General features: G+C 48.8%; 4 protein-coding genes across 5 annotated transcripts in view; 3 read left to right on the top strand and 1 right to left on the bottom strand.

The window, feature by feature from the left end:
- The first annotated feature begins 13257 nt into the window (after nucleotides 1-13257).
- STAT6 (signal transducer and activator of transcription 6) lies at nucleotides 13258-26128 on the top strand. 2 transcript variants are annotated; one of them, XM_008683823.2, is made up of 22 exons: nucleotides 13258-13430; nucleotides 16043-16182; nucleotides 16588-16726; nucleotides 17028-17111; nucleotides 17548-17686; nucleotides 17813-17865; nucleotides 18073-18221; nucleotides 18815-18946; nucleotides 19071-19259; nucleotides 19588-19675; nucleotides 19816-19938; nucleotides 20559-20651; nucleotides 21011-21217; nucleotides 22399-22493; nucleotides 22589-22725; nucleotides 23051-23197; nucleotides 23416-23479; nucleotides 23584-23694; nucleotides 23873-23956; nucleotides 24971-25036; nucleotides 25126-25254; nucleotides 25345-26128. In XM_008683823.2, the coding sequence occupies exons 2-22, from the start codon at nucleotides 16067-16069 to the stop codon at nucleotides 25532-25534; spliced, it is 2535 nt and encodes an 844-aa protein (XP_008682045.2). In that variant the 5' UTR covers nucleotides 13258-13430; nucleotides 16043-16066; the 3' UTR covers nucleotides 25535-26128. The 2 variants fall into 2 exon arrangements, with proteins under 2 accessions (XP_008682045.2, XP_008682051.2); XM_008683829.2 differs by lacking the exon at nucleotides 17028-17111 and having other exon boundaries at nucleotides 13259-13430.
- A 545-nt stretch (nucleotides 26129-26673) lies between these two features.
- Nucleotides 26674-32621, bottom strand: NAB2 (NGFI-A binding protein 2). Its single transcript, XM_040637155.1, is given in 8 exon segments — nucleotides 26674-27542; nucleotides 28539-28607; nucleotides 28610-28723; nucleotides 28929-29061; nucleotides 29156-29207; nucleotides 29544-29677; nucleotides 30111-30984; nucleotides 32400-32621. Coding segments are annotated over 8 exon segments (1569 nt in total). The 5' UTR covers nucleotides 32483-32621; the 3' UTR covers nucleotides 26674-27432.
- NEMP1 (nuclear envelope integral membrane protein 1) lies at nucleotides 32481-61886 on the top strand. Its single transcript, XM_040637806.1, has 12 exons — nucleotides 32481-32561; nucleotides 32681-33023; nucleotides 33131-33206; nucleotides 40988-41397; nucleotides 49693-49817; nucleotides 51026-51245; nucleotides 52970-53042; nucleotides 54115-54208; nucleotides 54677-54791; nucleotides 55485-55710; nucleotides 56499-56672; nucleotides 57393-61886. Exons 1-12 carry the CDS (start codon nucleotides 32481-32483, stop codon nucleotides 57568-57570), a joined length of 2115 nt encoding a protein of 704 aa, XP_040493740.1. The 3' UTR covers nucleotides 57571-61886.
- A 5578-nt stretch (nucleotides 61887-67464) lies between these two features.
- MYO1A (myosin IA) overlaps nucleotides 67465-69139 on the top strand; it is an 18462-nt gene continuing 16787 nt past the window's right edge. Inside the window, 6 exon segments of the mRNA XM_040637154.1 lie at nucleotides 67465-67804; nucleotides 67933-68048; nucleotides 68315-68409; nucleotides 68605-68709; nucleotides 68909-68955; nucleotides 69090-69139. The exon segment at nucleotides 69090-69139 is cut by the window's right edge and continues 14 nt beyond it. Coding sequence (XP_040493088.1) covers nucleotides 67691-67804; nucleotides 67933-68048; nucleotides 68315-68409; nucleotides 68605-68709; nucleotides 68909-68955; nucleotides 69090-69139 — 527 coding nt within the window. The 5' untranslated portion in view covers nucleotides 67465-67690.

The following is a 69139-nucleotide window of genomic DNA, read 5'->3' as shown; positions in this document are numbered from 1 at the left end:
GGGGCCTTTGGAGGAGGGGGGCGGGGTGGGGGAGGGGCTGCGAGGGCCCGCCCCCACCTCGCTCCTGGGCTCGGAGTAAACAGGGACACCCGCGGGGACACGCCGGAGCTTGTCTGTCCGCCCAGGGCTTGGGGATGGAGCCCACCTTAGTACCCGCCCCACCCTGCTCGCCTGGCACTGGGCGCGGGAGGGGCGAGCCCTGGTTTGGAGGGAGGTGAGTCACCAGCGGGTGGGGTTGAGGAAGGGCCACCCCTCTTCACCCCAAGAGGTCTGGGCTCATTTATGTTTTGTTTGGTGTTTTGTTTTTTTTAATACCTTCTGACTGACTTCCCACCAAGTCAGGGTTTTAGATTCCGAGCAACGGGGATTTGGAATAAGACTCGGGACTCTGGACCCTTGCTTCCAGGCCTCGGGTCTGAGGTGTCTGCTGAGTGCGGGACCTTTGTCCCGGCCCCGAGCCCGCACGGGAATGCCACTTTGAGTCGTGAAGGCGCCGGGCGGTTCCCAGAGCCCGGTGAATGTGGTTCTGGCCACTGCCCCCTTCTGGGCGGTGTTTTAAGGTTGGACCTTGGGTGTCTGACTTTCTGGTGTCTGGAAGCCAGAGTTCAGGGAGGCAGCAGGCAACGTCGGCTGCCACAGAGAAATTGACGTTAGAGATGAGAGAGGATTGCACCACCCTTCTCGCTTTTTAAATTCTACTTGAGGAATGGGAAGGGCCCCAAGTCCTCACACCAGTCTGTCCCTGGCAGAAAGCAGAGCAGCGTGGAGGACTTGGCCCACTGATGGCAATGAAAGCGAGAGGAATCCAGAGGAACTGGACCTTTTCCCCAAACCGGAGCTTCCTCTGGGCTCACTTTGCTCGGGGCCAAGGCCACCTGCTTTTATAGTCTCCTGGGCTGGACACTTAAGACATTTTGCCAATTCCTCATCAGGCCTTTCTCTTCTATATCCAATCTTGCAAGCCTATGCTTAAGGCCTATCATTTTGTCTTTGAAATATAGCTCAGATTTCCTCCATTTCCACTGCCGGAGAATTTCTCTGGGCAGGGCTGGGGTTGTGTTCATCTTTTTATCCAGCCCTCATGGGCTAACACCGTGATAGACACATCGCAAGGACTCACTAGCTGTTTTTAATGAATGTCTACTAGGTTCCTTCCTTTCCCAGGATCCGCCTCCTGATATTGTGGTCCAAGTCAAACAGACTTTGGGCAGCTCTGAAAGGAAAAAGCTATCTGGAGTGACCGTATGTATAGCCAGAGAGCTGTGACGAGCATTTCATTCCTTTTTTTCTGATATCTAATCTTTCATAAGGGAATCTTCCTGAAACTGCTTTCCCTGTGTCTCGTTCTGCTGGATATCTATAGACAACCGAATCAAATGTAAACTCTATCTGTTAGACATGGTAATACTTAGTTAAAAAACTCAAGGAGTATAGAAAGGTGCAGGAAGAATATAGGAAGATGAAAGTAAACTTGCCATGTTCCAAGATCTTATGCTTCAGTCCCACTCTCACAGTAACCACTATTAACAGTTCCTTGGGCCTCCTTCGGAAGGTGTTTAAAAAATTTTTTATTTCTAATTTTTAAAAATTTATTTGTCAGACAGAGAGAGAGAGCACAGCAGGGGGAGCAGCAGGCAGAGGAAGAGGGAGAAGCAGGCTCCCCGCTGATCAGAGAGCCTGATGTTGGGCTCGATCCCAGGATCCTGGGATCATGACCTGAGTTGAAAGCAGATGTTTAACCGACTGAGCCACCCAGGTGTCCCATTTTATTTATAATTTTTAAATTTTATTTTATTTTTTAGGGGGGGAGAGGCATAGGGAGAGAGAGAAAGAAAATCTTAAGCAGGTTCCACATCCAGCACGGAGCCTGAGGTGGGGCTTGATCTCGCAAACACAGATCATGACCTGAGCCAAAATCAAGAGTCAGACACTCAATTGACTGAGGCACACAGGTGCCCCTAAATTTTTTTTTAATGACAAATATAAATAGACATGCTTCATCCTTTATTTTCTATTTATTTATTTTTAAAAGATTTTATTTATTCACTTGCCAGATGAAGTACAAGCAGGGGGAATGGCAGGCAGAGGGAGAAGCAGGCTTTCCACCGAGCAGGGAGCCCAATGTGGGACTCGATCCCAAGACCCTGGGATCACGACCTGAGGTGAAGGCAGACACTCAGCTGACTGAGCCACCCAGGCGTCACATCCTTCATGCTTTAAAACCACGAATGAGTTCATACAATATATACTGTTCTGGAACTTGCTTTTATCAATTAACTTACCTTGATCCGTTTCCATATTAAACACACACATCTAGCCCACTCTCTATATTAGCTACTTGAAATCTTGCTTGGTTACCCCACAATCTACTGGGATCATTGGGCTCTTGGGTTATTTCCAGTATGTGAACTGCTGAGGGTGTCTTTGTAAGATGAGAGAATGTGTATTTCCACCTGAGCCTTTAATTATACTGTTCTCCCAGCTCCTCCTTACTCTCCTCAGAAAAGCTCTCCTATCCTCTTCCAAACTTGCACTCAAGATAGCCTCAATACCTAGAATTTAGCACTCAGTTTGGGAGTTCTGTGCCCATCAGGAGACCATAAACCCCTTAAGGGCAAGGGTCATATCTTTTACTTCTTTGTATCCACCCAGTATGAGGAGCTCTTGATTGGAGAAGGCTAAGAGGAGTGTTAGGACTAGGGGTGCCTGCCCTCGGAGAGGAGACAATCTAATTAATCACTGTCAAATGAGATATGACTGTGAACACCTTCTTTTCTATATTTCTCCTATAGCACTCATTATTCAGTTTTTCTCTTCCTCAGCTTATCACCCCACTTTTATTCTTTTTTAAAAAAGACTTCTTATTTTTATTTTTAAGTAATCTCTCTCTTTTTTAAAAAAAGATTTTATTTATTTATTTGACACAGAGAGAGAGGGAGCCAGCGAGAGAGGGAACACAAGCAGGGGGAGTGGGAGAGGGAGAAGCAGGCTCCCAGCAGAGGAGCCTGATGTGGGGCTCGATCCCATAACGCCAGGATCACGCACTGAGCCGAAGGCAGACACTTAATGACTGAGTCACCCAGGCGCCCCTATTTTTAAGTAATCTCTACTCCCAACATGGGGCTTGAATTTACAACCCCGAGATACAGAGTAGCATGCTCTGCTGACTGAGCCAGCCAGGCACCCCAACCCACTTTTATTCTCAGGGAGTTTCTTCCATCTTTAAATCCTTGGGTTGAATTATAACCCAAATAGTGGGATATCAAGGAGGAATGCCCTGAAATCCATATTTGGGATACCTAGAATGGTGACAGCGGGCAAAAAAGTTGTTGTAGAAAGAGGATATCTCCTTTTTGGATCTTTCAGCAAATTACTAAATATCCCCCTTAAATGTCTGAGTAGAACAGGCACTGGGATGGGGCATTAAGGCGGCCGCTCTGGAACTGTGTCAGGCCAGAGACTGACACCACCTAGTGGTCAGTTGAAGAAGTGTGACTAGGAAGGGTGTCTTGGAAGGGTCTGGTGAAAGGTGGGAAGAGAACCAAGATTTGTTTTTTTTTAAAGACTTATTTTTATAGCAAAAGAGAGAGAGAGAGAGAAAGAGTGAGAGCGCGTGATCAGGGGGAGGGGCAGAGGGAGAGAGACGGGAGGGAAGCACGGACCTGGGTGCTGGGCTAGATCCCTGAGATGACCCTGAGATGACCCTGAGATCATGACCTGAGCGGAAATCAAGAGTGGGACGCTTAACTAGTTGAGCCCAAGAACCAAGATTTATTGAGCGCTTACCATGTACCAAGCCCACGCAGTGGATTTTACATGGATTAGCTCACTTATATCTCATAACCACCTCGTGCCATAGCTGTTATTTCCAGTTTGCAAATACGGCAATAGAGGCTCAGGGAGATCAAGGAATCGGCTCCAAATCACAGTGCAGATTGAGGCCCAGTTTTCGTTCATTTCATCAACATTTATGAGGTACCTCATACGTGCCGGACACACTGCTAGGTGCGTACTAGGGACGAGAGATGGCAACACACAGTCTCAGGCTTCAAGACGCACACACTTCAGTGGGATGACTCAACCTGATGATCGATAATCACAACACAGTGCCTAAGCCTGTGATAAAGGCAAACACAGAGGGAACCAGAGCCGGATAACTATTCCAGATAAAGGGATCAAAGCAGAGCTGGGTGTGTGATGCCAAACTACATGTTGAAAGAGAGGAAGAGGATGTCAACGAATGACAGGAAGAAAGTGTGCTTTAGACTGGAGTGTAGGCAAAGGCATAGACGCACGAGGAAGTTTAAAACAAAAAATGGCAAAGATGATACGGCCGAAGTTCCATAAACTTATTGGGGAGAGTAATGGATGAAATACCAGGGAACCTGATCACAAAGGGTGATTTTGGCCACACTAAGTAGTTAGAATTTCTCTTTTCTAGAAGTAGTGCGGTGCCAGGTGAGAAATTGATGAAGTCCTACTGCATCAGCCATACAGTTGAAGAGGAAGAGGATTCCAGACTAAGGAGATGGGATCAAGTATATTGTTTTATCATGTTAGCCTAGAGGATAGTGACAGAGAAAGCTAGTACTAGAGACTTCCACTCCCATTAGAACGTTTTCAAAGTTCTCAAATTTGGGCTGCACAATAGAATCATCTGAAAAGCTCCTGAAATCCCAGTGTTAGAAGACTTATGTTACTTGACTTCAAGACTTGTAAGCTTCAGTAATCAAGACGGTGTGGTACTGGCATTAAGGGCTGACAGACAGATCCATGGAACAGAAGAAGAGGGCCCAGAAATAGACTCACACTTAAAGGTCATTTGATTTTGACAAAGGTGTCAAAGCAATCCACTGGAGAAAGGAATGTCTTTTCAACAAATGGTGCAGGAACAACTGAATATCCGTAAGGAAGAAATACGTGACCCTTGACCCCTACCTCAGACTATGTGCAAAAACTAATTCGAGATGCATCAAAGCACTAAGGCATAACAGCTAGAATTATAAACTTGTAGGTGAAAACATAGAATATCTTCATGACTTGGAGGTAAAAAAAATATCTTAAGTTAAAGAAAGCAATAACCATTAAAAAAAATCAAGATTTAAAACTTTTGTTTATCAAAAGATGCCGTTAAGAAAATGAATGAGCAAGCCAAATAAGTAAGGAAAATTTGATCTGACAAAGGACTGGTACCCAGGATATGTAAAAAAATTTTTACAACACAGTATTAGAAGACAACCCAATTTTTTTAAATGGACAAGAGATTTGAACAGATTCTTCACAAAAGAACATGGGTGAATGGCCAATAAGCACATGAAAAGTGTTCACTGTCTTTAGTTATCAAGAAAATGCAAATTAATACCATGATGGCATAATTTGCCACACTCACCAAAATGGTTAAACTTTTTAAAACTCACGATACCAAATACCGGTGAGAAGTAGAGTAACTGGAACTCACTGGAACATAGTATTGGGAATGTAAAACGTACTATCAGTTTGGAACAATATGGAACATTTCTTTTTTTTTTTTTAAGATTTTATTTATTTATTTGACAGAGAGAGACAGCGAGAGAGGGAACACAAGCAGGGGGAGTGTGAGAGGGAGAAGCAGGCTTACCGCCGAGCAGGGGCTTTATGCAGGGCTCGATCCCAGGACCCTGGGATCATGACCTGAGCCGGAGGCAGACACTTAACGGCTGAGCCACCCAGCTGCCCCAATATGGAGCAATTCTGATAAAACTAAGCATATACCTATGACCCAACAATTATACTCCTAGTTATTTATTCAAGAGAAATGAAAACAGAGATTTGAAAAAGAATGTTCATAGCAGTCTTCTACATAATAGCCAAAAACTGCTACAGCCCAGGTGTCTACCATTTAAAAAACAGATAAACTGGGGTATATGTCTACAATGGGCTATTACCTGGTAATAAAAATGGACAAACTAGGGATACATACAACAATATGGATGAGTCTCAAAACATTCATTGGTGAGTAAAAGAAGCCAAACATAAAAAGCACATCCTGTTTTACTCCATTTATATGAATTCCAGAACAAACTAATCCACCTTGGGGGAAAAAAATCAGAACAATGGCTCCCCTTGGAGGGTGGGGGTGGGGATGATCTATATCTTGATTGGGGTTTGAATGTCATACAGCAGTGGAGTGGTACAGCAGGGATTTGAACCCAGGTGCCCTGGGCCCAGAGGCCATGGTTTTAACCATCATATTACATTGCTTTGCTGCTGGGATGCTTCAGCCTGGGGTATGGATGTGATGACATGGGAAGAGAAGCCTGTGAAGACAGGAGACTGAGAAGGAGCACCGAGAGGGGTAGGAGGAAGACTAGGAGAGAGGGAGCAGGAAAGCCCGTGAAGGGAGGGTGACAGTGTGGAATACTGCTGAGAGGTCCAGCAAGAGAAAGACAGGGGCGGGCCATTGTCCTTGGCATGTAGGTGTGCACGTGTGACACGGGCCAGAACAGTTTCATTGGACTCGTGGGGGCAGCCACCCGCTGGCAGTGTCCTGAGGAGGTGAGGAAGGGAAGACAATGAATGTGAATAACTTTCCCAAGAAGCTTGGCTGCACAGGGGAAGAGAGAGAGGCAAGACAGTAATTAGAGGGCCAGTTAGAGGGCTGGAATTTCCTTGCAGAAGCTCAATCCTGACCACAGTTGACTCCGTCCAGAGATGCTTGCCCACCCACCAAGGTCGCCACTTGTCCTTCTGTGAGGTGAAGATCTGTTGGCCACAGTAAGCCTCTGACAGCCCCAGGGCTCCATTTGGAACCCTGAGATCAGCTGACCCCACCGTTGCTCACATCCTGTCATCCTTGGCAGGCCTCATCGGGCGTCCACCCTTCTCCACTCAGCCCAGTGTTTCCTCTTCCTGACCACCCGTGCACCGCTCTCTGCCCCCCTCTTTTCGGAAAGCCCTAAGCCACTCTTGGCTCAGATTGTCCTTGCCCCTCTTTGCTTGTCTGAAACCCGGCTCTTCCCTGAGGACGCTCTTCCTTTAATGAGCTGTCAGTCATGGCAGTCGGGTGTTGGGGCTCTCCATTTCCAAGAGTCAGTATGGCTCCACCCAGGTCTCAGTTAGGGATACGTCTAGCAGCAAGTAACACAAAACCCAATTAAAGTAAATTGAACATGGAGGAGTTCTAGAGTAGATCCAGGGCTGGTTGATTCATCAAGAGTTTTCTACCTCTTCACATTTTTACTCTATCCCAAGTGCCATCCATGGTCGCTACCGTTCCAGTCCTCACATGTGGACTTAGCATTGATGAAGAACAGAATCTTTCCCAAGAACCCCCTAAGGTCCTGTTGACCAGGGGAATGGAAATACTGAGACTGGCTAGACCAATAAGATTCATGCCCGGAATGCGTGGGAGGGGAACACCTGTACGAAACCCAGACTTTGCTGGCCAGGGAGAAAGGCTTGGTGCTGCGTGGGCACCATCAAGAGCTTGCCTTGATAGTCTTATAAATTCCTCTACCTTTTTTTTTTAATTTTTAAATTTTTTTATTTTTTTAAAGATTTTATTTATTTATTTGAGAGAGAGAGAGCATGAGCAGGGGGAGGAGCAGAGGGAGAGGGAGAAGCAGACTCCCTGCTGCAGGGAGCCTGATGCAGGGGTCGATCCCGGGACTCCAGAATCATGACCTGAGCCAAAGGCAGATGCCTAACCGACTGAGCCCCCCGGGCGCCCCAATTCCTCTACTTTTTAAGGGCCAGCTATTTCACCTTTCATTGAGAAGATGCATAGCATACTGCTTAAAGGGCAGCAGTGATCACATCAGACTAACTGGGTTGAAATTCCTGCTCTCTCACTGCCATATCTTTGGCTTTGGGCAAGTTACTTAACCTTTCCACATTGCAGTTTCCTCCTTTGTAAAATGAGGGCTATCAGCACTATCCAGTAGAACTTTCTGTGATGATGGTAATGACTCATGTCTGTGCTAATGTAGTAGCCATTAGCCACATGTAGCTACTGAGTGTTTGAAATGTGGCTAGTTATCTGAGGAATTGAATTTTTAAATTAAAATTGAACAGCCACAGGGCGCCTGGGTGGCTCATTCTATTAAGTGTCAGACCCTTGGTTTCAGCTCAGGTTGTGATCTCTGGGTCGTGAGACTGAGCCCTGTGTCAGGCTCCGTGCTCAGGGCAGAGTCTTCTCGAGTTTCTCTCTCCCTCTCCCTCGGCCCCTCCCCCTCCCTGAAATAAATAAATAAATATTTAAAAAAGATTAATCGGCCACATGTGGTTAGTGGTTGTCATCTTGGGCACATAGTTCTATCTCATAGTATTGTTGTCGGATAAAATGCAGTGTTTAGGTTTTCAGGTAGGAATTGAAGTGACACACAAACCCTCACTAAATGTGAACTCTTCCTGTTTCTGCTGTCATCCACTGAGGTCCTGGTCACTTGCCCACACTCCCTGAGGACTTTGGCATTTCATCCACTGTATTCCTGTCCACCCCAGGTCTTTTGCAAACCCAGATGGCTTCACTACCCATGCAGGTGGTCCAGCCAGCACTCTGGCCTCTTGGTTCCTTGGCTCCCCAACTCCAGTGACTCACTGTCATGTTGCCATAGCCCCTCACTCCCAGAGCCACGACCTAAACCACGTCCTCCCAGGAGCAGGACTGAAATCTCATCCCCTTGTCTCCAACTACAACATTCCAGCCCTCCAGCTCTTTTCTCCTTTGCTACTAGGAAGGCTGGTCTTTAAGTCTGTTGAGACTTCCAGTTCCTTGACTCTATTCTTTCCTTACCCACCAGTTCCTCATGTCTTTACTTCTCTTCCCAACCAGCCTTGATTCCACAATGCTTCACTTCTGCTCCTCCACGAAATGGTCTCTTTCTCCATTACCATGAACCTTCAGAACTGTTCTCGACGCTTCAGACTTACACTTTAAATCCATCCTCTACACTGCAGCGAGAATGATCTTTCTGCTAAACCTCATCATGTTACTCACCTGTCTAAATTTTCTAATGCTTCCCGTTGCCAAGTACCACCCACTTCCAGAAGATACCGTACTCCCCCAGTCTCCATACTTTTGCACATGCGAGATCCTCTTCCTGGTTTAACTCTCCTTTTGTTCTTTGCCAGAATAACATCTATTTTTCTTTCAAGATTTAGTTCAGGCATCCCCTCTTCTAGGAAGCCCTTCCTTTTTTTTTTTTTTTAAGATTTTATTTATTTATTTGACAGAGAGACAGCCAGCGAGAGAGGGAACACAAGCAGGGGAGTGGGAGAAGAAGAAGCAGGCTCCCAGCGGAGGAGCCTGATGTGGGGCTCGATCCCAGAACGCCGGGATCACGCCCTGAGCTGAAGGCAGATGCTTAACGACTGCGCCACCCAGGCGCCCCTAGGAAGCCCTTCCTGATCTCCCCCATCTCCTACCTAGTTTAGATGCCTCCTGTGGGCCCACATGGCACTCTGTGATTCAGTGGACTCCCAGCCCTGATTATCACATAATATCACTTTTTGCTAACTAATCTGACTTCCCCTGTCAACTGTAAGAAACTGAGAACAGACACCCAACAAATCTTTGTTAACATATATTCTGGGAGGATTGGTTTTATATGTTTGTTACCAGTTTGATTTTACTTTTTTAAAGATGGGGGGATTTGAACATGTTTATATGCTGAGAGTAAAGAGCTGTAATAATTAGAGAATGAGAGGTTGGAGATTTGGAGGGTCGAGGGGACAATGAATGGAACAGTGCCTGAGGAAGCAGAGGGAGGGGTCCCTCAGATGGAGAAACAGACCTCAGGCCAGGCAGGGACAGAGGGTCTCTTTCCTCTGAGCCTACAGGAAAGGGGCAGGTGCTGATGAATACATGTGCTGGCTGGGAGAAGGAAACTGGGGGAGTTTCCAATTTATGGCCTCCGTTTCATCTAATCTAAGTGTTGAGTTGGTATCAAGATGGATAAAAATTTGGGGGAGAATGGCAGAGGCCTGGGAGACCGAGCTGGCTAGAGGCCTATAGCAGCTTCCCATACTTCTTCTGTGACCTTTCCTTCTATCCCTCAATCCTCCACAAATCCCAGGACACTATCCAGTGCTCCTGAACATGGCACCCACTCATCTTGTCTGTGAAATGTACTGAGCTCCTGCCATCAATCCATAAATAAGTGTAGTCCTTATATGAGAGAGTGATTGTAAAACATTTAGCTTAGCTAAATGGGATGTGGGGCACGATCTCAGGACCCTGAAATCATGACCTGAGCCAAACCAAAAGTCAGACGTTTAACCAACTTAGCTACCCAGGTGCCCCTAAATTTTTTTTAAATTCATATTTTCATATGTTGAATGTCTCTCAAAAATTCATATTCACTCGAGGTTCACTCAGTACATCAGAATGTAACCTTATTTGGGGATAGGGACTTTACAGAGGTAATCAAGTTAAAGTGAGGTCATTAAGGGTGGGCCCGAAGTCAATACAACTGGTGTCCTTATGAAAAGGGGAAATCTGGAGACAGGCTCCCGCATAGTGAGAACACCATGCGAGCCTGAAGACAGCCATCTACAAGGCAAGGAATGATACCTAGAACAGATTTTCCCTCACAGCTCTCTGCAGGGCCCAACCTTGCCAACACCTAGATTCGGGACTTCTCGCCTCCTGAACTGTAAGACAATAAATTTCTGTCATTTAAGCCAACCCAACTTGTGGCGCTTTGTTACGGCAGCCCTAGCCAACTCAAACTCTCTTCCAGCTGATTTTGTGACTCACTGTTGGCTTACAAACTGCCCTTCACAGACTACAGAGTTCTTTTATCCTATGCTTTCTTTCACGTAATCTTTATGACCCTTTGGTGGGATGGCAGGGCCCGGAGGAGGGTGAGGCAAGCAAGGCCCTCACTTGCAGGGTCGTGCAAGGGAAGGTGTCATTACTAAAAGCCTAGCTGACCCTATGATTGCACAACTTGAAGATGAGTGCCTCCTTAAGTTTTGCTAAACTGTTCTCTCCATTTGAGGGGTTGACACACAGCCACAAAGCTCTTACGTGGAACCAGATCCAAGCCAGATTTGCCTCTAAATTCTGGGTCCTAAAAATAATAATAATACATTAATTAATTAATTAATTAATTCTGGGTCCTTAATTAATTAATTCTGGGTTCTTTCCATGACACCGCAGTGTCCCCATTGGTGCAATTAGAGAGGATGGCAATATATATTGTTTTCCAATCAGTCCTTGCTCCTCACCTTTTTACCCTGGAAAAGGAGCCAAAGTTAGAGACTACATGGGGCACCAGGGTGGCTCAGTCGTTAAGCGTCTGCCTTCAGCTAGGGTTGTGATCCTAGGGTCCTCGGATCGAGTCCCGCATTGGGCTCCCTGCTTGGCGGGAAGCCTGCTTCTCCCTCTGCTGCTCCCCCTGCTTGTGTTCCCTCTTTTGCGGTGTCTCTCTCTCTGTCAAACAAATAAATAAAATTTAAAAAAGAAAACAAAAAGAGAGAGAGAGACTACATTCAATCCTCCCCTTCTCTTGCCAAAATTCGGGGGAACTTGGACCTTCTGAGACCCTTATGAATTCAACCACCGTCTGTGGATGTCTGCAGCCAGAGTGGGCACCCGGGAACATGTGTCTTGAGCACCTCTGTGCGTATACTGCAATCCCAGCATTGCTGGTCATACAAACCCACGGACAGATTCCCTACCTGCCATCTCCACCCCTGCTCGACCGCCTCTTCAGTTCACTGCCTTCCAGACACAGTGAACACACAAACACACGTACCTCCGATATCTTGTCTTTGTGGCACATTTATTGCCCCCAAACCGGCGGTCCCCTATGTAGGACGGAAGTCCTGCCTTCCTCACACCTGGCTTATTCTGGCCCATAAAAATAATGCCTAACATTTACTGTGTGCCAGGCATTGTTCTAAGCCTGTACGTATATTATCGTACCTCACTCCCACATCCTTACGAGTTAAGACTATTATTTGCTTAGTTCTTTGCTGCTACCCTCCAATGCCTGGCTGGGGCGCCCATGCACACGTGCGCTCTTGCACACACATGCCCATCCGCATGGGGAGGGCGGGGGAGGAGCTGGGGTCCAGGAACCAGTTCAAGCACCAGGGGGCAGCATAGGCCTAGCTTTGGCCCCTCAGCCCAGCCCTGTTTGGAGAGAGAAGAGGGGAGTAGAAACCTCTTCCCATCTCCCACCACCTCTTAGAGACCACCCTTCTTATACACCTTGTCTCTCAGGTTTGGGGATGTAGAGGCCTCTCCAGGCCCCTTGGCCTCCTTCAGCTCCTCTACCCGCAAAAGCTGCAAAAACCATCCACTAGTTATGACGATGACTCAGAAACTGAGCAAGCCTTGTGTTTGTGAGTTTGTGTCTCATTGTGACTGCTTGTGGCTCTGAGGGCTGCCATGCCTGTGAGCCTGCCTGCACATGTGTAAGCGCCTGTGTTTGTGTGTGTGTGTGTGTGGTCTTATGGCCAGGGAAGTTGTACATGTATGTGTTTGTTTCTGGGTGTGTCTCAGTGTTTACCACAGAAGCAGGAACTTTGCCAAGGCTGCACAGCACATTCCTAGTCAAACTTGTCCCTTGGGAATCTGCAGGCAGCAACTCCAGGTTGTGTTGGCTCCCACAAGTGTCTGAAGAGTAGGAGGAGGGGGCCGAGATCGTTTTCAGTGCAAGAGACTCCTTCTGGAGTCTTCCAGAATTCTCAGCTCTGGGGTCCCCTCCCCCACTCCCTCCCATCAGTGGTCACGCGACCTCTAAGGCGCACCCCGCCAAGAAGGGAGGAGGACCTAGGAGTTCCAGACAGCATCGAGCTCCCTGGCTGCTTTTCAGGGTCCTCCACTGGAGGGAGCGCAGAGCCCAGAGGGATTTTCTTTTCCAGAGGCCCTGGGGTGCCCAGTTCCTCCTGAGCCCAAACCGCGGGCCCCTGCAAAAGTTTGAGTATGGGAGAGGCAGTTTGGAGCCGCAGGTCTCTGCTTGGTATTAGGTGACTTTCTGGAGAAAAGCTGATTGCTTTTGAGAGGACAGAGTTAAGTGGGGATCGGGCTCCCCTCTAGTCTGGCCCCAGGGTCGGGAGCCCCAGTCCTGGCTCCCTCGACCCCATGCTCCCCCACTCGGCACAGGAGGCACACACGCTCACCCCACTTTCTTCCTCTTCCTCCTCCAGCCCACTTTCTCTTCTCTGTGTCGTCAGAGCTCCAGGGAGGGACCTGGTTAGACGGAGAAGCCGGAAACAGCGGGCTGGGGCAGCCAGTGCTTACACTGAGGAGGAAGGACGGGAGAGGTTGTGTGTGTGTGTGTGGTGTGTGTGTGTGTGTGTGTGTTCTTTTTGGTGGTGGTGGTGGAGGGGGGGGGTGCCAGCAGGGCCAGCCCTGAACTCGCTGGACAGAGCTACAGACCCATGGGGCCTGGCAGTGCCCACTGAGAGAGGGAGAAGACAGCAGAGGGGTTGCCAAGGTGAGGGGATGCCTCCGAGAAGGGGGAGGGGGAGCTCTGACTTTGAGTGTGTGTTGGGGGGGTGGATTAGCGGGGGTCCTCTCGGGACCCTCCCCTGGGCGGGGTGTATGGTCGCCGGGAAATTGTTTCAGTTGGTGTTGGGAGCTGGTGGTCCCGGGTTTGGGCAGTTTGGAATTCGCAGAGGAATCTGGTATGGCTAAGGCCCCGCACTCCCACCTCCCCACGTGGGTCACTTTTTCCACACCCCCGCCCCCGCACCTCCAGCGGCAAGTAAAGGCACGGAAAGGAGGGCAAGGAGGTGCCCCTCTGCCCTGGGGGGAGGGGAGGTGGCTGCCCCTCCCTCGAAGGTTGACGCCAGGGGGAGGTGGGTCCTTGACAAGCCCCTACCCTGTCCCCCCATAAAGGTTGTTGTTCAAGGGTGTGGCTGGGGGGTGAGCGAGCCCCAGATGTAGACCTCATGGTGCCCCAGAGAAGGGGGAATTTCCCCCTCAAAAGTGCTCCACGCTTGGCTGCTGTAGACGCCGAGATTTCCCGGTGGCGGCGCAGAGTTAACCCTCCTCGTGCTGAACTGGCTCCACCTCCCCGCCCCCACCGCCACATACACATATTGGGCAACTCAGAGAAGCTCTTTTGACTTTTGATCCTGTGGTCCCGCGGTCAGAGGGTTCGAGAATGGAGGGACAGAGGTGATCGGGTTTAGGCCACGAAGCAGGCTGAGGAGGCCGGTGGACGTCCGGGCCTGCCTTCCCGGTTGGGAAGTGTTGGGGAACGCTGGCCCCGCCCCCTCGCGCCGTGGCTCCTCCCCCCCGCTGGTCTTCTGGGGGGCTTAAAGCTTCGGGTGCTGCAGTCCCGGCAGGCTCAGCTTGGTTGTCGGGTGGCCTCCTGAGCTCTGGGGATGGAGTAGGGGAGGAGGTTTGAAGTTGGGGCCTTGCCGGGAGGCTGGTCACTCAACAAGGGTTTATAGAGGAAGGGGGGTGGCCGCCTTCTGCTTAAGGATTACCTGTCTCCAGTTGGGTAGGGATAGAGGGTCAAAGGTCTGAGCACCATGAGAAACAGGAGAGGAAGAGAGAAGAGAGGAATGGAGTCCTCCCTTGAATTTGAGACACAGACCAATAGGTGCCCCACTCCAGGGTGGTGGTAGAGAAAGGCCTATTGGAAGACCCTGAGCAGGAGGGAGGAGTCTGCCTTTCAGAGAAAACAGCTAGAGGAGATAGAAGCTGCTGGGTGGTGGGGAGCAAGAGGGTTTGGGAGCAAGAGTCTCCAGAGAACGGGCCCCTCTATTCTCTCCCTTTGAGAGTCTTGGGAGAGGGGAGTGGCTAAAAGCCCAACAGGAGGGCTTGGGTTACTGGGCTGGGGGAGACTCAGGGAGTTTCCATCGCCATCCTCTCTCATGTCTAGGAGAGGAGCATTATGGGAAGCGGGGCTGAGAGACCCCGGAGAAAACACTGGTTGACCCTCCCAACCCTGCAGCCCACCCAGAAATGGGGATGCAACCCTCTCCCCTACTTCTTCCATCTCCTCCTTTCCTCTCTCCCTCTTTTCTCCTCTGCCCTTGGCCTCTAGCCCAACCTCTAGCTTCCTCTTTCCAGCTTCTAGGCTCTTCACTCCAGGCTTACTAACCCTACTTTCTCTCCAGTCTCTCCCACCTTCTCCCCAAGTTCTCTCTGCTTTCCCCTTTCCTCTATCTCCACCTCACTTCTTCAACTCTCCTCCCACAGCCCTTCCTCTTAGGATGATGGGATCTGGATGTGGAAGGGGCCCTCACAACACGGTGTTGGTTACCCCCTTGGAATCAAATCCCCAATTTCCAAACTCACTCAGTGTCCTTGGCTAGTTAGACAATCTCCTTTAGACTCAGTTTCTTCAACTATTTTAAAAATCATCGCAAAGCTCTAATGAGATAATGAGCTTCACGTAACACCTCAGACACAGTAGGTGCTCAGTAAATGGAAGCTGTTACCGCTCTCCCATCCTCTTCTTCATCATCCGGCCTGGTAGTTTTCAAATTACCTCATGGAACCCTGAGATTTTGAGGGGTGTCTCTAGTGACACCTTTGGGGTCAGGAGGTAGAGAGAGGGAAGTAGAAGCAGTAGGATTCCAGGCCTACCCCACTTGCTTTCAACAGAGAAACTCCAATTTTATACCTTTCATATAATTGGGATTCCACAGATTAAAAACTAAAATTTGTCTACTACTTTAGAAATTTTTGGAGAGTCCTGCACGTATCCAAGCCTCATATTTTATGAGATGAGCAGATCAAGGCTCACAGTGGGGAGGTTCCTTGCCCACAGAACCAGAGCCAGCTCAGTGCTGCAATCCGAGTCCTCTGCCTTCTCTCAGAGAGCTTTCTGTACTCTGCCCACCTCCCCTGTCTCCCGGCCCTCTGGCTGCAGCTCAGCTCTTCCTACCCCATCACCCCCTTTGTCTACAACTGAAGGGATTACCTTGTCTCAGGCATTGACCAAAGATGTCCCCAGTTTGAGGTGGTCTGGCTGCGAGTGGTGGTGGGGATGGTCTCTGGGATCTGGGGTCTATAGGAGGTGGCTGGCTGCCCCCAGAACATAAGCCAACTTTCTTGGGTGCCTCTCAGAGTGGCCTTGTCCCTTTCCAGAAGGCACCCTCCAAACCCCAGATCATGTCTCTGTGGGGTCTGGTCTCCAAGATGCCTCCGGAAAAACTGCAGCGGCTCTATGTCGACTTTCCCCAACACCTGCGGCATCTCCTGAGTGACTGGCTCGAGAACCAGCCCTGGTGAGTCCTAGCTGCCCCACGCTGGTCTCCTCCAGGTCCTCCCCCACCCACCTGCCCTCTCATTAGATTTTCTCTGTCCTGTTTTGGGACTCGGGCTGCGTTATTCCCTGTGTGGTGGCCTAGTGGGGAGTCTGTGGCACACCAACCAGATTTTGCACGTTGACACATGGAGTCCCCCACCCCCTGAGGAGCCCCAGCCAAAGAGGAAGGAGGTCAGGACTGGGGCAAGGGCACGTCCCATAGCAGCTGGAATATTGAAACAAAGGGCACATGGATGAGGCTGTACAGGGCCTGGATGGAGACTAGGACTGGGAAGGAGCCACTGAGCTGTTTGCTGAGGGGTGGAAGGTCAGTAGAGCTGAAGAAACCCTGACCCGAGGCCACCCCATCCCGATCTTCCCACAGGGAGTTCCTGGTCGGCTCAGACACCTTCTGCTGCAACATGGCTAGTGCCCTCCTTTCCGCCACTGTTCAGCGCCTTCAGGCTTCAGCTGGAAAGCAGGGGGAGGGGAGTGCCATCTTGCAACACATCAGCACCCTGGAGGTAGGGACAAGGCGGGGAACGGACTAGGCTGGAGTGGGGCTGGAGTGGAGCTGGGATGAGCCTTGAACACCAGAAGAAATTGTTTGGATGCTGGAGCGAATTGGTGTTCCTGTAGTTAGCTGTTTGCTAGCATGCAAATTAGGTTTTAAAAGCATGCAAATGCATGAAAACTTCTGGAGTCTACAGTTGTGCTGCCTTTCGGTGTGCTTATGAATAGAGCTGGCTGGCGTGGATTGCAGGGGGAAAACAACATGGGTGAGAGAACAGGCTAACCCAGTCTGCCACTCTTCCATTTCTCTAGAGCATATATCAAAGGGACCCCCTGAAGCTGGTGGCCACTTTTAGACAAATACTTCAAGGGGAGAAAAAAGCTGTTATGGAACAGGTATTGTTAATACCCCACCTCCCACCCCAACTCAACTCCCTGGGACTTTAGCCTGAGCCATGAGAAACTAGAAGGAATTTGAACGTCAGGAGAGGCTCAATGTTTTAGGCCCAGGATGACCAAAGGAGGTTCCTGGGGTCAGAGTGGCCCACAAGCCAAGCTCAGGGAAGCTTCAAAATGAGGGACTGAGCGTAGTGAGGCCTCAGGAGGAGAGAGCAAGGGGTAAGAAGCTGATTTCTGCCAAGAGAGAGGTCTTATCCCTGGGAGATTCCAAAAGGTCAGGAGAACCTTCAAAGCAGAAAGGGAGCCAAACAAGGGAAGTAGTTTGTTTCCTTTTGGCAAAGCACGGCAGCAGGCACCCCTTTAGGGAGTGGAAGCCTGATGTAGAGGCATGGACGGAGTATCTCACCTCTTGGCGTCTGTCCCTCCTGTGCAGTTTCGCCACCTCCCGATGCCCTTCCACTGGAAGCAGGAGGAACTGAAGTTTAACACAGCCCTGCAGAGGCTGCAGCATCGGGTTGGGGAAACTCGCCTTCTCCGAGAGGCCCTGCAGCCGGGAGCTGAGGCTGGCCAAGGTGGGAGTGTGGGTCTGGCACTCTAAGAGGGTTCTGGGGAGTGAGTGGGAGTGATGCCCTCTTGGACCTCACCCTTGACCGAACCTCAAATTTATCTGTACCCCTCATTTCTGCCCTCACGCTCAGTGTCTCTGCACAGCTTGATAGATGCTCCTGCCAATGGAACTGGGCCAAGTGAGGTAAGTGATGGATTGGGAGGTGGAGTTTGACCTCAAAGTACAGTCCTGGAGGGATCGAAACTCTGCGGAGGGACAGAGATTATGCCTCAGAGGGACACACGCTGCAGTGGGGGAGGGGAAGGCCTGAGAGGTGAGAAAGAGAGGCCTGCCCTCAGGTCCTGGGGGAGGAGAGAGGGTGGCCGTATCTCAGACCTCCCCTGCCCGCAGGCCCTGGCCAAGTTGCTGCAGGAGACTGTGGGGGAGCTGGAGGCTGCCCAGGCCCTGGTGCTGAAGAGGATCCAGATTTGGAAACGGCAGCAGCAGCTGGCAGGGAATGGTGCACCCTTTGAGGAGAGCCTGGCACCACTACAGGAGAGGTTGGGGCAAGACTGATGGGCTAGGAGGGCGGGCTGGGGTTGGGTGTCTGCTGTCCCTGCTGGAGGACCCACAGGTGTGAGAGAGAAACCAGGCAAGCAGGCCTTGGCATGGGCCGAGACTCATAGAAGCCGATTCCGGCAGGGCTGTGCACACTGTCGTCAGGTGGCGTCCTGTACAAGTGCGCCCGGCGGAGGGGAGTTCGAGCGGGAGCTCACCTGGGGGCCCATGCTTTTCTCTTCAAGCTCCTTGCCCAGAGGAATGGGAAGCCTTTTCCTATTTGGTCTGTTGGGCGGAGGCACCTTTGAATTTATGCGAAAGTACCCGACGTGCTGCAGCTGACCTGGGTCCCAGAGTCCTGGGGAAGAGGCAGCTGGGTTTCCACAGGGGTCCAGGCACAGAGAAGGAAACTCACACCCAGAGTCGAGGCAGGTCCCACATCCCCATCAGCCCAGGTGCCTTGCAGCCACACCCACTGCGCACCCCACCCCTCCACACACATTATCCTGCATTCTTTCTGGGTTTAGGGGTAGGGCGTTGGGGCAGGAGCAGGCAGCCTGAATTCTGTGTCCACTGACCACTGTCCTGGCCCCAGGTGTGAGAGCCTGGTGGACATTTATTCCCAGCTGCAGCAGGAGGTGGGGGCAGCTGGTGGGGAGCTTGAGCCCAAGGCGAGGGCAGTGCTGATTAGCCGGCTGGATGAAGTCCTGAGAACCCTCGTCACCAGGTATGCCCCCTAAGCCCTCAGCCTGGCCTAGAGCAGACCCCGAGGAAGGAAGAGGGTTAGAGCTGTGGGAAGGGTACCAGGAGGGACCCAGCCATTAACTCCCCTGTGTCTTTGCTCCTCCCAGCTCTTTCCTGGTGGAGAAGCAGCCCCCCCAAGTTCTGAAGACTCAGACCAAGTTCCAGGCTGGGGTTCGATTCTTACTGGGCCTTCGGTTCCTGGGGGCCCCAGCCAAGCCTCCGCTGGTCAGGGCCGACATGGTGACTGAGAAGCAAGCAAGGGAGCTGAGCATGCCCCAGGGGCCTGGGACTGGAGCGTAAGCTGGGGCTGGTAAAGGCCTGTTGGTTTGGTGGAGGCCAGGGGAGGCTGGGTGGCTGGCACCACAAAGAGCAAGGTGATGAGGAGGGAGGGCCGTGGGGTGTGTGGACCCTGAATGGTCACGGCAGAGGAAGGGCAGGGACCCATCAGGGCCGGAATGGGATGGGGAATCATGATTTGGCCAAGATAGGGACCCTCCTTGAGAATCCAAACAGGGAGATGGAGATTTGGGGCTGGTCGTCCATGCCATTCACCCATGGACTCAAGCTCCTCCCCACCCCGGGCCCTGCGGGGATGCATCCACTGTCTCCGACCTCCCCTGGCAGAGAAAGCACTGGGGAAATCATCAACAACACCGTGGCACTGGAGAACAGCATTCCTGCCAACTGCTGCTCTGCCCTGTTCAAGAGCCTGGTGAGGGCTCAGGGGGCCGTGGGGAAGAGTGGGGCAGGGGTCCTCAGACCGAGCGACTGTCTTGGAGAGGGTGTCGGGAAGCCAGGAGAGACCGTCTCTATCCTCACCCCTGCTCTCCCCCCTCTCCCCCCACCCTGCAGCTTCTGAAGAAAATCAAGCGCTGTGAGCGGAAGGGCACCGAGTCTGTCACCGAGGAGAAGTGTGCGGTGCTCTTCTCCACCAGCTTCACGCTCGGCCCCAACAAACTCCCCATCCAGCTCCAGGTGAACTGAGCCCCGGGCTGCCCGCGCTAGGGCCCCGGCTCCCCTCCGCACCACACGCTGGGGCCCTGGGTCCTCACTCCTCGTGTAGCTCCATGCCCGCATGTCTGGGGTTCATGTGCACTGGGGGCAGGGTGAGAGTGGGAAGAGCAAGAGTGCACATGCCCGGGAATCATGCTGTGGTGGCGACTAGCATTTCTTACACATTTCGTGTAGACCAGGGCACTGTTTTAAGTCCACACACACACACACACACACACACACACACACAGAATGTTCACAATAACATTATGAGGTAAGTACCATTATTAGCCCCATTTTACAGATGAGTCCATTGAGACACAGAGACATTGAGGAATTTGCCCAGGTCACACAGCTACAACGTGTTGCAGCTGGTATTTGAAACCCAGAGGTCTGACTCTAAAGCACTGACTCATAACCACTTCTCCACAGTGAGGCCTTAATCGAGCTTCAGAAAGCATTCGATAATACACCGGGGGCTTTTAGCTACGTAGTGTGAATCCAATAGCTTCCCTGCATTCTCAGAGCCAGCCCCCTGAGGAAGCCCCTTGCTCCAGTAAGAAGATCCCCTCTTCTCCCACCCCACCCCCCGCCCCCGCCAGGCCCTGTCTCTGCCGCTGGTGGTCATTGTCCACGGCAACCAGGACAACAATGCCAAAGCCACCATCTTGTGGGATAATGCCTTCTCTGAGATGGTGAGGAATGACCAGGAGTGGCAGTGGAGGGAGGAAGGAGGAACAGGGGCAAGGTGGGCTCTAATGTGGGGGAAAGCCGGGGGCAGACATGTTCAAATGGGAGCGGCCATAACTCCTTCTTTCATTATACTCTCTAACCTTGTGCTTTTATACTTCTGACCTCTTTTCATGCCATTCTTAGCAGCTACCACGTTGTAGCACCCTAAACTATTTTTGGAAAAGCACCATCTTTGTGAGCGAGCTTACGGGAATAATGCCTGGGAAGGGCAGCGCTGGGGAGGTGGGAAGGATGAAGGCCCCTCCTGAGGAAGAATGAGGATGATAGCCTGAAGTGCCCTGTCCTTCCCGCTTCACCCCAGGACCGAGTGCCCTTTGTGGTAGCTGAGCGGGTGCCCTGGGAGAAGATGTGTGAAACTCTCAACCTCAAGTTCATGGCTGAAGTGGGGACCAATCGAGGGTTACTCCCAGAGCACTTCCTCTTCCTAGCCCAGAAGATCTTCAATGACAACAGCCTCAGCATGGAGGCCTTCCAGCACCGTTCTGTGTCCTGGTCACAGTTCAACAAGGTCATTCCCCTGCTTTTCGGGCCTCCCACCCCTTAGGTCTTCATCCTTGAGGCACTCAGGGCCTTCCCAAGCTTTGTCCAGAGACTGACCGCTGGGATCTTCACAATGCCCCATCATGGCGATCAGGGAGGCCTCTGTCACAGCCCAGGCAGGAAAACCCTTCAGAGAGTACATTCTCTGGCATCCCTCAGGTTTTGGACTGGGGGCCCTCTGTCCTCCCTCTTTACCAGTGACTTGCATGACTCATCCAGATTGTGTGTAAACACAGCTCTGATTCAAAATGACTTTGACCCATTGGGAAAATAGTTCCTATTGCAAAAACCAAGATGAAATCCCACAGGGACCCACGCGGTAATACCAGCTACCATTCGCTGACACCTTACCGGGCACTCTGTTTAGCGCTTTGTGTGTTACCTGCTGACCCCTCCCAACATCCCTTTGAGGTAGCTACTATCTTTATCCCCATTTTACTGGTGAGGAACGTGATGCTCAGAGGGGTTAAGTAGTTTGCCCAACGCCTCACAGCAGGTGAGGCTGGGATAGAACCCCATATTTCTTGCTCTTAGCTACCATACTTCACAGCCCCCAAAACGAGGTGGCCCAGAGCTGGATCTGTTACAATAACGGGGGAAAAGATCTGGGTGTCTTGGTTGATGACCAGCTGGGTAAACGCAGTCATGTACTGCTCTCCTAGCAAAAGAGGAAGAAAAGTCTACGTGACCAAAGGATGTGTTAGCAAAGGGAGCAGGACACCCACATCTGGCAAGCTACCTTCTCTGCACTCCACTTCCACCAGGCCTAATGAAGGATGGGTGGAGCACAGTTGGTATGAGGGACCCTGGCCTGGACTTCCTGGGCTATATCCCAGCTCTGCCTCTCACCAGCTGTGTAGACCTGGGCAAGTTACTTGACCTTTCTGGGCTTTCATTTCTTCATCTGTAAGATGGGATAATTTTAGGACCTACTTCCATCAACTTGCAAAGATCAGATAAGTTCATTTATGGAAAGGGCTTGGAATACTGCCTGGCACGTGGTAAATGTGAGGATTGGCCATTGTCATTGATGAGATCTCAGATCCAGTTTGGTCCTTCAGCCCTGTGACTCTGTTGTGTGGTGCCTGTCCTAACTAGGCCCTAGCTCTGGCCCTCCTGTGTTCACACTAGCTCTCCCTTACTCCCCAGGAGATCCTGCTGGGTCGTGGCTTCACCTTTTGGCAGTGGTTTGATGGTGTCCTGGACCTCACCAAGCGCTGTCTCCGGAGCTACTGGTCAGATCGGTGAGTCCCTGCCCCGGTGGCCTGAGCAGTTGTACCCCTAGCTCCTTCTCCACAGCCAGTGCCCCTACCCCCATCCTCTCCTTCATCCTGGCCAGGCTGATCATTGGCTTCATCAGCAAACAGTACGTCACTAGCCTTCTTCTCAACGAGCCTGATGGAACATTCCTCCTTCGCTTCAGCGACTCAGAGATTGGGGGCATCACCATTGCCCATGTCATCCGGGGCCAGGATGGTGAGGTCACCCCAGCCAGTCCTCTGTTTCTGTGCCTGTGCCCTCTGGGGTTTCTTCAGGGAAGGAAATGTCTTGGCCTTCCTCCTGCCAAGCCCGATCTTCAGGAAGTTCTTCCTTAGGTCCAACTTCTCTCCTCCCTTCTGCAATCTATCTTCTCATTGTGAGCTCTGTGGGAATGGAGACTGGTGGGTCTCCCTCGCCCAAGACTCCCACCCTCACTCCTCTCCCCTTCACCTTGGTAGATTGAGAGCGGGTCCTGTGGTGGGGCTGGATGGGGGGAAGAATGTCTGGACAGAGGGGACTCAGGGTCTCATTCCTCCTGTAGGCTCTCCACAGATAGAGAACATCCAGCCATTCTCTGCCAAAGACCTATCCATTCGTTCACTGGGAGACCGAATCCGGGACCTTGCTCAGCTCAAAAACCTCTACCCCAAGAAACCCAAGGATGAAGCTTTCCGGAGCCACTACAAGCGTGAGCTGGAGCTCGCAGTTTTGAACCCTTCCTTTGCCCATCTCTTCCATACTCCCAGTTGCCCCTCTCCCCACACACTGTATGTCATCCCTGACTTATCTCTCCATTTTCGAAGCCCCATTTCTCCTATTTGCCCATCAGAGATGCCCACCTTTTGCACATCCCTTCCTCCCCAATCCTGGGGCACTTCATGGCTCTCCTTTCCTCCCCCACAACAGCTGAACAGATGGGTAAGGACGGCAGGGGTTACGTCCCAGCTACCATTAAGATGACTGTGGAAAGGTGGGTGTGGTGCTGTGGACAGTGGGCGGGCCTGGTACTACCTGCTGGAAGAAGTGGTGGCATCAGCCCTTGGTCAGCCACGCAGACCTCCTTCCCTCCTCCAGGGACCAGCCACTTCCTACCCTGGAGCCCCAAATGCCTACCATGGTGCCCGCTTACGATCTTGGAATGGCCGCTGATTCCTCCATGAACATGCAGCTCAGCCCAGATATGGTGTAAGAAGCTTGAGAGACAGGAATGGGAGTGGTCTGTGCAGACAGGTGTTTAGCATGGGCAGCTGGGGCTGAAGTAGGGAATTCCCCTTTCCATGAGAGGGATTCCCCATCTTGAGGCAGAAGGTGGGGGTGTCCAGGAGAAGGGCTGGCCTCAGGGGGGTCTGCTTTCTTTCTCCAGGTCCCAGGTGTACCCACCGCACTCTCACTCCATCCCCTCGTATCAAGCCCTCTCCCGGGAAGACACATTGACAGCCTTCCCAGAGTAAGTGGAAGGGACAAGGATACCCACCTGCAAGGGGGATGGGCATTTGCATTTGTTAGGAGAGGCTCCACTGTGAGAAAGGGGCAGCAAAAGGTTAGTGCTCTTTGTCTCTTCTGTCCACTCCATTGAGAGGTTAGTGCTTAAGATCCTGACTTAGCCATGTTCAAATGCCAGCTCCACCACTCACTGACTTCGGGCAAGTTGCTTCATTCGGGTGCCTCATCTGTAAAATGGGGAATATTGATAATAATACTAATAATACCTTCCTCAGGGCATTATTGTGAAGGTTAATTGAGTTAGTAATACCTGTAAAGCTCATAGCAAGAGCTATGTTAAGAATTAATATTACCTCTCCTGCCCTTGAAATCCACTGTCATTTATCTGCTGCCTGGATTTTTATTTATTCATCTGTTTTGGCCTTGAAGTGGCCTAGACATTTTTCTTCCCCAAGTAACACTCTTATTATAATAACTGCAGGTGCTTATTAACTCTTAGACAAGGCATGACATCTCCCCTCCCAGGAGGTGAGGTAGGGTGGGAACTGGGGGCTTAGAACCACCACAGTCCAGAGTAACATTAGAAATTAGCTAATTCAGGGGTGCCTGGGTGGCTCAGTCGGTTAAGCATCCGCCTCTTGGTTTCAGCTCAGGTCATGATCTCAGGGTCATGATCTCAGGGGTCCTGGGATCAAGCCTCCCCCCACCCCACCCCCGCCATTGTATTGTCATCCTCTGCACTTAGCGGGGAGTCTGCTTCTCTCCTCCCCTCTCTCTGCTCCTCCCCCTCCCAAATAAATAAAGAGATTAGCTAATTCAGCCCTTCTCTCCTCCCCCAGCCCAATCCCCAACACGTACACATTTTACGGATGAGAAGACTGAACCCACAGCTTACCCGAGACTATGCAGTCAGGAAAGGAGCTGGAAATTGCTTCCTCACTCAGTGACCCTGACTTTGCAACACTGGGCCCTTGTCTGGCCTTCCTTTCTCTGACTGTGCCCTTCTTCCTGTTTCCAGATCTCACCTGCAGATGCCCCCCAACCTGAACCAGATCAACCTGCCCTTTGACCAACCTCACCCTCAGTGAGTGACAGCAGCCCTCCTCCCCATGCTCCCCATTCATTCCCAGCCTTATCCCACCCCCGTCTTACTAACTTTTCTGGTCTTGGCAGGGGCCTGCTCCCATGCCCATCTCAGGAGCATGCCGTGTCCACTCCTGAGCCCCTGCTCTGCTCAGATGTGACCATGGCAGAAGACAGCTGCATGAACCAGTCGGTGGGAGGGTTCCCTCAGGGCACCTGGTGAGTGGCAGCCTGGGGGTGTTGGCTGGGTGGGGGCTGGAGGAGTGGGTGCCGTACCTATCCTACTGCTTCTCCCCTTCCTCCTTGCAGGGTCGGTGAAGACATGTTCCCACCCTTGCTGCCTCCTACTGAACAGGACCTCACCAAGCTTCTCCTGGAGGGGCAAGGGGAATCAGGGGGAGGGTCCTTGGGCACCCAGCCCCTCTTGCAGCCCTCCCACTATGGGCAGTCTGGGATCTCAATGTCCCACCTGGACCTAAGGGCCAACCCTAGTTGGTGATCCCAGCTGGAAGGCGAGCCCAGAAAGACCACTCTTCTACCCCCACGGACCTGCTCTGGACACCTGCCCATCTGCTGCCTAGCAGCAGATGGGGAGAGTGTCCTCCTATCCCCACCTACTCCCTGGTCAGGAGGGAAAGACTGCCAGGAAAATGCACAGTGGGTGGAGCCTATCCACTCCTCTCCTCCTACCACACACCCCTGTCCTCCCCCTTCCAATGCTGGAAGGGAAATTCAGGCTCCAAAGTGAGACACGCCCCAACACGCCTGCACACGCAGCGCGCGCGCGCACACACACAGAGCTCTCCCTAGAAGATGGGGCTGAGTAGGAAGGGGGCTGGGCAAGAGCACAGGTTAGGGCACGGAGGACTTCTCTGCCCACCTTGAGCCAGAGCCCAGGACACACATGCAGAAACACGCAGACACATGCACACACTTGTACGAGAGGTTGGGGACTGAGGGTTGGGCTTGGGTTCCAGCCCTGGGGGGCATGGAGCAGCAGTTCAGGAGAGCCTGCGTGGGAGGAGGGGGGCGAATCTGTACACTTGGGTGACTGATGTGGGATATGCCCAGATTAAAAAACAAATTTCAAACAGCCCCAAATTCCTGTCAGTCGGATGGAGGCTCTTGGTTACGTGTAGGAGATTGTGCGAAGTACAAGGGCTGCATTTCACGTACAGCTGTGTGAAAGCGTGCATACCTGAGATGTGCGAATATACAGATGTCACACACGTCAGCTGTTATGGCCACAAAAAACCATGTATCTGCTTGATCTTGCCTGTGCGACTACACAAGTTTGGAAGTGTGAAACACTGCACGAAAGACACCAGCGAATATGCTAGCTTCTCTGATGCATGCTAACCCAAATGTACTCAGCTTTAGTATGACCGTAGCCCCAGTGGGTCTGTGTGGCTGTGACATCTGTACGTGGCTCTAGCTTTGGTGGCTCAACCCCGCCAATTCTGCCCAGAGGCCAGGGGGGTGAGTCTGGGACCCAGGCCCAGGTGTGCGGTCCTCTGAGTGAATTAGGGGGCCCTACCTGCTGCTGCTTTTCTCTTTCCCCATCCACTGCCAGCTTCCCTCCACTCCCCCAACCCCATGCCCATGCCACCTTTTCTCCCTCTTGGGGGTCATCGATCCTAAGCCATAAAATAAATTTTATTCCAAAATAACAAAATAAATAATCTACTGTACACGATCTGAAAAGAAAGACGCTCTAACTGCTCAGACAGGTGCTGCGGCCCAGCCCCCAGCTGAGGGAGGCCCGGAGTCCAACCCAGGCCTCCTGAGGGGGCCAGTCGAGGGAACCCCACATTCACCCTCCCCCCCACCCCCAGAAAGGGCAGGAGGGAAAAGTTGCTGAGGACTTGGGGGAAGATGGGGATAGGTGGGCAAACTGCAGCACTTGTTAAATTAAAGAAACAAACTAGAAGCACAAAAATGGGGGAACAGAGGGCAGGAGCAGGTCCAGTGTTCCCAGGCCCCCAGTTCTGGGGGGAAACATCGCCAGTTTTAGCTGTTGGACCTTACCAGGGAAGTCCCCTTTTCCCCCATGTCCAAACTGAATCCAACTGCTCATACCACTGGTTCAAGCTACAGAGAATGGGAGTGTGTTGTGTAAGGGACGGGAGAACCCCAAATACCCTGGAGACAGAGTCCTCGCCCCCTTGCTCTAGGCAAGGGCGAAGGGGCACCACGCACCCTCCTTGTGTCCTCTTGCCAGGCCCCTGCTCGTTATTGCTTGAAGCCCCATAGTTCTATGCCCATGGAGCAGGTGGGGAGGCAGGAGAAGGGCAGCGGAAGGATCCAGGGTTGTGACTAGATGCCAGGGATGGAGAATGTCGGAGTCTGTGTGAGCCAGAAGTCCGAGTCCTGGGTCCGAGGACACCAGCGCAGCCCTCACTGCCGGCTGGCCTCGGCCTCTACTTTGACGCTGCTCCTGCGACCTTCCACCAGAGCGGGATGGGGTCCCGGGGCAGGGCATCGGTCCAGCAGCCCTTCCTCGAACTCTGTGGGGAGAAGGGGTAGGTTAGGAGGCCACGGGGTGGACAATGCAGGGAGGCGGCTGGACAGGAGGCAGGAGTAGAGAGGAGACTGCAAAGATGAGCTGGGTTTGAATTACTGCCTCCTGCCCACTGCACCTTTATAGGTGTGTGGGGGGGTTCCATACCCAAGTATGTGCGCCCCCCTCCCATTTCTGCCTGTGTGTAGCGCTCTCTATGTGTCTCTCTCCTTCTCTGTCTCTCCCGCCTCCGTTCTGCTGGAATTTCTGGTTCTGTCAGGAGCTGTGGGGGTGGCTTGGCTCTGACCTCTCCCCCTCCCCCCCTTCCCAGGCTCTGCCGCCCCCACTCATCCCTGGCCCCCNNCCAGGCCCCACCTACCCTACCCTGCCCCTCCAGTTTCTTAGAAGCCAAATCAGGGGGAATACAGGAAGCCAGCCTCCCAGCTCCTCCCCCAAGAAGAGCCCCCCTTCCAGTCCCCACCCCCACTTCCCACCCACGCACAGTTTAAAAATACCAAGCCAGGGTTGGTGGCTTTGTCTGCTGCATCACTCAGCCCAGCCGCTCTGGCCCCCTGGCGGACTACTCCCTTCCCCCAACCACACACAAAGCATCCCCCTTTGGGCTCCTCTACTCCCAAGCTAGGCAACCCCACCCTAACTTCTAGCCTACTCTACCCTTCTGCCTTGGTCGCAGCTCTGTCTCTGCTTCCCTTCTTGGTGGCCCTCCTTCCTGTTCCCCTAGTCTCCCACTCTCTGTCCCCTTGTTCACCCCAGCGCCCCCTTCACACATCTCCCTTAGGATCAGACCCTCCCCAGTGGGAACAGCGCTGCAGGAACTTCCTTTCCGCAACCCAAGGCCTGGATGGCGGAGCCCCAGCATCCTACTGCCTGCCAGCTCTGGTGACTACATCCCTCTTCCTCCCAGCTGGCCCCAGGACACCAGGATTGCTGGGTGGGGCCTGGGTGGTAGGGGTGCTTGGGGACAGCACTACTGCTGCCTCACCTGCGAGAGGCGGCTTCGCAGGCACACAGGGGCTGAGGCGGCCCACGCGGTCGTGGGAGACGAGGCGGGNAGCCCCTCATCCATCAGTGTCTGCTGCAGGATGTGGCGGCTCCACAGCCCGTGGGCTGGCAATGCCAGAGGCAGGTCAGCAGGGGGCGGCGTCAGCCTTGGGCATGACCCCACAGCTGTGGGCATGGGCACGGATCAGGTAAGGGACTACAGTCAACGGAACCCCCGCCCTCAACCGCAAAGCAGACCCATAGGCCCAGGCCCCTTTGCCCCCATCCAGCCAGGCCTCCCAACCCTGTTCCAGGCAGTTGCCTCCTGGCTCCTTCCTCCCACCGACTCCACCCCCACAGTGAGAAGAAAAGTATTTTGATGCACACTCACCCTGCAAATGTCCATCAAGGCTCTCCCCAGACAGGCTGGCGCTGTCTTCCTCCAGGCTGGGGCGGTATGGGGGTGCATAGGACTCAGGGCCTGGGGGAGGCTGCTGGAGTTCAGAATGACTTTGCTCTCCAACCTGTGGATGCCCCAAATGGGGAAATGAGGACCTAGCAAGGGAGGGGATCAAGGGGGGGCTGCACGAACCCCCTGCATCCGCCCTGGAAGCCTACCTCCTGTTTTAACTTCTTCAGTGGAGGCCCTCCCAGTTCTTCGGGGTGAAGCCTGCGAAGACGAGAGGAATAAGGAAGGTGAAGCTGGGGAGGGACGCACGCCGGGCAGAACACACGTTCTGGGGAGGAGCATGCGTTATTTCAAGACCAGAACAAAGCTGGCTGAGCAGGAGTCTTTAGCTCTGGTGCTGCTGCTGCTGTGGATGAGCAGACGGAACCTGAGACGGCTAGGAGGAGGGACCGGACCCAGACCAGTGGGCTTGGCGAAGAGCAGCATATGCACGTGGGGAGGAAGCAGGCCTAGATGCACCTGAACGGGAGAGTAGGCCGTGACCCGGCTCCTTGGCGGGATTCTAATCTCGGAAGGACCTGGAGAAAGGAGTCTCACCTGGAGCCCTTCAAGGATGACAGGTAGGTGCTCTCTCGGGCCACCTGGCGTGACAAGGAGAAGAGCTCCACCCTCCGCAGTAAGAGCGTGTTGTCCCTCATGCAGAATTGGGCAGCAGCTTCATTGATGGTCAGCTGTGGACAGGGCCGCCCGAGTGGTCAGAATCCTAAGTCCCCACTGCCTTGCCCAGACCTCCTCACACCCTTTGCCATCAGACAAATGAAGCCCGTCCACTAGGTGCTTGCTTAGGATTTGACACTATGCAGCCTGCTGAAGCCGGAAGACAGAGGTCAGCACCCACGGCTTCCTAGGAATGCCTGGAGCCCCCCGCCACCTGAGTGGTCCTGAGCGGCACGGAGCGGGACCCTGGGCTCTGGCCTGCACCTCTGCTTCCCCCTCAGTGGAGGAGGGAAGCACTGTAGTGGCTGGGCTTGGGCTGCGTAGGGGTGACAGGGGAGTGGGGTCCTGGTCAAGGGGCAATGAAACAGATCTGGGGGGCATGAAGATTCTCCAAAGTGAGTTGAAACCTGGGAGCCGAGTGCGATACTCGTAGAATGGGGTCCTCACCTCATGCAGGCTGAGCTGCTTGCCCTCCCGCCGCTTGGAGTCAAAGCGGCCGTAGATGATGCTGTATTTGCGGATCTCTTCCTCCTTCTGGCTGTCGTTATCGTCCATCTCAAAGATGTGCCCTACACTCCGCGCCAACTTCTTGTTCAGCTTCAGCAGGGAGGTCACCTCCCCAGCGTCCCCCCTCGGGAAGCTCCGGAAGATCCTTTCCACACTCTCCACCACCATGCGTACCATCTCTGGTTCCAGTCGATCTGGACCACCCCCAGCCCCAGCGGCTGCCAGCCCCCCAGCCCCGGTCCCCTCAGGGACTCCTCCCCCTGCAGGTGGGGAGAAGGGGGGTGAGCCTGCCTCCTCTTCTCCTCCCGCCCCAACGTCGGACTCTGGAGTGCTCCGTCCTGGCCAGATCCGGGGGTCTCCTGCCCCAGGTCCCCCAGGCAGTGGTGACAGCTTCTCTCCAAGTTCAAGGGGGCTCTTGGGGCTAAAACTGCGGGCACTGCCTGCCTTTTCCCCTGGGCTGCTGTGCCCATTGCTCATGCTTCCTTTCCGGGTGCCGGCAGTCTCGGAGATCTTGAAAAGTGGAATACTGGAGACGGGCACGGCAGGCACCGGCTGACTGAAGAGCCCTGGATTGGTGGCCCATTCTCTCAGTGCCTTCTGCAGGCGTCGGACATGGAGGGGCTTGGTGGCCATGCCCACGAGTGCCATGATCTCCAGGAACTCCTCCTCACCAGCCTCACACAATTGCTGCACGTCGTCCCCTCCCTGCTGGATGAAGGTCTCATAGTAGGAGAGGAGATTGGCACGCTGCAGGACCCGGTATAGCTGCAGCTCCCCCAGTGTCCGAGGCAGTGCCATGGCTCGGGCACCGGGCCTGGAAAGGAGGAGTGCGGTGGAGAGAAAGGGAGGCAGTCAGTACGGGTCCCCCTGCTGGGTACCAACCCACACTCGCAATTGTCCTCTTTCCTGCCTGCTTCTCTTCCCCTCCTCTGAACATGCTCTCTGCCCAATACCCAAGCCTGAGCACAGACTATGAGAACGAGGCATTACCCGGAGGCATAAACACACCAGTGCCATCCCAGACCGGCCACAAGTACCAAAAGGCAGCCTAGTCTCTGCTGAAGTCAAAGGCTCTTCACCACCATTCTCAGCTTCTACTTTTCTGGCCTGGGGCAAGGAGACCTTAAGCATAGAGGCCAGCCAGCACACCCCTGGGATGGCTAGGCCTCCTTCTCCCCCAGAACAGTCTTCACCCTCCGCCCTAAACACCTGGCAGTCTCAGCATTACTCAAGGTGACTTTCTACACTGAGGAACATGTAGGACCCCCTGTCATCCCCACAGTGGAAGCCCGGGACTAGTTTCATTCCCTGGTGGCGTCCTACCCAGGTAGCTGCAAGGGAGGGGTGTGGCCCTTTCCCAATCAGCAAGCCAGGTGGACCCCTGCTCTGCTCAGCTCCCCTTGGCTGTTCCTGAGGACCTCTCCTCTCCTCCCGACAGCCCAGTGCCCCTTAGTTGGCCCCTCTCCCAGCAGTGACCTTCCCCACCTGCTGGGTAGGTAGGCAGGCGATCCCTTCAACTCAGGCACAAGGAAGGAGGAGTGCCTCAATTGTTCTGCTCTGGGGCCTGTTCCGCCCCCACACACTCCTACAGTGGCAGCGTCAGTGGGCGAAAACCGCCTGGGGGCTCCCACCTACCTCCTCTCCCTCATTTACCACCCACACCTCCAAGTGGAGCGCAGGAGCGGCTCAGGGCCTCTTGAGGGAGGGGCTGCACACCGAAACTCCCCTCCGCGTGCCGTAAATAAAGCTACAGAAAAAAGAAGGGACGCCTAAGGCATGCCCTGCTTCTCCACAGCCCTGCTGATGCTCTCCCTTGGCTCCGAGGCGCCGGCTTCTCCCGGTCCCTGGGGCTCGCGTACTCCGTACCAACGGAAGACTGAACCAGCACAGCAGCCCTCCCCCAGCCCTGTTACCAGCCAGAGCTCCAGGGCTTCCCCTGGCGTTTGGGGCCCCCACATTCTTTGCAGGGGGTTCACATGCCAGATCACGCCGGCGGAGTAAACGGGAGATGGAGAATTAGGTACTACTCTTTCATATCCAGCTTCATCCGCTCCCTACCTGCTCCCAGGGCCCCCTAATTCGAAGACGCACCCCCTTTCCAATCAGTCTCCACCCCCCACCCCCGTCCCGCTTCCCCTCGTTCTCTCCTCGACCTCCGCCCTCCGGACCCCTTTCCTGAGTCCAGCTCCACCCATCTCCACTCCCCGCCGCTTCCCTCTGCCCACTAACTTGGGTCTGGGCTGCGGGGTCCGGCGGGCGCAGTCCCCTCCGCCCGGCGGCTGCTCGGCTGTGGGGGAGGGCGCTCTGTGCATGGACGGCCGGAGGCCACAGGGGCTGCCCCTCTCGGTGCCCAGCGCTCGGCGCCTGGCGCGCGCTGCCGTGTCCGCCGCTGTCCGGGCTCCGTCCCTCCCTCCACGTCTCCTCTCTTCGAGCCTCCGCGCCTCTGTCTGTGCCTCTGCCCCCCCCTCCCCGGCTGCGCTTGCCGCCTCTCCGCGCCGCCGCCCCCGCAGGACGCACGGGGAGCGAGGCCCGGCGCTGCGCTGGCTGCCGGGCGGGCGGAGGGCGTGGGCAGCGCCGGGGGCGGGGGCCGGGGGCGGGGGGCGGGCGCCCGGGCCTCCGGGCCGGCGGTGGAGGCGCCGCGGCGGAGCGTCGGAGAGAGGCGGAGACTGGGGGGAGGGGGCGTGGAGCGGGAGGCGGGGGCGGGGACTCGGAGCTGCGGCGCAGAGCGAGGGACTGAGGTGACCGAGGCCGGGCTGCGGAGGGCGGGCTTGGGGACCCGGCGGGCGGGGCGAGGTCGCTCCGTGCCGCCCACGCCGGATGCACAGCCGGCCCTCTCCGCGCCCACGTACCCACGTGAGCGCCCAGCCGGCGACATTCCTACTCCCCCCCCCCCACCCGCTCCTACCCCTCCGAGCGGAGAGCGGAGTTTCACAACCACGCACGGGTACACAAAAACACAGAAAAGCGCACGGACGTGCACACGCGCCTCAAGAACTACGCGGACGCCCGCTGCCCACTCTCCGGCCTCGCGGTGCTGTACGTGTGACTGCTAGGAAAGAGCCGGAAAAGTTGCCGGAGGCTCGGGGTGCGTGGCTCCTCTCGGGCGTGCATCCGACTCCCCTTGAGTGTGCGCTTAGGGCAGGTCTGTGAGCCTGTGAGCGTGGGGCTCTGCAGGAATTCCTTCGATATCCCAGTGCTCTTTGCCTGCTGCAAAAGGAGTCATTTGAAGGGCCCTTCGCGGAAACCCAGGCCTCCATCCCTGCCTCGAGTCCTTGTCGAAGTTTGGGGTACAGGAATGGGCGGGTTATGCTAGAAGCTACGCGTCGATCAGTCGCGTCGGGTTGTCAGAGCATTGGTCAGACAAGGATGGGAGGGGTACTCCTTCCTCTACTCGTCGCACCCTGTTTGCTAAGGATGGGGACCTGCTCCTGGGGAATTCTGTGGTAAAGCTGGGATAGGGAGGACATCCCTTCTGCGGACGTTTTTAGGGGACTGCGCTCGAGAGAATTTAATGGAAGATGGGCGGGAGGCCTGAGCGTCCGACGTGGCTCCCTGCGGAGGAGTTGGAGGGAGGAGCTCCTTCAAGGAGCCGGGCCCCCCACCGCAACCGCCCCCCCCCCCGTTTGTTTCTCCTAGCCCCATCTGGTTCCCATTACACTCCCGCCCACGGCTGGGAGGTCGGGGTGGGGGCGGGGGTGGGGGGCCGGCAGGGGCTCTGAGGGCCCGGTCCTGCGGCTCCAGGCCCCAACAAAATGAAGGCGGGGTGGAGGGGGAACCGAGCCGACCGGGCGGGGGTCAGGTTCTCCCTAGTCCGAAACCTCAGCCCCGCCCCGCCATTCCGCACTTCTGAGTGGCTCGGGGCCTGGCAGGGCGTGGGCGGCGTGGGCCGGGGCTGGTTCTACATTCCGGCTCAGCAAGGGGACCTTTCCGTCTCCAGTGGGGGCAGGAGAGGGGGAGTGGATCCCTGGATGGGATTTCGGTACCTAAGATTCTCTTCTTCAGCCCCAAACGCAGTGAGGGGGTAATAGGAAAGAGCAGAATCCCCCCGCCCTCCAATCCCCCAGTCCTGCAACTGGAGGGCGCGGCTAGACGGGCTTCCTCCGGGAACTCTCTCCCCGACCCTCTCCGAAGTGTGTGGGCACCCCCTCCCCCACTCTCCTCTGGTTATTTTGGAGCCTGGGCTGCCAGCCGCTGGCCCCGGGTTTCCACGTGCCTCCTCCCTCCCCCTGCCCACGCGCCCCGTGACGCACATCCTCCGCCCACGCAGCCTCTGTTCCAGGCGCCCCCCTCCCTCCCACCCGCGCCCCTTTGGGGCGGCGCTGAGCCCCCGGGTCCGGAGGGAAACGCAGGCCCGGGAAAGAGGGCGGAGTAAGGAGTGAAACCAGCGAGGGGTAACCAACTGGGCGCTGGGGTCCCAGCCCGGGAAAGGGGACGAGGGAGGAGCCGATTCTGGGTCCTCCGGTCTTTGGTTCTCGGGCGGGTATTCGGCCAGAGAAGGAGGAAGGGAGACCCAGTCCCAAGGCCTGGGCCTGCCAAGTCCCCTAGGGGAGTCAGTAGGGGTCTCCTTGGGTGCGAACCTGTGTGGGAGAGTGACAGTCCCGAGGGTTTGTATCTTTGTTTTTCAGGGTTGTCGTGAGGTTCAAATGAGAGGATGTATAGGAAAACTCTGAAAAGTGCCAAGCAAATTTAAGACGTGATTGCTAGTTTGTGCCTCTGTATCCTGAGATAATGTATTTTTATGTTTCTTTACATCGACTTGTGTATCTGTGTCTCTGTCTCTCTCTAGGTTTGTATGTGAGCCCCTATGTGTGGATTTAAAAATATATACATTTAAAAAATCATTGACTTGTGCAGCCCCGCAAGAGGCCCAGAGCGCCCCCGCAGCCGGAGCTGCTGAGATGTCTGTTCTTGCTTCCCTCCCACTCCTACCACCCCCAACTCCCCTCCTACTCCCTTCCGTTGAGAACTAGGAATTTCCAGCCTTTTGCGATTGGAGAGACACAGAGACAAAGAGACGGAGACTATGAGAAGCTATAGAAAAACAAAGATAAAAGGGGGGGTGTGATAAAAAAAGGTGTTGCACAAATACAAAAATTTCATTTCTTCCCTTTTTCTCTGTGAGCCCCACTCTCCCCAGTGTGGATCAGGACTACTTCCCTACCTGACTCACCTGCTGCTTCCTCCTCCCCCATCTGAGTGTTCTCAGAGTTACCCATAGCACACAGCAAGGGATCCCGTTTAATCAAGGATTAATTTATTGTCTACCCCAGTCTCTTCCAGGAAGGGAAACAGTAGCCCCAGTCCCAATTTTCCAAGAACAGGNNNAAAGAGTGTGAAGAAGTGGGTGGAAGAGGAGTGAGGAAATTGCTAACCAGAAGGATTGTCATTCCTGGGCACGTGTAGATTTTCATGTAGCAGATTTCGCTGCTCACGTTCCCCTCCCCTACGTTTTTACCAGGCCAAATCCAGTTCACTGAGCAAGGTCTGGCTCAAGTGTCACCTTCCTGCACCCCCTCTAGGCAGAATTAATTCCTTCCATCCCTCAGAGGCCTCATGGCTCTTTGTATGCCTTTCAATTATAGTTGTTTGTCTCTCCCTCAGCTCAGGACTTCTCCAGGGTAGGTCTGCTATCTGGTGGGCCCTCTGAAATGAACGCATTGATGATGCTATTTCCTGGTCTGTACCATCTTGAAAAGGGTGATTGACACATTTTGCTCCAAAAGGGGTCAAACCTGGGCAAAATTGTTAGATGGAGAGGTCTCCGTTCTTAGAGTTTCCAGTGAGTCTCACAAGTGTGGCTCCTCGGTCTTTGAAAATGTCCACCGTTGTGGGGCACGTGGCTGGCTCAGTCAGTAGAGCATGTGACTCTTGACCTTGGGGTGGTGAGCTCCAGCACCACGTTGGTTGGTCGTAGAGTTTATGCAAATAAAAAAATAAAACATCCAGTGTTCTGGTAAATTGATTCATACCCCGATGGGAAAGATAGAAGACTGAAATCCTTGCTGGTAACAGAAAAATATGAATATAAAATAATGATCCTCATTTTTTTCTCTTTGTGACATGCTGCAGTGTGGTCTAAGGAGCGTTGTCCTTCAGTTTAGTCATTTTACAAGAGGTGCTTCACCCTGCGTAGACAAATAATCCTAACCTCTGCCTTTAAGGAAGTAGGGAGATAGTGCAACAATAGGGGCACAAAATGATGACAGAAGTATCGGGGACAAGTGATGTCTTCTGCCTGGGGTTGTAGGAAACTTGTTTAGACAGGCATCCAAAGGACTCAATAATGTAGCCTAGGATATTAATGTATGGATAGATTTTCAGGAGAAAGGGACAGTCAAGTTAGAGCAGAATGTAAACTTACATGGAGATATGAAACATAATATGTTTCAGAAACTAGAAATTAGGGGCGCCTGGGTGGCACAGTGGTTAAGCGTCTGCCTTCGGCTCAGGGCGTGATCCCCGCGTTATGTGTGGGCGTTATGGGATCGAGCCCCACATCAGGCTCCTCCACTGGGAGCCTGCTTCTTCCTCTCCCACTCCCCCTGCTTGTGTTCCTTCTCTCGCTGGCTGTCTCTATCTCTGTCGAATAAATAAATAAAATCTTAAAAAAAAAAAAGAAACTAGAAATTATTCATTATTGCTGGATAGGCTGCCCAGGGAGGGGCACCTGGCTGGCTCAGTCAGTTAAAGTGTCCGACTCTTGGTTTTGGCTCAGGTCATGATCTCAGGGTTGTGGGATTGAGCTCCGCAATAGCTCAGTGCTCAGCATGGAGTCAGCAGCCCTTCTCCCTCTGGTCCTCCGCCCTCCTCCCCTTCCGTGTGGGCGCTCTCTCTGTCTCAAATAAACAAACAAAATCTTTTTTCTCCTTTTTTAAAAATTTAAATTCAATTAACATATAATGCATTATTTCTTTCAGGGTACAGGTCTGTGATTCATCAGTCTTATATAAAACCCAGTGCTCATTACAACACATACCCTCCTAAGTAAAATCTTTAAAAGAAAACCAGCCCGGGGAGGTGTACGAGTCCATTTTATTAAGTGTATTATAGACTACTGCTTCTCAAACTATGGTAAGAGACCAACAAAAAATTCCAGGGCGCCTGGGTGACTCAGTCGGTTAAGCATCTGCCTTCAGCTCAGGTCATGATCCCAGGGTCCTGGGATTGAGCCCTGCGTTGGGCTCCCTGCTCAGCCTGGAGCCTGCTTCTCTCTCTCCTGCTCCCCCTGCTTGTGCTTTCTCTCTTTCTGTCGAGTAAATAAATAAAATCTTTAGAAGAATTCCAATCTATTGTCCCCTACTTTTCTAATAATACACTAAACATGAATTATTAGAAAAGTAAAATAAAGTCCATATTTTTATTAGATTTAATAATATAAAAATTCTCTGTCAAACTGCGAGAAAAGTTTCTAAATGCTTACACTTAATTTCTGAAATGCTTTCATTGCAGATTGGTAACAAACGTTGAACAGTACGGTTGTAGTTAGTTTCTTTACATCTATGTTTTAGATCATACTAAGGACCCTGGACTTCATCACTGGAGATACTAGGAAATCATAAGGACTTTGTAATATGGGAGTGACACAGGCAGATCTGCATTTAGGAGTAGTGTGGATGAAGGGTTTTATGGTTGCAAAAACAGCAGGGAAGCCAGCTTGGAGGAAGCTAAAGTGGTCCAAGTGACAGGTGGCAAGGTGTATGCAAATAGCCAGCATAGCTGGGCTTCTAGCTTGGGTGACTGAATAGATGGAATGGAATGTCTTCATCAAATATTTATAGTCTACAATCCTTTTCCTGAACTAAAATAATAATAATAATAATTGTGAAAAACAAAACTTTTTCTTAACTCATTTGACACAACAACCTAATCTGACCTGAACTTATTTGTGGCAGACCTCCTAAACTTATAGGAAGTTATTTATAGTTTCATTTATCCTACCTTTGTTTATCCCAGTGTGAATATTTATGTTTCAATGCAGAAAAATTAATTTGTTTGATTACAGGGTGCTGTCCTAGACCCCATTGGGACTGGTGCCTTATATGTTGTATATGCACCATATTACCTTTCTAAAATCCAGAAATATTCTAAAACACATTTACTATCCAGATTTCTCACCCCATGTACTCAACAGTCTTGGCCTGAGTTTTTGGCTATTTGCATATATCAGGTCCACCTGCAGATAATGAATATTCATTGCATTGTGTGTTATAGACTCTGAAGATGATTTTTTAAAAGATTTTATTTATTTTTAAAGATTTTCTTTATCCATTTGAGAGAGAGAGACAGAGACAGAGAGAGCACAAGCAGCGGGAGAGGCAGGGAGAGAGGGAGAAGCAGACTCCTGCGGAGCTGGGAGCCTAATGTGGGGCTCAATCCCAGGACCCTGGGATCATGACCTGAGCAAAGGCAGACGCTTAACCATCTGAGCCACCCAGGCACCCCTTAAGATTTTATTTTTAAGTAATCTCTACATCCAGTAGGGGACTCAAATTTACAACCCCAGGATCAAGAGTCGCATGCTCTATTCACTGAGGTAGACCGGCACCCCCTGAAGATGATTCTTAAAGTGTTTTGAGCAGTGTCCTCATGATTAAAATAAGGCTAAAAGCTTCTTGCATGACTACCTTGAAGTTACAGAACTTACTTGAATGGTAAGGTGGAATGTGTTTATGGATAATGCAGTCTCATTACTATATATCTCCTTTGCACATGTCAAAAGTTAGTGGTCAATGATCTTCTGAAATTAGTTCCTAAATCTGGAATTAGTTTCTGGAATTAGTTCCCAAATCTGTTCTCTGGCCTTTATTCAAAACCAAAGAGTGAGCTCTGAATGGTGACAATTTGGGGCCTGGTAGAAAAGGAAGGGTGTGTGTGTGTGTGTGTGTGTATACAAGTTTATTTTTTAAAATTTTTGGATTTACAGAAAAATCGAGAAGATAGTGCAGAGAGTTCCGCGATACCCTATATCTAGTTTCTACTATTGTTGCCTTCCATCAGTATGGTGCATTTGCCACCATTAATGGATCAGTATTCATATGTTATTATTAATGAAAAGTCTACAGTTTATGCAGATTCTCTGAGTTTTTGCCTAATATATATTTTTTTCTACTCCAGGATCCCATCCATGACACCGTATTACATTTAGTTCTTGCGTCATCTTAGGCTCTTCTTGGCTGTTACAGGTTCTCAGTCTTTCCTCATTTTTGATGACCTTGATAATTTTGAGGAGTACTAGTCAGGTATTTGTAGTTTGGCCCTCTATTGGAATTTATTTAATTTTTTCCTCATGATTAGGTTAGTTTTATGGGTTTGGGGGAGGAAAACCACAGACATGAAATGCCATTTTCATTGCATGACATCAAGTGTACATAGTATCAATGTGAGTTATTATTGTTGATACTGACCTCTCCAGGTCAGCCAAGGGAATGTGTGTGAGAGAGACACAGGATGACTATTGCAGCAGGGGTAGCCTAGACTTTTCTTTTTGAGGATGAAATTTCTTCTCCTGCCCATACCTCAGACCCATTTTGACTCGTTGAAAGTACTTTGTTTTGAAAGCTCAGACCTTCGCCAGCAGTAACCTCCTTTCCTGAATTTCCTCTCAACTCACTGGGCTCCACCGTCTCTAGTGCTCCTACCCACCAGTATCAGATCCTCTAAAAAAATAAGATGCTTCGATTTCGACTAACATTAACTGAACACCTGTCTATGTGCCAGGCACTCTTCTAGGCCCTCACTGTGTTAAATCATTTAAGGGGAAGCAGCCTGATGCATAGAAAGAACTCAGGCTTTTGGGTAAGACTTGGGTTGAAACCGCAGCTCAGCTCAATTAACTATGCAATATTGGGCAGGTTCTTTGTCTTAGCCTTGGCATCTTAAATGGAGATATTTGTCTCACAAGATACTGTAAGGAATAAAAAACTTTCTCCTGGGATGTATTGTATGGTGACTAACATAATATAATGAAAAATTATTAAAAAAACAAACAAACCTTTCTCCTAATCCTCACATTCATTTCACTTCCAACCCTCCCATCCCCATGGGTACCTGGCTGGATCAGTCTAAAGAGCATGTGACTCTTGATCTCAGGGTGGAGTTCGAACCCCACGTTGACTGTAGAAATTTTTAAAAAACAAAAACGAAAAGCAAAACCCCAAACCCTACGCCTACGGGTTTTTTTTGTGTGTGTGTGTGTATGTAAAAATTTATTATTTTTTAGTAATCACTACACTCAGTGTGGGGCTCGAACTCACGACCCAGAGATCAAGAGGCGGGGAACCAGCCAGGCCCCGCCCTAGGCCTACATTTTTTTTTTTTTTTTAAGATTTTATTTACTTATGTGACAGAGAGACAGCCAGCGAGAGAGGGAACACAGCGGGGGAGTGGGAGAGGCAGAAGCAGGCTCCCAGCGGAGGAGCCCGATGCGGGACTCGATCCCGAAACGCCGGGATCGCGCCCTGAGCCGAAGGCAGACGCTTAACGACTGCGCTACCCAGGCGCCCCTAGGCCTACATTTTTAAATGTTAATGTTTATTCCCATAAAACACTGACACAATTTTTTGTCTGTGACTTGTTTTCAATCATATAGGACTTTGGAGGACACAAAAAAAATTGCCCCGTCAGGGAATCCTGCTTATAAAGCGGTCTCAAGCGTAAGTCTTCCATAACAAGAAGACCGTGGTAAGAAGGAAAGAGAACAGAAGGAACTTCAGACAGGTTCGATGGAAATATCAAATTTGGTCGAGGAGGCCTCGCCCATTCTGATTTTCTATTGGTTAAGCTTACCATCAATCTCACCAGTTGTAAATAAACTGGAGACGGAAGCATGTTGTTAAGGGGTGGGATCTTCCTGTCGCCATTGCTGAGGTGGAGCGTTCGTTTTCTGATAGGCTGGAAGCTGCTTTTCCCGCCCTCTCGCAACAGTTGCTAAGAGGCGGGATTATAGAGTCAGTGAAGGACCGAGTGCTCGAAGCTCCACCCATTCGATTGGTTGGTAGGGGGCAGGCCTTGCAGTGGATAGGCTGCTGGCCCTGCCTGTTCCGGTTAGTTGCTGGGGAGAGGCACGTGAAGAGGAGGCGGCGTGAGGCGACCACGGCGGGAGGAATGAAAGTGGCGGTCTCACCGGCAGTTGGTGCCGGGCCCTGGGGCTGGGGGACTAGGGGTCGTGGGGGCGGCGGGGTAGTGCGGCTGCTCCTGATACTCTCCGGCTGCGTGGCCTGCGGCTCAGGTACCGCCGGGGCAGCAGCTGCCATGGGGGCGGGTGCCGAGGGGGTTATATTTAGAAAAGTGGGGAGTGTCCCTAGGGTGTGGACCGTTTTTCCGCAGTGGGGTGTGGACGTGGTGCGGAAAAGGCAGCTTCGTCGGCGGCACTGAGGGGTCAGGGCTCTGGGGCGGCCTGGGGGAGCTTCTAGAGTGGGGAGGAGCCTGGAGCCTTTTGGCAGAGACTGGAAGGGAGGCCTGGACTGGATGAGAAGCGGTCCTGGGGGCCGCGTCGCGCTGAATGGGCCTCCTCGATTTTCCTGGTTAAAAGTGAGGGGACCCGAGTACCATTGCTGGCAGGCAGAGCTGCCCCTGGAACGGGGGCATCCCGTTCATTGAGCAAATTAGCAACACCTTCTGAGCGTATGCTCTCTGTCCAGACTCAGGGCACGGGTGTGGCTGAGCGGATCATTTTAATTGACTGAAATGGAGTGAGTTCTATCTAATGTCTTCTGTGCTTGTGGGATCCTGGCGCCGCTAAATTCGCGTTTCCAAAAAAGCAAACCACCACCAACAACAAAAAACACCATTCAGCATCAGATAGGTTTCTTTTGGAAATTTATTCATTTCTCAAGCAAACTTAACTGCTATCTACCTATTGCTGGATAATTGGCTTTGGACTGAAATGAAACTGTTTCCCTTTAACGCTATAACTCATAAAACCTAGAATGTTTCTAAAAAACCTCCTATCCTCTTATCAGATGCACAACAGAAAAATAAGTGAGGTTTCCAAGTTCCACTGGAGAGAATTTGAAACATGGGGTTAAGGATAATCATATCTTGGAAACACAGTATGCTCTCGCCTCTCCCATCCTTTGCTGCCTATCTCATGCTGTCACTTAAGATTATCCTTAGCTGCAGCTTTAAAGTTGTCTCAGGATCCATAGATCTAGTTCCAAAGCGAATGTCCTCCTGCAATGGGTTTTTTTTGGGTGGGGGTGGGGAGTAGGTAGTAGGTATCTAGGAAGGTACTTTTCCAGAGGACAGGCCCAAAGTAACATTGAAGGGCTACATATGATCTGAATGAACTTGGGCCAGATGGCTAACCTCTAAAATGGGGTAGTGGATTGTGGAGTTGAAAGAGAAAATAGGTGCAAAAATGTCCCTACCTAGTCAGTGCTCCATTAGCAGACACTAAGTTTCTTTTAGGAGAGGAACAGGGGCTTAGCTTGGGGAAGGGTAAACTCAGGATGATATTCTGTGTAACTTGGTAGATCGTGGGTGGCAGCTACAAAGAGCTGATCGTGTAGTAGAGAAGAACTTTCTAAAAGCCAGGGGTACCTAAAGATAAAACACAGTACTTCAAAAGGTAGGTAGCTTTTTCTCATTGAAAGTTTTTGATTATAAAAATGTGAGTTTATTTTAGACTATTTGGCAAACACAATTAAGTATAAAGAAGTAGAAAAAACCCTCACTGTTTATTCCATTGAGGGGCAATCCATTTTAGCACACTTTCTCCTGGTCTTTTTCCATGTGTTTCTAATAAAAATTTGGAGGGCGCCTGGAAGGCTCAGTCGATACAGCATGTGACCCTTGATCTCACGGTTTTGAGTTCAAGCCCCACGTAGGGTGTAGAGATTACTTAAAAGTAAAATCTTAAAAAAATTTTTTAAATTGATAATACATTCATAGGCCTGTCAGCAATCCAGTTCTTTTCCTTGGAGGCAACCAGTTATTACCAGAGATAGTTTTCTCATTTGCTTTTGTAGCGTAAGCATTTTCCTATATCATTTGAAATTCTTCATAAATCTTACTTTCATTAGTATTATATTCTATTCTTTGGACAGACCGTTTACTGAATGTTTCTGAAGTAAACATTCGATTGGGTGTTTGTGGTGTTTCTACTGTTGGTTGGATATTTGTGCTGTTTCTAGGTTTTCTTTATAGATAACACTTTGTGGACTTTTTGTGTATAAATTTTTTTACTGCATTTAGATTATATTTTTAGAATAGATTCCCAGAAATGGATTTATTAGATCAAAAGCCAGAACATATTTAAGACCCTTGAAACACGTCGCTGAAATATTTTCCTGAAAAGGTGTGCTGGTTTACACCCTAGCAGCGCTATTTTCTTGTGATGCGTTGCGTATTTCAGCATTGGGTATGTATACCTTTGCTAATTTGATAGATCCAAAGTAGTGTCTTAACATTGCATTTCTTTGCATTTGTTTTATTTTGAGGGAGCATCTTTCTTTAGTAGCTATTTAATTTTTCTTTAGACTTTAAGATTTTTTGGAGTGTGTGTGTTCTTTGTTCTTGGCCTACTTGTAATTACTCTTTATTGGAATTTTTTTAAAGATTTTATTTATTTGACAGAGAGAGTGCACATGCGCATAAGCAGGGGGAGCGGCAGGCAGAGGGAGAGGGAGAAGCAGGCTCCCCACTGAGCAGGGTGCCAGATATGGCTGGATCCCAGGACCTCAGGATCATGACCTGAGCTGACGACAGGTGCTTAAGCGACTGAGCCACCCAGGCATCCTTACCTTATTTTTTTTATTGAAGTATGGTTGACATACAATGTTTTATTATTTTCAGGAATACAACATAGTAATTTGACAAATCTGTACATTACACAATGCTCACCACAAGTGTAGTCCCTTTTTACCTTTTTATTTTATTTATTTTTATTTTTTTAAAGATTTTATTTATTTATTTGACAGAGAGCAGGAGAGCACAAGCAGGGGAAGGGGCAGAGGGAGAGGGAGAAGCAGGCTTCCCGCTGAGCAGGGATCCCGATGTGGGGCTTAATCCCTGGACCGTGGGATCATGACCTGAGCGGAAGGCAGTTGCTAAACCAACTGAGCCACCCAGGCACCCCACCTTTTTATTTTTTTTAATTTTTATATATTGTTATTTTTTAAAGATTTCATATATGTGGGAGAGCGAGATAGAGAGCATGGGGTGGGAGGAGGAGCCGAGGGGGAGGGAGAAAGAATCCAAAGCAGACTCCACACCGAGTGAGAACCGCAAGCAGGGCTTGATCTCACCACCACAAGATCGGGCTCACAACCGAGCCACCCAAGCACCCTCCCTTTTACCTTTTTAAATAGATTTGTATTTTTATATAGTCACTTAATTTTATTCTCTAGAGTTATTTCCATTGCTTTTGTGCCTAGAGAGCACTCAAAAATTGAATTTACATAATTTTTATAGTACTTTAAAATTTTTAATTTTACTTTTTAATCTATAATTAATGTTAGCATTTGGTGTAAGGTGAGGATCTAGATAGATTTTATTTTCCAAATAACCAGTCAGTTGTCCCAGCATCCCATTGAATGATACTTTGCTAAGTGCACTGTTTAAGGTGATATTTCTTTTTTTTTTTTCCCAAAGGAAAGGCTCTTTTTAAAAAAATATATATATATATTTTATTTATTTATTTGACAGAGAGAGAGACAGCCAGCGAGAGAGGGAACACAAGCAGGGGGAGTGGGAGAGGAAGAAGCAGGCTTCCAGTGAAGGAGCCTGATGTGGGGCTCGATCCCAGAACGCCGGGATCACGCCCTGAGCTGAAGGCAGATGCTTAACGACTGAGCCACCCAGGCGCCCCTAAGGTGCTGTTTCTTAAGAAGGCATTTAAGTATGAGCTGAGTTATCTCTTGAAAGAAATGAACGGAGCCTATTTAAGAGGTGATTTTTCATGACTTTTTAGGGTCTGATCCTGTCCTCACATATTATGAATCATTTTCATTGATTATACCTGTAGATGTTAAGTGATCGATGCTGTTGGTTAGTTTGGGATGACTGTAAGCAAGTATGAAGTTATTAACGTTTGAATAACTGCTTTGTGGGTAAATTTGATAAGCAAGTTATGATTCACTACATTCCATGAAGGCATTTTGCAAAATCTTTGGGCTCAGAAGGCATTTTCTTGAATGTTTAATCCATTCTGCTTTTAATATGCTGGTTAGCTTACTTTTGGTGGGGAGAGGAAGAAAGGTGGTATATATCCTTTTGCTACGGGAAGCACAAAATTTTAAGTGAGCATTTTGACAACTTATATATGTTTAAGGTCATTTGGTTTAGTTCTGTGTTGCTAACAATTTAAGCTAGAGCTGGAGTGGTGATTGTTTCACAGATTATGCCTTTTGGCTGAATTGGTGTCTTTTACCTCTCAGTGACTTTCCAAAGATGTGGCTGGCCAAGGTGCTGATTTCCATAGGAGGTTGCTATTAAGGACATTTATTTACTTATTTAAAATTCTTTCCCTAGATTGTTATGTAACTTGGGAAGACGAAGAACTAGATTTTAAAAGATGTTGCTTATTGTAGAACCATTTTATTTCTTTAATAAAGTGGCATCAGAAAATTTTAAAAATAGTTTCAGAATACTGATGTCTTTTCTTGGCATTAAGTTTTTCAAATGCCCCATGCTATGGACATTATTTGTATCTTACTATCTTCTTGAAAATAATAGTGGGCTTAAAAAGGTGTAGTTTTCTATTACTTGGTGCTGTGGGAGAGAAGGGGTTACCAAGTGTGACTCTTGTTTTTGTTTTTTATTGGACAGGTGTATGTTTTTACTTTGGGCTTTGTACACAGACTGGATATTTTTTTAAGGAAGTGATAGATTCTTGTACACATCTTTTTTTTTTCAATACTTCCCAATGTTTTTGCATACCTCAATGAATTTGTCAGTACAGTAGTTTTAGCATTCACATAACCTTACTCTCTTATACTCTCTAGAAGTAAGTAAACTTTTTTTAAAAAGTTCTATTTATTTAAGTAATCTCTGTACCCAACATGGGGCTTGAACTCACAACCCGGAGATCAAGATTCACATGCTCTTCCCACTGAGCCAGCCAGTGCTCCAAGAAAATAAACTCTTGAACCATATTTATGAGTGGGTATTCTATCAGTACATTTGTGGGCTTGCTAGTGAGACCCTTTTATTTAAAAATTTTTATTTATTTGTCAGAAATAGCACAAGCAAGGGGAGCGGCAGGCAGAGGGAGCAGCAGGCTCCCTGCTGAGCAAGGAGCCCCATGATGCAGGACTTGATCCCAGGACCCTGGGATCATGACCCGAGCCGAAGGCAGACACTTAACCGACTGAACCCCCCCACGCATCCCAGCTAGTGAGACCTTTTGAAAAGGTTTCATTTTATGAAAGATAGGCTAGGAGGGAATCGTAATACTACTGGACTAAACCCTTGTGAGAAGCTGATAGATGGGTTTCAGGGCATGCTACCTCAAAATACAGCATCTTGGCATATTGAATATTTTAAGCTGAGGAAGTTTAAGAAAACAGCAGAAACAGGAAGGTCTCTCTGACCTCCCCACCTCACTCTTCTCTGAAACAGGCCATAAAATCCTGTGAGAGGTGCCCGCCCTCTATACCTGAGGAAATGCAGACAATGGGACAGCAAGTGGAATCCAAGCAAACAGGCCTTGCTTGGTTTTCCCCAGCTTATTACCATTACCACATACTCTTTATCATATTCCTCTGCACGTGTCTACTCTTCATGAAACGTAGCATAAAAGGACATGGTCTAACTGTTTCTTTGGGTCTGCATTCCCTTATGAAGGCTTTCGTGTCACGTAAAATTTTTATTAAATAAATGTGTATGCTTTTCTGTTGTTAATCTATCTTGTCAGTTTAAATTTTCAGACCCAGCTAGGGGCCCTAAGAGGATCAAGGAAAACTTTTTCTTCCCTTGTAATATGAAGACTGAATTTTCTTTTCTTTTCCTTCTTTTTTTAAGATTTTATTTGTTTATTTGAGAGAGAAAGAGCCAGAGAGAGCCCGAGTGGGGGGAGGGGCAGGGGCAGAGGAAGAAGCAGATTCACCACTGAGCAGGGAGTTGATCTTGATCTCAATCTCGATCCTAGGACCCTGGGATCATGACCTGAGCTGAAGGCCGATGCTTAACCGACTGAGCCATCCAGGCTCCCTAAGACTAATTTCCTTAAAATTTGAGATATAATTCATGTATAATAAAATTCACCCTTTCGGTGGTTTTTAGTATATTCACAAGGTTGTGCATCCATCACCATTGACTAATTTCAGAGTATTTTCATAACTCCAAAATGAAACCCCATGCATCTTAGCAGTCACTTCCCTTTCACTTCTCCCAGCCCCTGCAAACCACTAAAATCTACTTTCTGTCTCCGTGGGTTTGCCTATTTTGGACATTTCATGTAAGTGGAATCATTCAATATGTGGTCTTTTTGGTCTGGCTTCTTTTATTCAGAATAACATTTTCAAGGTTCATCCACATTGTAGTATGTATTAGTACTTCCTTTTATGGTTGAACAATACTCCACTGTCTAGGTGGGTATATCACATTTTGTTTTATCCTTCAGTTCATCAGTTGGTGGACATTTAGGTTGTTTCCACTTTTTAGTTATTGTGGATATTGCTGTTATGAATATTCGTGTGCAAGTTTTTGGGTTAGCTTGTGTTTTGTTTTCTTGGGTATATACATAGGAGTGGAATTGCTGGGTCGTATGGTAACTCTGTGTTTAACTTTTTGAGAAACTGCCAAACTGTTTTCCAAAGAGGCTGCACCATTTTACATCCCCAGCAGCACTGTATGAGGGTTCTAGTTTCTCACATCCTGGCCAACTCGTTATTGTCCTCTTTTTGATTTTAGCCTTCCTGATGAATGTACAGTGGTATTTCATTGTAGTTTTGATTTGTATTTCCCTGATGACTAATGATGTTGAGCATCTTTTCGTGTGTCTCTTGGCCACTTGTGTATTTTCTCTGGAGAAATGTCTATTCAGATCCTTAGCCTATTTTTACAATTGGGTTATTTCTCTTTTTATTGTTGAGTCGTAATTCTTTATATATTCCGGATAGTAGCCTCTTATCAGATACATGATTTACAAATATTTTTTCCCGTTTTGTGCATTGTCTGTTTACTTTCTTAATAAGGTCCTTTGAAACACAAAAGTTTTAAATTCTTATGAACTCAGATTCATCTGTTTTTTCTTTGGTTCCTTATGCTTTTGTGTCATATCTAAGAAACCATTGCCTAATCCATGGTCATGAAGATTCACACTTGTGTTTTCTTCTAAGAGTTTTGTAGTTTTTGCTCTTAGGTTTAAGGCAGAAATTCAAAATTAGTCTTAGCTTCACCAAAGCCATTTTGGACTGGCAAGTATCCTTGCCTTTTTTGTATGTGTTACTTTGGTATTTTAAGGTTTGGTTGAGGGTTTTGGGTTTTGTTATTTATTTATTGTATTTAGTTTATTTATTTAGTTAATTTGTTGTTATTTAGTTTATTTAGTTTAAATCTACCTATCTTTGTACCTAGACCAGAGTGATAACTAAATTTCCACTTAGAGTAGCATTTAATAAGTTGGTAGGTACAATATAGAACTCAAGGAAAACGTTATTTAACTGTTTTGTGGTAAAGAAGGTCGCTTGTGCAAATTTGCGTGGGAAGGTATGAGAGAGTGGTCACTTTTAAGCCTACAATTGGCTGGGATTGAATACAAACTTCTGAATCAGAATCTTCTGTCTTCGCAAAATCAAAGGGAGTGCATATATTAATTGACTGCTCATAAAATTTGAAACCAAACAGTTGGACAAAAGCAACTTGGTGATTTTTTAGTATCTTCTTAAAGTACTGTATATACAAAAATGTTGCTAAGTCTGTTCATCCTACTCAGAAAAAGGGTAGAGGAAATAAATAGGTGGGGTTACTTTAGCTATGCCTTTATAAGGGAAGCAGGACCTGGGTGTGAATCTCAGTAAAGTTATTCAGTAGCTGTGTGACTTTCGGCAAATTGCTTACTCCTTCTTAAGCATCAGTTTTTTAAAATTTGTGAAACAGAGATTACGAGAGTGCCTGCCTCATAGCACTTTGGAGAGTTAAATGAAAAACAGCATACTGTCTTAATAAACACTAATAGTAGCTTTTATTATTATTTATTCTGGGTTAGTGCCTATAATATCTAAATAATTGAATTTGATAGGAATAAGACTCTGCCCTATTTCTTCTCTCATTTCACTTTTCTTGTTTCTCAGTCACTGATGTTTTAACCCCATCTTTAAGAAAGTGGCCGGTGGTCAGTATTGTAATAGCATTGCATGGTAACAGGTGGTAGCTACCCTTGTGAGCACAGCATAAGGGATAGACTTGTAGGATCACTGTGTTGTACACCTGATACTGATGTAACATTGTATGCCAACTATACTTCAATTAAAAAAAGAAAACAAAAACGGTGGTCAGTTTAAATTTTTTTTATGAAATGAATTGTAGTTATTAACTTGTTCTGTTATACTCAATTCTTATTTCCTTTCTTTGCATAAAGCTGGAATTGATGCAAGAGTGGTCATGCTTCAGGAATCCCAAGTTTCTAATTTCAATCACAGGCAACAATTCTGTTATAAAAATATGCTTACCCCAAAGTGGCGTGATGTGTGGACACGGATACAGGTAATAATTTGGAGGCCCTCTGGCTGGGGCAGCATCTGTGAATATCTTGTCTGTCTGTGATTAGTGAGTACTTCGACACATTTTCCCCCTACACACACAATTGGGAAAAAAAAAATACTGTCAACAACCTTGTTAGGGTTCAGACTATCCTGAATTGTGTTTTCATCAGCAAGCATTTATACTTACTTTGTTTCCCTCTTTGTCTTTGTTCCCTTAAGTAGCTTATGATACTTGACCCTGAGGTAACCTTCCTTCCTCTTTTTCCTAAAGAAGCTTCCTTCTTGTCCTCTCTCTCCTTCTACACACACACACACACACACACACTCTCTCTCTCTCTCTCACGCACACGCACGCGCACATACCCCCCCTCTCTCTTAAAGGCCTTATGCCTTCTTTGGCCTGGAAACTTGCGTGCCTGTCAGGATGTAAACTCTTTTGCCTTGCTGTTCCTATTCTATTTTGATTCTACACGAAATGTTTCATAAACGCCGTGCCTGAAGTTTTCCCGTGATAGAATGACTTTGGTTTCATTTATTTCATAAGACTAGCAAGCCACCTGGCAAGCGAGAATGTCTGGCTGTAATAATGATTGAACAAAATGAGTCCTTTTGGAAATGCTGCCGCTGCTGTAAGCAGAGTTTCTGATAAAAGCATTTGTTGTTCACATCAAAAACATAAGGGTGGGTTTGTGGGGTTTTTTAATTTTCTTTTTTTTTATTGTCTGATATAAAGATCATATTCCATCTGAGACACATTATAACCAACATTTACCCATAATCAGTGATTTGTGACAAAGGGTTGAACCTCTCAGCCTGTCATTATGGGAAACATTTTCAGTTTTCTGGGGCTGTTTCTGCCTGGCAATTTTCTTAATATGCTAGAGCCTTGTTTTGTATGATCTCTCATAAATAGCTACAGTGATAACTCTTTCAGCTTGGAAGTCATTTTTCCCCGTGTTGTTCTGGCTTTAATAGTAGATTCAGATCATGTTAACAACAAGACATTCTAACAGCTGCCTCGGTGTACTTTGTGTGATGTTATTTGCCCAATTATGTTTGAGCCGTTGCATCTCTATATTTCTTATAAGCCTTGTGGAAAACTGGCTCTATTACTGATTTAGTTATTTACTCTAAAGGTTTTTTAAAATTATATTTACGAAAATTTAAAATTCCTACTTCTTTCTCATCCTGATTTTACTTGTGTTTCAGATCCGGGTAAATAGTTCCAAACTGGTACGAGTCACCCAGGTGGAGAATGAAGAGAAACTGAAGGAATTAGAGCAGTTTAGTATCTGGAACTTTTTTTCCTCCTTTTTAAAAGAGAAATTGAATGACACCTATGTTAACGTGGGTCTGTACAGCACAAAAACCTGCCTCAAAGTTGAGATTATAGAGGAAGACACCCAGTACGATGTCGTTGTGATCCGGAGTAAGTCGTACCTCTGTTTTTCTGGTGGATTCTATCGTGAAAAGGAACTGAGCTTTGGAGAGGGTAATTAGCGAGACAGAGAAGTTAGCTCAAGACAACTCCCTTTGGGTGCTGATTGTAGCCTGAGGACACCACTGCTCCAAACAGGAGAGTCTCTCTACCACATAAAACCGACTTCACCTTAGGTCATTCTGAGTACCTCCTTACCTAGATTTGTGAAGACTTGTGTCCTAATACTTCCAGTGGCCCTGAGCTGATATGCCTAGTGTTCTTCAGAGTAAGACATATTTATTCCTGCCCCCTGGGCACTTCTAGACAAAGTTAGATGTCCTGAATGTATAGACCTACATGTGGAGACCTGAATGGTTAAATAATAAAAACTGAAGAAAAGTAGAACTGAATATTAATACTTCACAAATAAAAAGAAGATTTGTGGAATCATAAGTAACTATGAAAATTACTGCGGTTTAAGGCTTATTCAGTGGAACTGGGTGAAGTTTTCCCTTTTCTGAATATGTCTGAGAAAGTTTCACAGAGGATTGAAATCGTTACCCTGTTGAATATTCTGACTTTTGGTCTCTCCTTGGTTACTACCTAGGGTCCTGGGATGTTGTAAATAGCAGAAGCATTCCTGGGTTTTGCTACAAGATAGGTTGTGCCCTTCTAACTGTCCATTGGTTCCACAGGTTTTTTTGGTTGTATAGAATTTGCCTTTTTTTCTTTCTTCTTCTCCTTCTTCTTCTTCTTCTTCTTCTTTTTTTTTTGGTGCTTCTTTTACAAGTACTGATTCTTCTTGCTCCTGTTCTGTTTGTGGACCTCCCGGAGACTCAGAGCTCTTGAATGTGAATGCTGTGGGAGTGTCTGGTATGCCACTGAGGGGCCTCTGCTTAGGCCCCCTGGTCCTGGGTGAGATGTGTTCGAGTGTAGGCTTTTCCAACACAGTGCTTGTGTAGCAGAAGGAAGTAGGTGGTGGTGTTGGGCAAGAAAAGCAGCCAGTTAGAGAAGAACAGAGGGCCCAGACTCAAAGTTCTAGGCAAATCTGCGGAATCGGACCCTGAGGGACTTTTGTGTGAAAGCCGGAGTGGTAGAGACCCCTTGTGGGCAATTGCTTGAAGTGCTGATGGCGTTATGCCTGGCTCCATCCAAAGCAAAGCCTTGTTTCTTTTAGCCTTAGCATAGGTAACCAAAGTAAAAATAAGATCTCCGGAGAAGTACAGGTTAGACAGAGGCCTACTTATATTTTCTGTTTTGAAAGGTTTCCAGTCTTTGTGTGGAATTTACAATGCTATTTAGGTAGGTTTGGAGTTTGGGATGCTGGCTGATTTACTCCTCCCCCTCAGTCGAAGATCTGTATATAATTTTTGACTCCCCAAAACTTCATTATTAACAGCCTACTGTTGACCGGAGACTTACTGATAACATGAACAGTCGATTAACACATATTTTGTATGTTATACATATTATGTGCTGTATTCTTACTATAAAGTAAGCTAAAGAAAAGAAAATGTTGCTAAGAAAGCCATAGGAAGAGAAAATCATTTACAGTGCTGTGATGTATTTGTCAGGAAAAGTCTGTGTAAGTGGACCCATGCAATTCTAATCCATGTTGTTCAAGAGTCAGTTGTATTTTATTAGCTGACCAATGATGCCAACATTGTCTTTTATTCTATAATGCTTTATACTGTTTGTTTTCCCTATCAAACAGAAGTCTTTATTTATTTCAGGATTTGACCCCAAACTCTTCTTCATTTTCCTCCTTGGACTTGTGCTATTTTTTTGTGGAGATTTGCTGAGCAGGTAGGTTCCAAGGTAGAGTGCAGAATGACAAGGCTTAGACCCACCCTGCTTGGCCTTTATCATAGAGAAAGTGCTGTCCTTCCCTTTTCCACGAGTTTTATGGCTAGGCCATTGTCTGCTTGGAAACAATTTTTAAATACTTTAATACATGCTACGATTTTTGCTTTTTTCTTATACTGAACAAGATTGGCAAGAATGAAATTCTCTTATTAGGTTGAGCCATCATGTGATGGGATTTAGCCAATACATCACCACCCTTTCCACCATTGGAAATAACATGTTAAGTCCTCATTTTTACAGGGCCATGTGTTGGTGAGTTTCATGTCATTCAGACGTAAAGGAACAAACACCAGGCTCTTATTCATTTCCTGTTTTTAGGAACCTCCTAGCTAAGCTAGGTGAAACTGACATGTACAAATAAGAAAACATACAGATAACTAAACAAACACTGAACAAACATAGAGTCAACATTAATTTTGTACACAAGTAAAAAGAATATTTGTGGAATAATGAATGAAAGCTACACATTGGAGTTTGAAGTTGGGCTGGAGTGAGATTCGTAGAAGCTGTTCTTTATTTTGGGGATCCTGAGAGAAAATCCGAGTGAGGGAGGAATGCCTGGCAGGAAGAGCCTGGAGTAGGAGCAGGAGCTCTCTATTGTAGGCCCTACATTGGGCTTATCTCTCTGGGTAATCAATTGAGTTCCAGTTTCCAGTGTTCACTCAGGCAGTATCCTTGTACCTTCCTTTTCCCCAGTGAAGCTGGGCAGTTCCTCAGAAGAAAGATTCTCCTTAAAAACTGGGTTGGGGGAGAAATGCTGCGATGGGATTGGGATACTAAGCAGAGGTTTATTGTCGGGATATATATGAGGGGCCTCACTGAGACCAATCCGCATAAGCCAGCAGCAATTACATTGTACCAGTCTCATCAGTGTTCAGACCTCAAGATGTAGACACATACCTGCTCTAATCTGATACCTTTTTTCTGTCTTTTGGCTGGGATAGTTCTTGTTTGAACAATGCCATGTATGAAGACTACACACATAGTCATGAAGTAATGTTTCTCTCTGCAGAAGCCAAATCTTCTACTATTCCACTGGAATGAGTGTGGGAATTGCAGCCTCTCTACTAATCGTCATTTTCCTACTGTCCAAGTTTATGCCCAAGGTAAGTAGCAGTATCCTCATCTGCAGTCACGAGAAGCTTGGATAGTTGAGGGACTGTTTTCTTGGATAATCTTACAGCACTGAAAATTTGCGTTGGTGGCTGATAAGTCAGTGTCCTTTTTCATGGACTTTTTCCTTGATTCAGAAAGGTACTTTCCATGATGAAACTTGGAGCCTGATTATGTACAAACTCCCCCTTTTTATTTAAAATCCTGTGCACAGTAGGGAATTAAAGTCTCCTTCCTGTTTGCTGATTACATAGCCAGGCTTTTAAGTTATTTAGCACCTCATTTTCCCAGTGTTCTTTGCACACTATACTATTTTAAATATAAAAAATGTCTTCTTAAGGGATGTGGTTTTTGTGCATTTTTAGTAGGTTGAATTTTTTTAAAATCATAGTTCCATTTTGTTGCTCTCATGTATGGAAAGCCTGTTGTAACTTTTTGTTTTCACTTCTACTCTGTCTTAGAAAAGTCCCATTTACGTCATCCTGGTGGGAGGCTGGTCCTTTTCTCTGTACCTCATTCAGCTAGTTTTAAAAAATTTACAAGAGATCTGGAGGTGTTACTGGCAGTATCTTTTAAGTAAGTGTTGTCGGTTTTGCTTTCCTTTTTATATGTTTATAGGTTGTTTTAGTTCATTTGATCCTGAAAAGATGTTGCTTGCTTACAGTCCATGCCATTTTGTTAATCTTTAGGTATCATAGTTCTTCACTTTATTTCTAATCCTGTGCAGTTGTCACAATTAAGTGAAAATGGTACTGCCAGGGAGAAGACTTTAATTGGTTGATGTTTATAAGTACACCTCTCTTTACACAATAGGCATCTTTCCGAAAAGTTATAAATTGACTTTATTAATATAATCATATCTTAAATACACTTGAAGACCTTAAAAAGCAAAGGACTCTGCAGTGAATTTTTCTATAAAGTGAAGATCCTTTGGTTATACAGTTGGTAACCCTTTATCTACCTTTTGAGAGATGATTAATCTGGATTTTCATATATTAGGCTTTTTCAAACAGACTCTTCTAGTATTGTTCAACATGTAGCTTTAATCCTCCATTTGAACCAGATAAATTTGGAAACAACAGAAAGGGTAGAAACTTAAAGAGATAAATATATTTGAGTAATGAAAAAAGCATGAATAACTGGGTAAAGATCTTATCCATTTTCCTAATTCAATAGGTGCTATATAGTGCATGCACTGCTGCTCCCCGCACAAATTATTTTTACCAGTTATAGATGAAAAGTAATGTTTTCTGATAACTCTTCTCTTAGGCTATGTTCTCACAGTTGGATTCATGAGTTTTGCGGTCTGTTACAAGTACGGGCCCTTGGAGAATGAACGAAGTATCAACCTGCTGACCTGGACCTTGCAGCTGATGGGCCTATTTTTCATGTATTCTGGTATCCAGATACCTCATATTGCCCTTGGCATTATCATCATTGCACTGTGTACTAAGAACCTGGAGTACCCTGTTCAGTGGCTGTACATCACCTACAGGTGACTGAAACGCAATGTAACTTTATATTGAAACACACCATGTGGGATGCAGTTGCGGCGAAAGGGTGCAGAGGCGTTGACCCGGGAGCCTCTTTGTTCATGGAAGTTGATTGTATTATGCTTCTGCTTTTGTTCCTTCCAAGTCTTCCTTTTTAGACTCTCTAAAGGCATTTTTATAATTTTATTCTAGTCATTTTATGTAAAATAAAAGCATCCAGGAAAGTGTCATGTGTTCCTGTTACCACTAGGTGGTGCAAAGTATATCACTTTTATACCACAGGCCTCTGGGTCACCTGGTTCCGGATTCTTTCACATTGGCTCTCAGATTGCTCTGGGAGTTCTTGTCTTAAGAGGTAGTTCGCAGAGTGTTATCATCCTGCATAGTGAACATGTAACGGTCATAGATTCTGAGGTTGTCAGTGGTGGTTCTATTATACATAGTCAAGGTGATGCCTTCAGTTTGGGGAATCTAAAGTTAATGGACTACATCTTATACCATCATTTTCTTGTCATTTTTCCACTTTCCAAATATTTTGTCCACCATTTATTGGAAAATAAGTGAATTTATTCACATTAGTGAATACAATTGATTACTCTGACTTGTCATTCCTAGTCTAACACATCAGGAGTACATTATAAGTAAAGATGTCTATAGAAGAAAGGTGGGGAATGAAGACTCTTAATATCCAGGCTCTCTGCTGTATACTTGGCTCACTGCAAGAAGCTAGAGGGCAGGCTGGATGGAAATTACTGATTAATGATTCATGATGTTATTTTGGTGAGCACAGAAAGATGTGTAAGACAACAGAAAAGACTGTCCCCCCTCGTCTCCTGACAGAAGAAGAATATCGGATTCAAGGAGAAGTAGAGACCCGAAAGGCTTTAGAAGAGCTTCGAGAATATTGTAACAGTCCAGACTGCTCTGCTTGGAAGACTGTTTCTCGAATCCAGTCTCCAAAGAGGTAAACTCTTGGCCGGCTATGCCAGGCATCAATCAGGGTAATTGTGACCTTGAGTTTTAACAGAGATCATACTTCTAGGTAAACATTTTGTATTTGTGGCTTTGTTTTGCTGTTCATCTAGGAGTAGTTGAGAAAAAGATATATCATCATATGTTAAGCAGTAGCCTGTTTTCTGGCTCCTCAAGGAACCATCTACTCTAGATTTGATTGTAGCATTGAGAGGAGAAGACTCCGGTACCATATTAAGTTTCCCGTGTGATAGTTTTACATTGCTCTCTGAGTGGTTTTTTTGGCGGGGTGGGGGTGGGGGTGTTCCCTTTTTATTTGCGAGCAACTGTACCAATGAATACGTGAAGTTTCAACTTGGCATCCTGATGGCATAAAGTTTATAGGGCCATAAACGTGAATAAATGTGTAATGCCCCATAATCTTCTCTTATCAGGATTACAGATGACTAAAGGAACCTTAGCACTTTTCTAACTAAAAGGATAGGCTAGTGCTTATTAAGCAGGATAGGGCTTCAGGGGATGTTGGCCTCTGACCCCAGCTTTCCTTTTCTCCTTATTTCTTGCTTTTAGTCTGCCTCCCTGCAGGAGTAAGGCAGGCTCTGTAAAAGTTGAGCTGCAAGTGTATCGAGGGTTTCACTTTGTTCTTATTTTGAAAGGAAACCAGAAAGGACAGAAGGCGGGTTCATAATGAGTATTATCTTCTCTTTTCCAGATTTGCTGACTTTGTGGAAGGTTCTTCTCACCTCACACCAAATGAGGTTTCTGTCCATGAGCAGGAATACGGATTAGGGAGCATCATTGCCGAGGATGAAGTGTATGAGGAAACATCCACTGAGGAGGAGGACGTGGATTCTCGGTATCCCGCTATCACACAACAGATCACCTCCTGACGTAGGTGGTGGTCAGTTATTTTTATATGGACTGGCTTGGCACCTTGCTGGTCCATGTTGCGTGTGTGCACCATTGCTTCTCAACTCCTTAAAACAGGGTGAGATAGTGCAGAAATTCTCCCACTGAAATTAGAGGCCGAGTAGGCCTCCCTCTGGAAATGGTCTTGTGGTCTCCGTGGGATCCCTGAGGGAGAATGGGTAAAGTAGTGAATGCTTTCAATGCTTCCCATGGGTTGTTGGCCCACCTTTATGTTTCAAAAACAAAAAACTGGATGGCCACAGCTAGCACGGCGTCCTAGCTCCTCTTAAAGATTGACTTGGTGGCAGCATTTCTGCCACCATAGCTGGCACTCAGAAGTGAGAACTGTTACATGTGCAGTAACTCTTTCGACCCTAGGCTGCGTCTTCCAGAGAGAAATCCACAAATCTGAGCCTCCTTCACTTCTGCTTTTCTTTCAGTGACTTTAGAATAATCCTTGTTTTAGCTGTTTTAAGAGGAAAATAGACTTTTATTTCTGTCTTGTTTTTTAAATGAATATATATTTTTTAAAGTAACAAATTCATGTTCCAGAACCAGCAAGTGCTCCAGATTGACGAGCCCATAGGCCCCTACGTGTTTATTAATATGGATTATCCATTAAAGCCCCAGAATTGTTATGTTGGGCTTTGAATTAGTTCTCACATGTATGATATTCTAAGTCTCACTTGCTTTTAGGAACATGCCTGTGAACTCTTCTGTAGGGGAGGTCTGTCAGGCTTTTTTTTAAAATTCAAGTTTTTATTTTATCTTAAGACATTTTCATTCTTCCCTTCCCATTCCTCCTTACCCCCTCTGCCCTTTCAGGAAGTGTCCATTTCCTCAGCTGTGAAGTATGTACAATTTAGAGTTTGTTTCATTTCTTACATTCTCTTCCCCTTCGTTTGTAGCATTATTCCTGCAAGTTGGGAGAAGTGATCATTTTTTAGAGAATTTAAATGCTTTTTACACATTCTCCATTTTTCCTGTCAGTGGGACGCATATCTTCGAGATGCTGTGGAATCAAGAAACTCCCTCCCTTTCCTTTCTCTTCCCTTGTCTATGCCTTCTCCCTGTTCTTTTCAGCCTCTCCTTACCACCTGTACTCCGCCCCCACCCCCTAATCTGGCCAGTTTGTAAGCCCTGAGACTATCTGTGACGTGTCCTTGATACAACATAACATTTGGCTATGTAGCGGCCACAGTTTGCATGGCCACGAAATAGACCTCCGGGTCATCTTCATTCCTCCGGATGCTCGCTCACCTCTCAGGATCACAGTTTTCCCTGAACTTGATATACTTATTTGCAATTCCATTTCTGACCAGAGATTCATGCTGCCTTTTATTACAGTGGCATTAGTTCCAGATTCTTTTGCCATTGGAAAGTACCCTTATAAACCAGCAATGTCATTTATGAGGGAGCAAATTCCCAAGTCTCTGTCATTTGCTTGGTTCTGTCTTGGTGATCTTCATCCCTGTCCCTTGGAAGAAGCTATAATGACTCTAGCCAGGAATACAGGCACCGATGGCTGGAGCACAGCGTCAGGCTCACTGGTTTACTGTGATCATGGAGAAGGCAGATGATTTTTTAAAAAAAATGTAATGACTCCTTCAGACCAGCCATTTAGCAGATAATCTTGAGAGGTCCTGGGCTCATTGCTGACTTCCAAAATGTCAGCGCTGAGACTCCCCTCCAGGTGGCCAGTTGATTATTACCACCAGTGTTTCCACAGCTTTAAACTGTCCTACAGTGACAACTACCTCAATTGGCAGCAAATATACAGTAGAAAGTGAAACAGCAGTATTTGGGCAGATGCTGGGGTTAAAGTTGTAGGGCAAAGGGGCTTTATACTGGGAAACCTTTATGCCTTTGTAAATTATGTACATGGTAAAATTTTATCCCTCTGCAAAGAACTGTTAGGACTTCTGGAATATATTGTTTTTTGCTTTATTTATAGAAATCAAGATCTAGCATATTTGATCAGCAGTTAATTTGAAAAAATAATTCATCTGTACAAGTAGTCTCAGGATTACCCGGAGACTTTGGTGCCTTCCCCCAGAAAGCTCGTTTGGGAGGTGGTGGCTTTCCTCCAGGGTGACTTTCCCTGCCCTGCCTCTTATCTTTATCTCGGTGAGAAAGCACTGTGAAGCAGGGAAAGAGTCTCCTCTTTTTCTGTTTTGTTAAACTCCTTGTGAAATCTCGTTTCCACCTCCAGACCACTTTTTTTCACTGTGTTTGAGCTTGGGGTGAGTATAGTCAAATTCAGTTTAGTACTCCGTGTCTGTAGTCGGAGACCTGAGCTGTAGGCTGTGGAGGTGACCGTGGGTCCCGCATTGTGACAGCTGCTCTGGACCGGGAGGGACGACAGTGCCTTTGGTGTGCTGTGTGTTCTTGCTTGGCCTGCCTGTGCGGCCCTGCCCCAGACACTTCAGAGCCTCTGTGTGCCTGCAGATTGCTTGACTCCAGAAGCCGCCTTTGGGAGCTGCTCTTGTCCCCCTTTTGGCCACTTGGTCTGCTGGCTCAGTCACTGCTTGAGGCCCCCACTTCATTTTCTCTGGCGGTCATGGCTCCTGTGATTCAGCATGGTCTCATGTCTCAGACCGGCCTCATCAAAAAGGATCGAAGGGATAACCATGGATTGAGCGGACGCTGGAGCCACGTCTGCTGCCGTGTCAGCGTCTTGCTCACCAATACCAAGCTGTAAATTGGCCCTAGGGCTCAGGGTCTCTTTAGCATCGGAAATCTATCGCCTCTAATTGGTCTGACCAAGCTATGTAGAGCATGACTGCCATTAATGGGAATACTCGAGCCAGCTGGCCTAAAACATTTCCCCTTCACGTTCCCACTGAGATTGCTTTCACGAGACCAACGGAACCAATCGCCAAAAATAAGGACAGCTTAGCAACTTGGATGTCTTCTAAGAAGAAAGTCCTATCAGCCACTTCATCCCACCAAAACTAGTTTATTTTCTCCCCCCAGATTCATGACTTTTGTGTCTGTTACAAAGGGGGTTTTGCTGATCATAGTCTTTGGGTCCCAGTATTCTATTTTGTGCTGATACATCCCATTCAAGCCTAGCCCTCTCTTCACTGACTGTGTTCCCTTCAGCCCAATTCCCACCTGGCATATACCTTGGAGATTTGATGAATGAAAGGACTCAAATAGACCAGATAGTCCTCGCTGGCCCTGATATCCATAAAAAGCTTGGAAATGGATTATGCAATTGCCCTCAATCTTTTTGTTCCAGAAAAAAAGATGGGCTCAGATGGATGCCTGCGTAAAAATGGTTCTTAGCTGTGTACTCATAACTTCTCTGAATTGAGTGGTGAAAGTTGAAGTAGGAGGAAAGGAAATTAAATGTCCTTCTAGTATTCCTTTGGACTCAGGTCTGACATATGAGATAATAACCTATATTGAAATGCCAAGAACTTTATCTCAACCAAGGAGAGGACACTTTGACAGATTTATTATGCCTTCATGTTACATAGGCACTGAAACCAAGTAATAAACCTATAAAATAGCCATTTGCACAAGGCAGATGCACCTGAAACCTCTTGTTTATGTTTCGATGTAGCAGAAATGATTCTGTTTAGGGAAACCTATGCAGTTATGGTGATCCAGCGGCATCTCTTGGTAACTTAGCTTACGGCCCCAGTTGCTGTTGAGTTGGGTTCTAGATGGTTACTACCTTGAAAAGGGTGTTTGGTGCCTTATGTGATGGGAGCCAGAGCCTGCTAGGAGTAAACAAAGCGGATTCATGTCCACATCAACACACAGCTTTAGCGGGGGGTGGGAATGGCACACAGCCTCCCCCACATTTGGGACTCGGCTCCCACATCCCCTGCCTGTGTGCGTCATCTTCCTCTTTACTCTCTTGACAGTAACTTGAAAATGGCGAAATCCTCTTCTCTGAACTTTCTTATGGTATGGGCAACATTTGTGTCCCGTTAGCGTACTAGATAGCTCTTACCGTGAGTATTAGAACTGTTACAGCCTGCCATTGCCTCAGTTTCCCATGTTTGTGGAATCGATGGTGAAATAGCAGGGCTAAGGAATTACTGGGTACGTTTTAGCCTGTGGGTAATGCCTTAGTGTTGTTCTAAAGGATTTGTTATTTATATTTAAAATAAATGTTCACAAACGTTTGAAAGGAACAAAATGATCAGGGATGGCTGTTTGCCATGGGTCTCATTTTCACTCTTTTCTGTAAGAAAAAATAACGATGTCTTATTATATATTTTTTCATTTTTATTGTACAAGTTTGTAAGTAATCCCAATTTTAATAAAGTTTTATAGACTATATAATGGTCTGTCTTAATGAACATGTACTTTTCTTATTTGGATCTCTTGAGGCAATTAGCTTCTAAGTGTCATCTTTCTGATGAGATGGTGTTGCACGCCATCATTCCCCACCCTAGGTCTGTCTTGGTCTACTTCCATCCATGGACTGGATGATTTTCCAGCATGCTGGATCTTGAAGGGATATTCTTTTTTTTTTTTTAAGATTTTATTTATTTTGGAGAGCACAAGCTGGGGGCAAGAGGGAGAAGCAGGCTCCCCGCTGAGCAGGGAGCCCAATGTGGGACTCAATCCCAGGACCCTGGGATCATGACCTGAGCTGAAGGCAGATGCTTAACGAACTGAGCCACCCAGGCGCCCATCGAAGGGGTATTCTTGTAGGAGTCACAGGTTGTATGACCATGCTGTCTCACAGGGAAAAACACGTATAAGCTATTCCTAGTCCAGGAACTACTCCGGGTATACTTCAGTTCTTTTTTTTTTTTTTTTTTTAAGATTTACTTATTTTTATTTGAGACAGAGAAAGCATGAGCAGGGGGGTGGGGGAGAGGGAGAGGGAGAATCTCCAGCAGATTCCCCGCTGAGCACAGAGCCCCACTCGGGGCTCAATCTCACAATCCTGAGATCATGACCTGAGCCAAAACCGAGAGTTGGACACTCAACCAACTGAGCCACCCAGGCGCCCCTACTTCTTTCTTTATAATGGCATAAAATCTTTTGTTTCTCCACTGGGGTGAGGGGAAGACCTGTGAATGTCTGTGAGATGTCTGCCAAGAGCTTAGTGTAGGGAGAGAGGGGGCAGGACTGTCGTGAGTATTAGGGGCCCTGGAATAAAAAGTTCAATTATGTGTAGGCCTGGCTTCTGCAGGAGAAGTCTGGTACCTTCCATTTTCTTTTATGTTTTAGCTATTTCCTTTGCTCTGGGGATCCGTTACGGCAATTGCATTAATTCTCTGCCTGTGTCCTCTCTTCTCACTTATTTAGACTACATGGAAATCTATTGTCCATTTTTCAAAGACAGTCGGTGAAATAGGAAGAATCAGGATGGAGACCATATGTAAATTTATGTAGATGAATGCACACTAATGGCATCTTTTCTCCTCTCCCTTCTATAACTATACTAGGTAAATAAGAGATGGAGGTGATTATAAATCATTGACTTAATACAAAAGCAGTATTGCTAGGTATGCAACACCACAGGGTTTTAGGACAAAAAAAGGTGGTGTGTAAAGAAGTTCTTCTCAAACTTGAACCTGCGTAGGAATCATCTGGGAAGCTAGTGAAATGCAGACTTCTTCTTCTTCTCCTTCTCCTCCTCCTCCTTCTCCTTCTTTTTTTTAAGATTTTATTTATTTGACAGAGAGAGACAGCCAGTGAGAGAGGGAACACAAGCAGGGGGAGTGGGAGAGGAAGAAGCAGGCTCCCAGCGGATGAACCTGATGTGGGGCTCCATCCCATAACGCCGGGATCACGCCCTGAGCCGAAGGCAGACTCTCAACGACTGAGCCACCCAGGCACCCCAAAATGCCGACTTCTGATACAATAAGTCTGGGTTGAGGCCCAAGATTCTGCATTTCTAATAAGCTCCCAGGTGATTCAGATACGGGGTGTGGACCTCACTTTGAAGAGCAAGGATGTAAAACACTTAGCTTGTTGCCTGGCACACAGTAAGTATTTGATCAATGCTACTAATTGACACCAAATAATGTGTGAGAGTCAAGAAGATCCTCTACCACCAAACAGCTTCACCATATCTGACAACTTCTGTGTTCTTACTGGGTAGCGTCTTTTAAAAATGAATATCCTTGGGGCGCCTGGGGGGCTCAGTCGTTGGGCGTCTGCCTTTGGCTCAGGGCGTGATCCCAGGGTCCTAGGATGGAGCCCCACATCAGGCTCCGCTGGGAGCCTGCTTCTTCCTCTCCCACTCCCCCTGCTTGTGTTCCCTCTCTCGCTGGCTGTCTCTCTCTCTGCCAAATAAATAAATAAAATCTTTAAAAAATATATAAAAATGAATATCCTTGGGAGGACTTCTGCATATGAACTAGTTTAATCAGATTACTGCCTTCCCAACAGTGTCAGTAATCAGCACTAAAGGATCTAGAATTGTTTCTTCTTTCTTCTTCTTCGTTTAACTTTTCTTTTTGCCAGCTCTATTGAAGTATCATTTATACACAATAAAATTCATTGTAAGTTTTGCTGAGTTTTGACAAAAGGAGTCAATTGACAGTTGTGTAACCACTACCGCAGTCATGATATAGAGCATTTCCATCGCCCCCAAAGTTCCCTCATGCCCCTTATACAGACTAGAAATGTTAATGGGGAGAAGAGGAAGGTGGTGGAGGAAAACCAGTCACTCCAGTTACTTGAGCTTTGGCCTGGGGATCAGATCCCAGGCCTGCATCCCCCAGGCCACCTCTCACCCCAGGAATGCTCTGACAGATCTTGAAATCCCCACAGACTTGGATGTGTATTTGTACGTCATTAATTTAGAGTGACCCATTCATCCCAGTGTGGCCAAAACCTTCCTAGTTTTAGTATTCAAGTTCCCACGTTCAGAGGACTCATCCTAGGTCCCAGACGAACTAGGATGTTTGGTCTTCCCGGCTGCGATGTTGATGCCATTGTGTCTCGGCCTGAGGATGCCATCTCATTTTAGGATCCCTTCTCTCGTGTGATCACATAGCAGGCACTCAGAAAATGAGTGGGTGGACACACAGATAAGCCCCATGCTGTGGGCAGCTGCAGATTCTCGGCCTGGAGAACAGGAGACCTGGGTTCCAGACCTGGGTTCCCAGGATCACACCGTGGGAAAGTGGCTTCTCACCCTAGGTCTGTTTCCTCCACGCAAAAGAGAGGACCTGTGGTCCTTTCTGTCTCTGACACAGATGCTGCGTCCACATACACCTGGGACTGTGTGCTGATGGCACTTCCACTTGGCTTCCTCGCTCTTTCCCTGGCCTTTTTTCTCCCTTTGGATATATATAGTGGATCAATAAATCACGTAAGGGCAGGTTGATAATGGAACTGCTGATGGGCCAGGCATATGCAGAGTGCTTTTGTGAGAGCAGCTGAGTGTGGACCTTGAACCAAGCAGCAGTGGCTGGGAGTTGGAGGGTCGAGTCTCTCTTCAGCTAAGTGTGTGTAATGACCCATTTGCTCTTTGTGCGTGCCTGGGAGAGAGGATGGTGGGCAGAGGGAGCCTGTTGTTTAGGAATTTTCCTGGGTGGATGAGGGGCGTCCTGGAAAACAGGATTGTGTGAGCCTCTTGTCTATCGGAGGCGGCTAGTTCCAGCTGGGCTGGTGCCAGGAAGCAGTATCTCAGGGTCTCATTCAGGTTCCTCGCACAGAAGGATAAAAATCTGAAGTACCAAGCAAGACTTGGGGTAAACCTATGGGTGACGTAGGGTCAAGAAGCTGCATTCTGTTCCTGGTTCTGCCACATATTGTCTGTGGAACCTCAGTATTTGCCTCTAATTTTCCTTTTCAATGGAGTGAGTAGCTGCACTGCTTAGCTCACAGGCTGGTGTGATTCAGTGAGATGGTACAGGTGGGAGTCAATGAAACTGCCGTCTATACAAATGCCAGGTGATATTACTAACTATAGCCTTTGGGTCTGTTTGTGGGGGCTGACTCATTGCGGGAGGGAATTTGGGGATTTTGTCTGCTTTGTTCCCCAAATAATGTCATTAATACCCTCTGACTCCCAACGAGATAGGTAGATTTGAGGGAAGTGCTGTTTCTTTGCTAGGGAAGACACCCCAGACTGCCTTCCTCTTTGACAAAATTCCTGACTTTGGAAAAGCTTTTCCCTGGCTATAAATTCCACTCCTCTTATTTCCAAATTTTGGAGGCGGTGGAACAAGAACTTTACCTGGGCCCCTCAGCTGAGTCCAGCCGGATACGCTTTCCTACCTAGAGGGGGCTTGCTCAGGTGACTGGGCATCTGCCTCTGGGGCTTCAGGCCTGGGAAGGGTTAATGGAGCCACACCCTCAGCAGGAACAGCCTCGGACTTTGTGCTGAGCAGCCCTCTCCGGCCTCTCCTGGCTCGTCTGGCACAGGGAGCCTTGGCTAAAGGAGGCAGCACGGCGGAAGGGCAGAAGAGTGGACACCGGCAAGAGGAGGACAACCTTTTTCCTGGCCTCTCTGACACCATGGACAGCTCCCGTTAACGAAGGCACCTCTCCACCCTTGGGGCCTGGGACTCCTATGCCCCCTTCCCGTGGAATTGGGATTTCATTCACCATTCTCCAAGGGACGCTGAAGTCACACCCGAGTTCCAGTGTTGGGTGAGTCTTGCCTTGACCTGTCACTGCTCTGCACATCTAGGGGTGCCCTCTCTGGGGACTGCTTCCTTTTTCCCTTCCCCCTTCCAACCCATCACATTCCCACTCCCCTCAAATCCAAATCCAAAGAAGATGCCTTCCTCTAGCCCTGCTTCTGCTGCTCACCCCTGCCTGCCAAGTTACTAAAAACTTTTATTTCTTAATCTGGAAAATGTGGGATAATAATAGTACCCACTTCAACGGGATATTGTTCGTAAGCATCAAATGAATTTATGTATGTAGTGTTTGGAGCCCTGCCTGGCCCGTGGTACCTGATTGTTAGAGATTGGTATTGTCCCTGTTCTTACTGCTCTCTCAGTTGTGTCCTTCCAGGAGGTGACGAGTACTCTCATTTTCTGAAACTTGGGGGAAGCAGAGTGAGGGCTGAAGGCAGCCTCTTTTCCCCTCTGGCCCCACCTTCCATCTCTGCTTCCCTCCCCTCCCCCACCCAGGTTGAGCATTGCTGGGGACTAGGAGGACGTGGCTTTTTATTCCTGTTAGGGAGTAGCCCTGACCATTGTACTAATGGTTCTGTCCTACACCAGGCCACCCCACCTACTCGGTCCCACAGGAAAGACTGAGGAGGGCTGGGCTTCCTCCTGAGGTTATACCTGCCATGTGCCCACTGCATGGGGCTGAGCCCCACAATAACTCTGCTCCTCCTTGCCCACTCCCACCAGCTACTAAAAAGCTGGGTGTGTCCCTCAGGGGCAAAGTCCATGCGGAAGGTTACAGCAATGGGTGTAAAAGCTGGAGTTGGAGAACTAGGGACAGACATGTACACACATCCAGAGATGGTGATAGCTACTTGATGGAGAAACCGACCTCACTTTTACTCAGGGTATTCTAATCTTTTGTGGAAGAACTCCTGCCTCTGTCCTCTAACTCATCAATCACCTCATTCAGCCCCTATTTACAAGATGAATCTCACTGTGGCAATGAGAGGGGGCCTTTGGAAGAGCGTTTGCACTGGGTGTGGGTGGGCTGGGTGACTGAACTGGAGGTAGCGAGAGGTAGGAGCTGAGAAGGAGAACTGGGGGCAGAGGGTCAGGGATTCTGCGCCCTGGCCAGGGCCTCCGTGCAGGAGGGAGCGAGCTCCCAGAGCTTACCCTTTCCTCCCCAGGCTGGTCGGTGGCAAGCAGAGCTGTGCTCCACCACCCACCCCACCCCCGCCCCCGTGGCTGCTTCCTTACCCCACCAAAGCAGATGGTCCTGTCCCATCCCTGCCCCACCCCTCCAGCCCTAACCCAGGGAGCAGGGGATTCTCCCTACTCGGGGAGAGTTCCCACAGCTTCCACTGTGATCTTGGGGTAGTCCAGAGGCCTCCCTGGGTTGAGGACTATCTCTAGGGCCAGGAGTTGGAGAGGAAGGCTCCCTTACGTCCTTCTGCCCTCTTCCCCTCACACCGTTACTGGCCCCTAAAGCTGAGTAGACTTCAGCTAACTGACCCCCTTACTCTCAGGACCAGAAGCCCCTCTGGACATGACTCTTCTGGAAGGCTCTGTGGGGGTGGAGGACCTTGTGCTCCTGGAACCCCTGGAGCAGGGGTCTCTGCTCAAGAACCTCCAGCAGCGCTATGAACACAAGGAGATTTATGTGAGTGCCTGTGGCTGCCCCTGGCTGCGGTGTGTGGCCTGCGAGCGCCTGTGCTCCCACTCCTTCCTCCCCTGCCAGCTTCCCCTACCCCCAGCCCTGCTCATTCTCTTTACCTTTTTTGCCTCCAGACCTACATCGGGAATGTGCTGATCTCAGTGAACCCCTACCAACAGCTGCCCATCTACGGCCCGGAGTTCATTGCCAAATATCGGGACTATACCTTCTATGAGCTGCAGCCCCACATGTAAGTAAAGGCACCGAGGGAAGGCTGACAGGGCCCCCGCTTCCTGACAGCGAGACACCCTAATTTCCTCTATCCTTTCTCCTGAAGGAAGCTCTCCAGCTTCTCCTCCCCCCCCCCCGCCCCCAGGAAGCCCCTTTCTAGACCTATCACTTGCCTCAGTCTAGTCCCAGCGAGGAGGGCGGCTGACCCTGGGGCTGGAGATGGAGTGAAAGATGGTGTCTTCGATTAGCCCCACCTCAGTCATCACCTGCGTCCTCCCCCCCAAGCTATGCTTTAGCAAACGTGGCATACCAGTCACTGAGGGACCGGGACCGAGATCAGTGCATCCTCATCACGGGCGAGAGTGGAGCCGGCAAGACTGGTGAGGCGCCTGGCTGGGGGGGAGGGGGGCGTGGAGTCCCTGCTGAGCTATCCCCTCGCCTCTTCCCCAGCCAGGCCCAGTCCTGCCCCTACCCCAGAAATTCCTGCCCAGTTTTTCTGCTTCTGACCAGTGTGAGGTGCTGGACCTAAGGGGAGTTAAGGTGGGGGGATCCATGTGAAGGTTTCTCTCACGCAGAGGCTAGCAAGCTGGTGATGTCGTATGTGGCAGCTGTCTGTGGGAAAGGGGAGCAGGTGAACTCTGTGAAGGAGCAGCTGCTTCAGTCAAACCCGGTGCTGGAGGGTGAGGATTCCAGTCTCTGCCTTCTCTGCCCACCCCCACCCGACTGGCCCCAGAGACACGGTAGCCCTCTTACCCTGTTCTCATTCAGCCTGAAAAATCTGAGATTGGCATCATGGCTGGAAGACCTTCCTCCTTCCCCTTCTCCAGAGCCCCTCTTCTCCCCTCTGTCTCCTCACCTCTCCTCTCCCCATCTCTGCAGCTTTTGGCAATGCCAAGACCATTCGCAACAACAACTCCTCTCGATTTGTGAGTGACAGTCTTCCTGGCCTGGGAGGAGAGGGTGTGGGGGCTTGAGGAGGAATGTGGCACAGACCCCTGCTGGACAGGGTGGTGAGAAGAGGAGGAAGCAAAGTCTCTCTCTTTCTCTCTGGTCTTTGAAGGGAAAATACATGGATATTGAGTTTGACTTCAAGGGATCCCCACTCGGTGG

The sequence above is a fragment of the Ursus maritimus genome, unplaced genomic scaffold, assembly GCF_017311325.1.
Source record: "Ursus maritimus isolate PB19 unplaced genomic scaffold, ASM1731132v1 scaffold_21, whole genome shotgun sequence".
NCBI classification, from domain to species: domain Eukaryota; kingdom Metazoa; phylum Chordata; class Mammalia; order Carnivora; family Ursidae; genus Ursus; species Ursus maritimus.
This window is presented reverse-complemented; position numbering and strand designations above follow the sequence as displayed.

Bases quoted from the DNA above. Each gene is read 5' to 3' on its own strand.
- STAT6 (XM_008683823.2), top strand. From the start codon at position 16,067: ATGTCTCTGTGGGGTCTGGTCTCCAAGATGCCTCCGGAAAAACTGCAG. The intron at 19,260-19,587 runs GTAAGCTGGGGC...CTCCCCTGGCAG, and splicing joins CAGGGGCCTGGGACTGGAGC to AGAAAGCACTGGGGAAATCA. The intron at 25,255-25,344 runs GTGAGTGGCAGC...TCCTCCTTGCAG, and splicing joins GGGTTCCCTCAGGGCACCTG to GGTCGGTGAAGACATGTTCC.
- NEMP1 (XM_040637806.1), top strand. From the start codon at position 32,481: ATGGACGGCCGGAGGCCACAGGGGCTGCCCCTCTCGGTGCCCAGCGCT. The intron at 32,562-32,680 runs GTCCGGGCTCCG...CCGCCCCCGCAG, and splicing joins GCGCTGCCGTGTCCGCCGCT to GACGCACGGGGAGCGAGGCC. The intron at 51,246-52,969 runs GTAAGTCGTACC...TATTTATTTCAG, and splicing joins CGATGTCGTTGTGATCCGGA to GATTTGACCCCAAACTCTTC.